The sequence below is a fragment of the Crassostrea angulata genome, chromosome 3 (genome assembly GCF_025612915.1).
Source record: "Crassostrea angulata isolate pt1a10 chromosome 3, ASM2561291v2, whole genome shotgun sequence".
NCBI classification, from domain to species: Eukaryota; Metazoa; Mollusca; class Bivalvia; order Ostreida; family Ostreidae; genus Magallana; species Magallana angulata.
Window position 1 is genome coordinate 2,031,371 of NC_069113.1, and position 60,948 is coordinate 2,092,318.

At 31.9% G+C, this 60,948-nt stretch overlaps 1 protein-coding gene across 1 annotated transcript; it reads left to right on the plus strand.

Moving 5' to 3' along the window:
* The first annotated feature begins 8,453 nt into the window (after window positions 1-8,453).
* Window positions 8,454-60,374, plus strand: LOC128175251 (uncharacterized). Its single transcript, XM_052840743.1, is given in 61 exon segments — window positions 8,454-8,680; window positions 11,095-11,417; window positions 20,020-20,163; window positions 20,801-20,960; window positions 21,109-21,264; window positions 22,565-22,701; window positions 22,807-22,977; window positions 24,129-24,172; window positions 24,303-24,334; window positions 25,283-25,383; window positions 27,361-27,522; window positions 27,622-27,668; window positions 28,138-28,251; window positions 30,333-30,455; window positions 30,733-30,813; window positions 31,016-31,027; window positions 33,418-33,519; window positions 33,693-33,721; window positions 39,216-39,313; window positions 39,526-39,717; window positions 41,834-41,892; window positions 41,982-41,992; window positions 43,538-43,662; window positions 44,109-44,240; window positions 44,384-44,436; window positions 44,531-44,638; window positions 44,851-44,961; window positions 45,246-45,283; window positions 45,377-45,474; window positions 45,550-45,711; window positions 45,801-45,850; window positions 45,947-45,969; window positions 47,545-47,660; window positions 47,732-47,902; window positions 48,066-48,124; window positions 48,224-48,337; window positions 48,744-48,775; window positions 48,908-49,008; window positions 50,110-50,268; window positions 50,574-50,620; window positions 50,866-50,979; window positions 51,103-51,231; window positions 51,353-51,472; window positions 52,581-52,618; window positions 52,866-52,963; window positions 53,071-53,239; window positions 53,241-53,295; window positions 53,381-53,403; window positions 53,517-53,632; window positions 53,719-53,862; window positions 55,272-55,330; window positions 55,422-55,535; window positions 55,671-55,714; window positions 57,111-57,202; window positions 57,396-57,551; window positions 57,928-57,974; window positions 58,091-58,119; window positions 58,412-58,515; window positions 59,162-59,320; window positions 59,769-59,812; window positions 59,979-60,374. Coding segments are annotated over 61 exon segments (5,979 nt in total). The 5' UTR covers window positions 8,454-8,563; the 3' UTR covers window positions 59,990-60,374.
* The last annotated feature ends 574 nt before the right edge of the window (window positions 60,375-60,948 follow it).

Below are 60,948 nucleotides of genomic sequence, written 5' to 3' on the forward strand. Positions count from 1 at the left end.
CCAAAAACTTCAACCTGCTCAAATAAACTTTAAACTCTTCCAGCATCTAAAAATTCATAGGTCCAGATGCATCATCCATGCAAGTTTGGCAAAGAAAGAACAATAATAATAAGTAATAAATAAGATACAGGACCTGCAACAAAAACTTTAACCAGGTCCGGACGCTGATGCCTGGAGTTTAGCATAAGTTCCTTCCGACTTCGTCTAGGCGAGCTAAAAATCCTATGTAATGTAAAGGCAAATGCATATACAAGTATTACCCTTAAAATAAAACACGATATTGATTGATTGAAAAAAGTAAGTTATCGGGAAATTATGTGAGGCATAACATTGTAAAGTATTGCAATATTAACCAGGGTGTATCTGTTTTTTTAAATGCAAATAATTTTAAGATATTTAAAGGTATCGTTGGAATCACCAGCGACATGAGCGAAGAAAATATCACCATATACTACAGCCCAGACTCGAAAAATGGCACAATATACACCAAGATAACAAAAGTAGAGTTCATAGCCTTGACACCTGGTCCCCGACAAATATGTTTGAATGCCACTGATCGGTAAATGTTCTATCTATAATTCTTTTGCCGACCTAAAAAAGTTTTAAGTTGAAATCTTTTTTATAACTTAAATGAAAATATTAACTGTTTTTTTTATATACATGTTTTAGATTTGAATGGATAGTGGGGTGTCTTATTGTCGCAGTTGACAAACAGGGTAAAATTTAATTAAAGAATTATTATACAATGGTTCAAAGAAAGATATTCATCATGAATAATAATTTTGTCAATGAATTAAAGGATTATTTGAAAATTCAGTGTTAATATCAAAAACAAAATTCAACATGACTATACTTGACACGTTAAGCTCGACAACGCTCAAGATTTAATATTGGATCTATATATATTATTTGACGCTTAGATGGCCGTCTAAAGCATAATGACATTTTGACGCTGTCCTTAGATAAACACCCAACGCATAATGACATTTTTACTTTGTCCTCTAGATCTGTTGAATTACTTGTATTAAGAGCTTTAAACATTTGTCATTTGATACAGTAGAAAGAATCAATTTTCCAAGCAAATTTGGAATTTCAGCGAACGAAGTGTATTCTTGTGAAACAAATGTACCCAGAAATGTAATTTGTCTACTCGTTGATTTTAAACAACCTGTAACACACACTCTATTTAATTCTATAGATCCATGTGAATCCAAACCTTGTCATAATAATGACAGATGCACAGCTTATAAAGACAAATCAGGTTTCACATATACTTGCCCCGAACGATTCAATGGTACATTATATGAAACAAGTAAGTAAAAACATTCTTCATCATATATAGTCATTATATTCTGAATGTCTATAGTTTAATGATATATACATTTTTGGTCACCTGAGTCACTCATTGTCATTGGTCTTCGTTCGCTGTGCGTCGTCGGTTTACAGTTTTACATTTTTACTTCTTGTTGAATTCAACAATTCTGATTGTTAGCATTTTTGGTTTTAAGCATCAACATTCTGAAATTCATAAACTCTGGGCCCGAGGTTTAGGCCCCTAAGGGCTGCACAAATGTGATAACATAGATTAAAACAAGGAAAAGAAAATATCGACCTTTTGTTCTTACTCAATGTAATTTGATTTTGTCTTTAAATATTACAATTTGAATTGTTCATGTCGTGCAATATATATTCAGTATACTGGCTTAGTATCTTTACATTTATATAGATCCTTCACTTTTAAATTGCTTTTCGGGCGAATCTCCATTTTAGTCCTGCATTCCACCATATTTCAAGATAGTCAACTCCTTGTATTTCCTACAATTATTATTCAACCATTGCTTTCAAACTCTTAAATTACAAACAAACTCTACAAGACCTTAACATCGAACATCTGAAAGATGATCCTCCAACTTGCTTATGTTCTTCTTCGCCCTACAACTATAGTCCTGCCGGACACGTCGTTACTGGTGATGTTAATTTAGTTAACAACGAAGACCTAAAATCACTTATTATGAGGACCAAAATTTAGGGAGTCTAGATCCTTCACATGGCGTTGTAATTTTATACATATCATGAATTCTGTTGAAGATTACGTCAAGTGATGGGCAGAATCTGAAAAAGAAGAACTGGATACTTTGTCAAAGTGGGTTAAAAGCATCAGATGTATATTAAAATCTCGTATTAAACGACTGAGAGGTCACTTGAAAACTATCAATCCTTCTGTTTTCAATAAAGCAGAAGGCGAGAAAAGAACTAGACAGATTGCGCGATCAGTATGTACTGGTCCCTGCTGATAAGGCAAGTAACCACTTATCTTTGTTTGTAAGGCACATTATATTGATTGCATTTTCAAAGAACTAGGTTTTGATTCTACACATGGTAATCCTACTTACGCCCATAGCAGCCTTTCCAAGCAGGAAATACTTCAAAATCATAAATCTTTAATGGATATCTTTAATATCCCCAATACAGAAAATGAATTTGATTTATCTTATTTGTACTGGATTCCAAAGTTTCACAAAAGTCCTTACAAACAGAGATATATAACAGGTTCCAGTAAATGTCCTACCAAACCGCTCTCTTCACTCCTTACTAAAATTCTTACAGTAAAGAAGGAGAAACTTCAAGAGTACTGAACAACAATATACTCCAGAAGTGGTGTGAATCAGATGTCGATATTAAAAACTCTAAAGAATTATTAGAAACGTTAAGGTCACAAAATCTTACCAAAATCAATGTCATCAAAACCATACGATTTTTCAACGCTTTATACAACCATTCCCCATGACAAATTAAAATCTTGGCTTTTTGATATTATCGACAGTTGTTTCTTCAATAATCACGAAAGTCGTAAAAATGCTTACCTTGTCATTGGAAATCTAAAAAATTATTTCTTTAAAAAACATTCTGACTGCACACACAAGTACTCTGAAGTTGACTTTAAAAAGATGCTTGAGTTTCTGGTAGACAACATCTATGTAGTTTTTGGAAATCAAGTCTTCCAACAATCTAATGGAATTCCCATGGGTACCAATTGTGTCCCATTGTTAGCAGATCTATTTTTGTATTCTCATGAAGCAGAATTTATTCAGACACTTGTATGTGAAAAACATAAATCACTCGCCGTGGCCTTCAACTCAACATTCAGGTATATTGACGGTGTATTATCAATTAACAATTTTATTTCCATACTTACGTCGACTCGATATATCCCAGTGAACTTGAAACAAAGGTACCACAGAGTCTGCGTCATCTGTTTCATATTTGGATATTTTACTGGACATAGACATTGATGGTAACCTAACAACAAAACTGTATGATAAACGTGATGACATCAATTTTTCTAGTCAACTTTCGTTACTTATGTAGCAATATACCTTCATATGGTGTTTTTGTCTCTCAGTTGATTCGATACGCAAAGGCATGCTCTTCGTATGAACAGTTTCTAAGACATAGAACAACTTGATAAAACAGGACTATCAACAGTCTCGTTTGAAGTCATCTTTTCGTAAGTTCTATGGTCGATACAACGACCTTGTCAGCATATATAATCTTCCACAGGGTCGCATGCTGACTGACGTTTTTCATACTAATTGTTTGACCATAATTAAGCACCTAATTGTCAACGGACTTTTCCGATTTTTTTTCCGATTACGACAAAGAGCACACGGAGGGTGTGACCGGTCAGCAGACGATGCTCACTCCCCGTAGGCACCTGATCCTACCTCTATCCGGTCAGCAGAGGATGCTCACTCCTCCTAGGCACCTGATCCTACCTCTATCCGGTCAGCAGAGGATGCTCACTCCTCCTAGGCACCTGATCCTACCTCTATCCGGTCAGCAGAGGATGCTCACTCCTCCTAGGCACCTGATCCTACCTCTATCCGGTCAGCAGAGGATGCTCACTCCTCCTAGGCACCTGATCCTACCTCTATCCGGTCAGCAGAGGATGCTCACTCCTCCTAGGCACCTGATCCTACCTCTATCCGGTCAGCAGAGGATGCTCACTCCTCCTAGGCACCTGATCCTACCTCTATCCGGTCAGCAGAGGATGCTCACTCCTCCTAGGCACCTGATCCTACCTCTATCCGGTCAGCAGAGGATACTCACTCCTCCTAGGCACCTGATCCTACTTCTATCTATTTGGAGGTCCGTCTTGCTCTACTTTGAATTTGTATTTCGTTTTATGAATTTTTGAGATGGTTCACGGTTTGTTATTGTCATTGGGAGTTGATTTTAATCAACTCTTCTATGCAGTTACTCAGGCAAACCGAAAGTGAAACACTGTTTGGACCTCAGCACAAATCGTTGCTGCTGACAAGACTTAGTTCTTGAAAACAATTGATAAATTCTATGTAATGAATGCTAAATCATTGTTTTTCAAGGAAACCTAATTATAAATACCTTGAAAATAGTCAGATTTTTATTGGTACGAACAATTTAAATATTTTTTGTAGTCGTATGTATTCCTACGCCACAGTTTAATATAGTCTCGACGCTCGGCTGTCTCTGTGAATCCTTGTCGGAGATTTACGATGTCAGCCGAGCGTTTTGTTGAACAAGATCAGAGTTCAATATTGCTTGGATCCATACAATATTCGAGAAATATTTCTATCACTGATACAAGGTTTGATTGAATTAATTTTATCTTTAGATATTATTTAACATGATTCATATAGGGATTTCTCGACATACTTGTCGAAAAAGTCCAAAAATTCATATTATAAAAATGTGCGTAATTCAAACTAGAATCTACATGTACATGTCATGCAAAAGAACATATCATTGATGTAAAAAAAAATAAACATCGACAAAATCTACTCCCGTCAGTTCTTCAGTACTTTGTTTTTTTCATTGTTACTCCCTAAATCAATCCACTTCCTGCTTCGTTGATCTCTAACTATATTAGCTTTTTTAAAAACATTCTGGACATATATAGGGGTATTCTGATGAATTAGTAAATCTTTAACTTCGTCTTTCCTGAATTCAAGTACACTTTAAAGAGATCTCAACTTGATTTGAGCTTAAAATGTATTTCTTACTTTTCTGATTAAAATACGTTTGCTCACCTAAAAGATTGAAGGTTAAAAGTCATTTGACAAAATGAATACAAAGGTAAGAATTCATTATTATATATTTACGTCCACAAAGTATGAAAACCGTTATATCTGATGGAAAAAAATAACAATTCATAGCTCTGCAGAAACTGACAGGTCTGAAATCTAAACGAAACATTTAGCGACCTACATGTAAGTAATATCACAGACTGCACGAAATGATCTTAAAGATGTCCGACTCAAATGCCCATTGAAGACGATTTGGTTTTTATTTAACGTACTAAAGTATATTTACAATAATTTAGTTCATTTTTTTTGAAGATGGTAATCCAATTGGCTCGTAGCGAAGATCGTAAACCAATTGGCTAGTAGCGAAGATTGTAATCCAATTGGTTAGTAGCAAAGATAGTAAATCATTTGGCTAGTAACGAAGATAGAAAAACAATTGGCTAGTAGCGAAGATCGTAAACCAATTGGCTAGTAACAAAGATCGTAAACCAATTGGCTAGTAGCAAAGATAGAAAACCAAATGGCAAGTAGCGAAGATTGTAAACTAATTGGCTAGTAGCGAAGATCGTAAACCAATTGGTTAGTAGCGAAGATGTACGGTAGCGAGCAATGTACAACAATACATAGCGAACTGACGCCTTGTGTAACCGGGGTTTTCATAGGAAAAAAATCGGTTATTAATGGCGGGCGGCTGCCAAAAGGGTACCCGTTTGACCTTTTGTACAGAACTCCTTCTCTAGTTTTCAAGATTGTAAGTTTTTTGTATTACAGATCAATTTATATACATATATAACATTTTCGGCGAAAAATACCAGATGTTGAACTTGATCATATTTTGCATATTGCGCACCCCTATTGTACGGATATATTGACAGCTTTTCTGTTGTATAATGCTTTATCTCATTTAATGTCACCTACTGACAGAACATTTTGACTTTATCATACTTCAACATTTCAAGGATACGAGTGTATCTTCGTTCTATGAACCCTGGGAAAAGTACGCAACCAATCTCATTAAAAGATTTTGTGTTTTATGGTCGATCTGTGATCAAGCTAACGGAGAGGGCACAGTAAACACTTAACACAACCCAATTTCAATGATATCGACATTGTGGTCTGGGCCAACAGAGTGCTCGTACACCAGAAACCTGCTAAAAAGATCTAAATTGTAATGATTTAAGAATTCTGATCACATGCTATTTCAAGACGTTAATTTTTGTATATTACTTTTCATTTTGGTTCTTAGACCGTATATAAGGTGACAGCATATTTGGTTACCACGAAAGCAAATGCACATTATAAATAGATAAACAGAATGTTCTTTTATGAGAAGTAGATGACCCATACATGATTTTGATTTTCTTTCTTTTAGAAAAATTAGAACCACAAAAATTGGTGTTTCTCTCAGAAAAGAGGCATAAACTTGATTTTTTTTAAACTGTAAATTGTTTCAATAAAAAATCCATCCAAGCCTTTGTTTTCTGCCAAAGTATTAGATTTGTATACAATTTAGATAGTTGTAGCTTTTCTCTAGCACAAGTTTAACGGAATGATGACTTAAAATTATATAATATATTGCAATCATTATCAGTTATTATACTTTAATTTGATATTTTATGAAGAAACTTTTATGTATGGCCACCTGCACAGAAAAAATTATATTTTATCACAATATATCAAGTTCTTGCATCGTGTGCTTTTTTCTATTGTTATCTTTAATTTTTCCGTTAAAAAGCTTTTTTGTTTTCCAAAATCAATCGTCTAACACATACAATAGTTAGGATAAAACTAAGACACTTATTCAAAAGCCACAACATTCATACAATTAGTTCAGTTCAGTTCTTTATTGACTAAGATGTGCAGCTTATCACTACAATAAATGTAAACAATAAACACATTAAGGTAGGTTAACAGGAGAATGTTTCAGAAGTGTAAATATGATGTCATCTAATTTGTATGAATTAAATCTTGTCTTATTTTCAAACTAAAGTGAATAAATGTGCCCAAATTACATAGTTCTTTTACATTTTCAGCATTAAAAAAGCTGCAAAAGTTTACACATTGAAGGGTTTTTTCCCAATAATAAGGCCTAATGTATTTTCTGCGATAGCCTTCGTATATGTGACATATTAGGTAAAATAAAATTCGTCTTCAGTAGAATTTGAACAAAGAAAACAATTTCTGTTGCATCTTTCAATATTATAAAAATCGACCTGTTTCTGTTACTAATTGATGCAAAGACAACCTGAATTTTGAAATACACTTTTGATATTTGTTTGGAAGTAAACACTGGGGTGGATAGTTAACGCTTTATAAACTTCGGGCAATTATAGTAATGTTTGGTTTGTGAAGGTTTGACGCAGATTTTTTTCAATCAAAGCTTTATAATATCCGCTCATTAAATTAAATTCCTCAGTTTAAGTAGTGGGCGAAATCATAGTGCGATATTAATAAAGCAAACTGCATCATTTCTTGTAACTAGCAAACAAATATCTAGACTTATATTATGTTGGTGAAGGCCAGATACCAAGGTACAATGAATTACAATAAAGAATTTTTCTTTCATTTATTTTGTTGAAGTGGTAAAAAACTGGGTGAACATTTTTGTGTTGTTGAATAAAAAATGTCTGTAGTGTACATTTAAATATTTAAAACACGAACTATTATTTATCTTCCAATTGAAAGGACATTGAACTTGCCTAAAAGAGATTGATCTTAAGTTCTGACAACACAAATATCCTTTCTGAGTATCTGTGTTAGATGACAATTTAATTTCAACCTTATTACTTTTTTATTTTTTTTATATAAAATCCATGTTACTTAGAATTTCAGGCATACATGTATCTGCTGTCCAAACAGCGAACAGCAAGTCAGCTTTGTAAATCTGGGAGCCAGAAGGTAAGACTTGCATTATAGTATCAATTTAGAAATACGTAGAAATCTCGTCCGTATTTTTTTTTTTTGCAGTTTAATGCAACATGTAGGACTCTCTATAAATATTATGTAAATGAAATTATGAAGTTTGACATGTGCAAAAAATAATTTAAAAATATTTTATTTCAAAGTGGGTTGGTATTGTCGATCACTTTAAAAATGTGCAGAGTTTAGTAAATTAAAAAAGGATACTTTTAAATACCATAAATAATTATTGCAAATGTCCTTCCTTCCTTTAATTTTTTAACAATAAGAATATGCAGCAAATTTACTCCTGTAAAAGGGATTTCGTATTTGGTACAACAATGGAACAATAAATCTCAGTGCGTAATTTTTTCAAAGTGCGCTGCAGCAAAGCTGACATCATGCACATCAAAAGTTATCACCATCTTGACTTCATTTTCAATTATTATCATTGAAGCAAATTTTTTAATATAGAGAGGAATGCTGGACCTTAACGATAAAAAAAAAGCATTTACCACACTAACCTTTTCACTAGAAATCTGCAAAGTTTACGCTCTCTGTCAAAAGAAGATTGGGTGGAAGGGTAAAAGAAGTTCGAAATGAAATCACTGTTGTTTTCACTCGTTCTTTGGCTGACACTGAACAAAGCTCACGGATTCTACGGAGGTTGTATGAGCTACAGCAGCAGTCCAAGCAACGTACCTGGACATATTGAGGTAAATTTTACTGTTGATTCTTTGTAAGATCTATTATTCACAATTCTAATGGAACATTAAAGAACTTATGGATGGCGAAAGGGGTAAAAAAAACCGTGCTAAAATACGAAACAGACCAACTTTAAACAAAAGCAACAGCCTCTTTTGCAAACTCATCATACACTGATGCAAAAGAAACGATCACCGATGAAAAACCAACAGTCACGCGCTGAATTAAACGTACCCTAGAGAAAACGTAACACGGAGAAAACGTACCCTTACGCGCGGAAAATTGGAAAATTAGAAAAAATAATATTATAAATTGTTGGGCTCAAAAAGCGTCCAATTTGAAGTCACTTTAAGAAATTGATTCTGAAATAAATATTTACGACGGAGTTATTTTCCTATAAGCTGTCATATACAAAGGTTTTTTAAATACCTATGGTAAATTCTCGAAACATTAGAATACTGGTGCCAAAAAGAAACCAACCGAACAAAAACAAAAACGCGCCACCCTCTTCTTATTGTCACGGGACTGTTTAGGGGTTAGTCTCTTTGAGAAATAAATTAAAAACCTACTTTTAATTTTGATAAACCAGCCCGAAATTGCAAAAATAAAAGTAAGGTGGTAGGTACGCTTTGGCGGATCCAGATCAGTGGGAGTTTGCATAAAATTTATGCTTGAAATGAAATATTATTGAATGATTACGAAAAGAGTGAATACAGTTATATATTTACTGGGAACTTATTTAAGTATACATAGAAAATAAGGTTTCACAAATGTTGAATAAATAGAATGAGTCAATTCGTTTCTTGAATGCGAGATTTTAGTCTTGATGGATAGACGCTTGCAAAGCACGACCTCTGGTGAGAAAATGGGATAGAACGGATTAACCGAGTTTGTCAGGCATTGCAGGCACATACCTTAGATCGGCAATCTATATTTAATTACTAAATAATTATATCCTCATACTTAACAACCATATACCATCATATATAGGAACTACGATCTTATCAAACAAATGTAACCGATCGTCCAAAGAAAGATGCAATTGATTACCCTTTTTCAGAATCCCATACATAGCTTTAGTAGCTCTTTCAATTGCATATTTTTTTGGTCTGAATAAAGGAACCCGATGATGAAAAGATATTTAAAATTTTTAACAATCAAAATTTCTTTACCGTTGAAATAAAAAAAAAAATTTCATCCGTTCTTAGTAAAAATAACTCGTATTTGAGAAAACGCACCCTAACTATGGAGATGTTTCCTTGAAGTTACTTTTTCTCCAGGCCACGATTTCTTCAAATTCCTCTTTTTACGCCATCTCGCGTTAATTCAGTGCAACGCTGTTGGTTTTTGGGAGTTGATTTTAGCAACTCTCCTATGCACTTATTCGGGCAAAATGAAAGTGAAACAGTGTTTGGACCTCAGCACAAATCAATACCGCTGACAACATTGCATTGTTTTTCAGGAAAAGTTATTTATAAATACCATGAAAATAATAAGATTTTAAATTGTACAAACAGTTTAGATATTTGTTAAAGTCGTACGTATTCCTACGCTAGAGTTCAATGTAGTCTCGTTCAACCAGACGCTTGGCTGTCTCCGTTAATATCCGACAAAACAGAGTCTCTCTTGCTTGTCGGAGATAAAAGAAGACAGCCGAGCGTTTGGTTGAACAAGACAAGAGTTCAATTTTGCTTGGATCCATACAATTTCTCAGAAATATTTCGATTACTGATACTACTTGCCATGCAAAATCACAAATCGTTGATTTTAATTAAATGATTATCGATAAAATTAACTCCCGTCAGTACTTCAGTACTTTGATTTGGTTTTGCATCGGTGTTAGTTTGTTTTGCATCGGTGTCTGTTGAGTTTGCAAAAAAAAAAAAAAGCTGTTGATTTTGTTTAAAGCTGGTCTCTTTCGTATTCTAGAACGTTTTTTTTAAAAGATTAAGTTGTTCGTTTTGCATTAACGTCTTTTTACCCTCTCCACCGCCCATAAGAGACTATACTAATTTTACAATATTCAAAATGAAGATGCCTTTTAACGGTGGAACTGTTCATGAAAACCCTGTATGTATGAGATATATCAATCAAATAAGGCTACAATCTTGTACTGTGAATTTCCTCGTAGAAGATGTTAAAGTTATAAAAAAAACCCGATATTTGTTGATAACATAATCGATGTTTATTTAATATTGAATCTTAAAAAATTTCAATATTTTTATTTCTAAATAACAAACTATTACAAAATACACAGACTACAAAATTTAATGGGGAAAAGTTATAATTGTTATTTTAAGGCCTATCTTGTAATTCTGTTACATGTCCTAATGATATATCTGGTTAATACATTTATTTTTTCTGAAATATTACATATAATATATATAAAACGTAATATACAATTTAAAATATATATATTTTAAAGGTTAAAATAAACTTTTTAAATGGATGGGAACTTCACCGAGGCCCATATTACAAATGCACAGAAAATGATGAAGGATCGGATGTGACAGAACGACGAAAGCAGTTCATAAAAGATAGAAATGATCCCGAGGCTTTTGGAAGTTGGTCGTTGGAAGAAGACAAAAATTTCATGGCAGACATTAAAAACCTTACACTTCTTGTTAATGATAACATTAGAGACGTTGTTCTAATGGTCAACAAACACGAAGGCTGGGAATTGGAAAGCTCAGAGATAAATCTACTTTTGCCTATAAACTCCAGTAAACTAGGACGATATGATGTAATGTAAGTAACCAAAAAAAAAAAAAAAAAAAAATTACGTCTCTGTTGGAATATATATATATATAATTTCAAGTTTCACCCAATTGGGGGAGCTGCCTGTGTAATAGATTCAAGGTCGTGTTTCCGCTTGTCGGAAAGTTCCGAGAAGTTGAGATTGGCTTTGTATTTATACTTATACAGTGTCTTTATCTGCGATGACACTACATATGTTTGTAACAGTAGTCCAATACATTTCATAAATGACGTACTGTGGGGCGCAAGCGGGCTTTGCATCATCATACGAAATGAAAATAACGTAAAATTTCAATAATCTAATATTAAATTAAACAATTGGTAAAATTCATTAAAATATATTTACACTCACTTATTTTTCCCCTTATGTTTGTATTTGGAACCTGTAACTTTCTTTTTTCTATAACACGTCAAATCTTATAACGGCGTACGAGCAGAGATAAAAGTCATCACGGGATTTTAAAAGATTTATTATTGTACAATAAAATGAAACTTGCATAACCATTTTGAGATGTACTTTTTGAAAAATTATCGTTAAATGAATATTTTCGATCGCAAAAAAGAGTTTCCCCGTGTTTAGTCAGTAATACAAAATATCCCAAAGATTCTGTATCTTCAATTTTTCCAACAAAACACGTCTGGAAACAGACAGCAGTCCTTTTGTGGGACATTCTGTGAAAGCTGGAAAATTATACCAACAATAAATGAACTGTTCATATATCAAAATTATACATAGTTATCATATGATATCATACATATCAAAATTTTACATAAAGAAATTAAGCTTTTATAGTTCTACATATAAGGCCTAGAAAAATCTGCACTGAAAATACATGTATTATGATACTAAAAATAGCGATATCGTTAATTACAGATATAAACCAAATTTCTGTCTTATTACCGACACATTATGAAAATCAACACCAGCATATACTACTTATAATGTTTTGAACTTACATGGTTGCCTATTAAAATAACTCAAGATGAAAATTGTTGAAGGGACTTGTGTCCGAAACTAGTGCTTAAAACACCGGAAGTATATAATAGAAAAACAAAATCAGCATGGGGAGAAAATATAATTCCGGAAAAAATACAATGACACAACAGCCCGGAAACATACTGAATAACATGTTTTATGGCTGTTCGACCAATAATTCCTTCCACTGAAAAAGACATATATGTCATGGTTTTAAAGCGATGATACAACAATATTCAATGCAAATAAACATCAAACTACATATAAATATAATTATTAAATGCTTATGTTTGGTTATCATCGGTACTATAATACACCAGGCCGTGTAGACACATTATTATACCGCGCCAATGCGCGATTTTCAATTTGTCTGCACGGCCTAGTGTGTTACAGGACCAACGGTATAGAAAAATAAGCATTCAATACTTATTGCTCATTTACATGAATATTCAAATATTTTATCGTACAATTGCTGAAAATATATAAATATAAGTAATTAGGAATCATTCTTTGAATGTTATGAGGTGATAATTTCGGCCGAGGTGTGATAAAATTTATCTTGAAACCCTTAGAGCTTTATTGGATTTGATCACGCCTCGACCAAAATTATCCCCTCATAACACTCAAGGACTAATTTTTATTCCTTGAATAATTAAAGAACATTCTTTGAACATTATGAGGTTGAACGTGATCAAATCTATCATAAAGCCATTCGGGCTTAATAATTACTTTATTTTAAATTTTGAAACTACTTTAAGGTAAAACAAACCACACAATCAAAATTTTCCCATTGTTCAATTTTTTGAAAAGAAGGTTTTGAAGTTCCTATGCTATTTTCCTTAAGTTGTTGCAATTTTTTAACATTCCAAGTTGTACATAAAGCAGTGTTGAATTTAATCGAGAAAGTTTGTATTATTTTTCATAAGACTATGAAATGAATTTTAAAATTATTACACATGTAGACAAATAAGGCAGATTTCATGCTTTTTAACAAAGAAATCCCCATTGTTGTGAAAAACTGCATCATTGAAACAAAATTAATTAATGTTAACATTAAACGTAAGAAAACTCCTTGAAAACTGCCTTTTTCGATTTTTGTTTCAAAGAGGCATTTCTTAAAAAATCATACTTTTGAAAACAACAGGAATAACTTCGAAATCCTAGTATGTTGTGTTAATTTTCTAAATTGGTCGAGTGGTTACGCGGTTAGGATAATTATTGACCAAGAATTACTTTTTTGACTAGGTTCGACTCCCGGAACGGTTATTCTAGATTTTTGTACTTTAATCGCATGAAAATGTATCATATCGATAATATTGAAAACATTCAATGTCAGAATAAAGCTATCTAAACGCTTGTCAATGTACTATTTTACATGTGTGCTTCATTTTCAGCACACCTGAACTGAAAGCTCAATTGAGCTATTCTGATCTCTTTCTGTCCGTAGTCCGACTGTCTGTCTGTAAACTGTCTACATTTTGAACTTTCTCTCTAAAACTGCTTGGCCAATTTCAACTAAATTTGGCAAAAGGTATTCTTCTGGAAAGGAAAATATAAATTGCAAAAATGAAAAAGCGATCCTTATTCAAAGCGGAGCAAACCTCGAAACTGAAAAAAAAGTTGGGTGTACTTTCAAAAATCTTCTTAAGAACTACTGAGTCAAATTCAACGCAATTCAGGATAAATGATCCTGATGGAAATGAAAAAAAATGAAAAAAATTATGATCTATTTCTTTTTCAGATCTGATTTATTACGAAAATGATAATAAAAGAAAGGCGTGTTTCAATCAGTTTATAACGTTGTGTTTGGTATTCCATAGTTCTAAAACGAGGTTCTTTGTTTAAAGCAGCCATGTTGGACGTATGATAAACGGGTCGATCTGACAAAGATATTCATGAATATCTTTGTTGTGTAACAATTCGCGTGCGAATGGAATCTTTGAAAAATACAAGATACTCTGGTGCCATTTTTGTGAAGTAAATTGAAATCAAATTTACCAATGCGTCGACAGTTTTCACATTTGACGTTGGTGTTATGTTAGCTTGTTTTGATTTTTCGTTTCAATTTCATCATAATGTATGCTTTATAACCTGGGGAACTATCGCTTGTATTTTGTAATTTTTATGTATCGATTCAAACATAGACTTCAGTAAAACAGGCAGTTGACTGTTTACCTGCACAAAATAAGCAAAATCTGATGTATTAACAAAGTACTAAAATAGAAATCTCGGTATGATCTTTTGCGTAATGTTTGATTAATGGAATGTGTTTCGTTGAGATGCTTAGAGTTTAATATCGCTGACGGAAATATGTAAGTATATACATGATTCATTTCGAAAAATAAATTGTGCTCATTATTTGTTTTAGTGCATGTTTCTTCTGTTTAATTGTTTACAATTTCTATTTACTAACCATACTTGAATGCTAAGCTTCGAATTATAAGCAAGATATAGTGCTTTGCTCACAATTCTATGTTTATACACGGATCTGAAGCCATGTTTTGTTACATTTTAAATGCTAAATAGGAAATACCAAGTTAAAAATCTAACCCTAACCCTAACTTACCCTAATGCTGAATGAAATAAACTCATGTGAGCAAAATATGACTCACACCTAGCAGAACTGTGAGCTCTGTATCTTGCCATAATTCTTCAACTGACGCTGACATTTTGGTTGATCATTAGAAATGTCTCGCTAAACGTTAAATACTTATACAAAAAAATTAAAGGATGATATGCTGTAACTACTTTCTAGTGCCCCCCCCCCTTTATTCGATGAATCATATGAATTCTACATCAATTTTGATAGTTTTTCAGGCACGAGTAAATAAAAACGACACCGTGAAAACAGTTTCATTGTTCTGACACGTATTTTTACGGGAATAAAGGCACTATCACTATTCACAAGAAAATATTACAACGGATAATCACCCTGGTTTGTATCCATCTGTTGTTTTTGAACAAAGATTGAACTAATGCGTGGGCCTTATTAAAATAAAGTGATATATCTGTCAATACATTGATTATAACATTTTTTATAGCTCTTTAACATGTCATGTGACAACACTTTTCATTCAAGTGTATTCGTCACTCGAGTGAGTAAGGTCATAAAAGTCACACGAGTTTACGCAAGGTAAACAATAGTCGTTTATAATGGGGAAGACCAATAAAATTTTTGAATGTTTTTTTAATTTAAGGAATTGAGCACATTAAGGTAAAATTTTATTCTTCACATTTATAGGAATTTTTAAAAATAAAATACAATAACTACGTGTATTATGATTTAAAAATAAAATAACTAGTAAATAGTTGAAGAAGAAAATGTACCTAATGCTGGAAGTTAACAGTGTAACCCTACCAAAACTTTAGTTTTATATCTTGCATAGAATATTATTATTTTCAGTAAAAATGGTATTCCATAAAGGTACAATGTCAAAAATTACGTGTATGCAAAAATAAGGGTAAAATTCGAATATATTACAATATTTATTTTTTTTTGTTATTCTACCGAGGGGCCGTATGATACAATATCCTTTGAGCGCCCATATCAAGTAATTGTTGCTCGGGTGAGTGATGTCGCCTCATGGGCCTATTGTTTCACCGTTCTTATTGTCATGAGTTACTTGAATTATTAACATATTCTTTTGAACAAGGTATTTCAAAATAACGTACGCATCAATGGAGAAAGTGGTTTTTTCTCCCTTTTCAAGGAAATTACCAGGTATGTCATTTTCAAAGATACATGTAAAGATCGTTTAAATCAAAAATCCATACTAAAAGTATGTATTGGCGAGGAAGCAATAGGCGAGAAAAAAAAAACCGTAAGGATAACGTTGTTCCACATGTTTATCTAGACTACTATTGAAATATGCGATGATTAATATGTAATCGGTGTGACCGTCGGGCCGAGTGCAGATTTTTATGATTTGAAACGCAGACAGTAGGATCTGCCCGATTCAAATCTTAAGACAGAGTTAAACTATGCATCGCGTGCTCAGTCTACATTATGACATCATGTTTCATACGTAAAACCTGAAAGTTGTGTCTTCGGCATATATCAGAAGAAAAGTACGCGATTCCTAGAATTTTTTATTTCTACTTTCAATGCTTATCCATTTTATAAAATTGATACATTTTTCTCTTAATTCTTGATTCAGTATCTTAAGGATCGGTTCCTTGGTGTTAATGTTTTTATTTTCCATCTAATAATTTGATAAGACATACAATGTACGTGAAACTAGTCTTATCTGCGGATTAAAGCACAGATGAAACTTAACTAGTTTGCATATTCAAATATTTTCATTTAAATTACTTTTGATTGACACATTGGAAAGTTTTGATTGAGTTGATGGACAATAAACATCGAAAAGCGCCGGTCATTTAATAAATGGCAGCCAATATGACAGCCTTCATGAGCTGCAAGAAAATTGTTCAGCCCTTAATACCACTAATTCAACTTTTATTTTTCACTGATTTTCGTATATATACGCGTTACCATAAGTTTCGCTTCGCGAGTCGGGCTACGTCCGCCTTTTGCTGCGCTCGGTATAATTACAACTCTGACGGTTTTTTAATTACCTTGAACACGCTCGACAGTAGAAATCAAAATGTTTTGTGTTTCCATCAAAATACAGAAACTATGGCCATCTTCTTACTTATGTCTATAAAGATCAAATACTGGTTGCAGTGTTGATAAAATGCGTCTAAAAGGTTTGTATTTTGCCTTTTTATACAGAACATACCTGCTATCTAAATGTAGTCGTCTACATAATGTGTCTACATTTAGATACGACTCTTCAAGCGTTACGGGTACTTAAAGGGGCATAAACACGATTTGGTCAAAATATATTTTTCTGTTTTTTGATATTAACAATGCTTCAGTAAGGCATTTCTAATAGTCATCTAAATTTTAAGTGTCACTCGTCGAGTTATAAGCGGAATACAGAGCTAACAATTAACAATTAACTTACCATACAAAGCTCACATTATGTTTTTGTTTACATTCTGAATTTTCGGGGGTTTTACCTAAAAAGAAGGTTAGATTTTCTGTTAAATTCCCGTTTTTAACTGACTTCAAGAAGCTGCTTGATTCCCAAGAGAATTTTCTTTAGAAACAAGTTATGATGGCTGGCGTTCATGAAGTCCTCAGCAGTGTTTCTAGTTGTTTGACCATGAGGAGTTTTTTTTTTAGCTAGTAAGAGTATTAGGCCATTGTTTGATATCGGTTTGTGTATTTCACTATTTAGGTATTCCATACGTACTATATCTGCTCTACTGCAGTCAGTTGTTATTCTGAGCCATTCAGTTGAAAGATCTCCTTAGTCTTTGGTTTTGGTCTTTCTATCTACTTTATTTCTACTTAAAGCTAATGGTATATTTTCCTCTTTATATTACCTATTGGATGTCACGCTCGTGTTCTGTTCAGCCATAGGGGTTTCAGTTGAGCAGCTTTTCTTGTTGCTTCTATTTGATTCTCCCTTCTCCCTTTCCTTTACATGGTCGTGTTCGGTTGAGTGTGTAACTTCCATAGTTAGAACTTGGAAACTGATGTAATAATCCTTTTCTTAGCTTTTTCTTGCGCAAATTGTTTAGTGATTTCGTCCTCTAGGTTGTCATCGGAGTCCATAACGTTTGGCAAAGTAGATCTGTAGACTTCTGCACTTTCCATATTAAGTATCATTTCGTCAAGGGTCCAAAAGTTGTCCAGACATTGGTAATTGTTGCAAATGAACTCCGTGCTTGTATTCTCATCATATTTGCTTCTCTTATCAGTTTTCACATGTATAATGTAGCCACTTTGACATCTGCTTAATTCGACTGTTCCGCCTTCTGCTTTTTCGCTGTATATTGGGTAGGTCAAATCTTTTTCTTTCTGTTCTGAGGACACATATTCGTGTGAATTTTGCTGCGAATCTTCATTTCAGTGTGTTTCCATTCAGCTAGTGTTGTCACTTTATGATGCCTCCATATGTATTAGACTGAGGTAGGAGTTTTGAACTTAGTTAACGATGTGTTTGGCGTCTTAAGTTTTAGTGCTGTCTTCTGTTAACTTTACGTGTGTTGGTATTAGCTATTTCATCATCCCTGTCTTGGGTTTCCTCAAGTGTCCCGTCAGGACATTGATCTTCAGTTTTTTGTTGGCAATTGGTCTTGTGTTTGCTGTTGTATATGTTTACTAGTAGCACTAAGTATGTCTTGTTGGTCTGTTGTCTGACTATTTGGCACGGATATCTGGTTGACGTCCTCTTCTAGTTAATGTCGGTATTTTCTTGTAGCTAGGTGTACTCCCGGAGTTGTCTAAAAGGCTGTAGTATTTGGTTTTTTGCCTAGCTGTATAAATGAATTTACCATTTAACATCATCTTGCATGTAGTGTTGTACAATATGATGGAGAATCTATGGTCTCCCCTTCTACTTCTACCTCCATCTTGGAATGAAATTGACACTTGTGTTCTGCTAGGTCGCCATTGTGTTCCGACCTGACTGGGTCATTGGCAGGGTAGTTGTAATTTGTGCCGTGTTCTCTCTGTGAGTAAAAGTCAATTATTGTTTGTGAATACATCCTATATGTGTTTGCTCTAATAGAAAAAAGCGATAGACAAAATTTGTCTATGTTTGCAATGCTCTCTGACCAATAACTTGATCGTGCCATTTTTTCTTGTTTAAGATGGATTCAGTTGATATGGTTTTGTCTCATGTGTGCATGTATATTGTTCTGCTCTACTGACATCAGTGAGGTTTCTACTTCTAGTTTCAATGTCAAAGGTATTCATAGCATTACAGTAAGCACTGATGGATGTAATCGATTTTGGATGCACACCGATGACATTAGATATTGATCATTGTCAGTAATATAGATATTGCACCAAGCACACAAATTGATATCAGGTGGGTACACACACATGACTATAGGAATTGAAGTACACAAATGAATATATTACAGCAAGCGGTGCCGATAGAAGGCTACGAGCAAGGCAGGAATGTGGTTGATATTAACCGTAGTTTGTGTCACAGGTGGTTTCACAGGTCACAGGATTGAAGGCAGGGATAACGCACAAAAGCAGGAGCAATATACATTGTAATGTAAACATACTGTAGGTATATTAGTTAGGGGTTGCAAAAAGTCCTTAAGATTGGGAGAAGAAAAATATACACATATCAAAACAAAAATTACAAGCCTTATGATTAAATGAAATCACAAATTAATTTTGTGCATGATATTTCCTGTTTAATCTTTTTATATAGATAACACATGAATTGTCCTTGATGAGTTTTCGGTAAATACATATCCTGATGTTTCAAACATTGCATGGCAATACTTTCAACTTCCGAATAATACTTAACGGTGATTCGAAATGCCCTAAAAGTCAAATAAGAAGTCGGTTCACATAAAATAGGGATCTAATCATCCAATTATCCGCAATAAATAAATGTTTTATCGAAAAATTCAAATATGTCCTTCGATAGACCACCTGTAGAAGTACTCCCGACTTTTTGTGACCGAGGCTTGCATAAACTTTTATACATTTTCGTTTCACTCGTGTATTTATTACAACAAATCAAGTTAAAACCTCAATATTTTTTTGGCATTTTGTTTCTTCTATTCTTGCTTTTCAAGGTTCCAAAATTTTATGGATGGATATTTGACTAATATGGGCCGAAGCGTTAACGTTTTTCAACAAGTAAAAGTGGACCCATACAACAGATCTGATACACAAAAACCAAACAGAAGTCCTGTAATCTTGGTGAAACCGTATTACAGGTATGTGAACTATGATAGCTAAAAGCAATATAAGAACACCAAAAATTATCTTTGACATATTGCATTAAAAGTATTATTGATATATTATTAATCACCATTTTAACCTAGCCCCCCCCCCCCTTACTATACCGTGTCTAAGTTTCTGCTTCCACCACTTTTTGCTTTATATTTCGAAAAACATAAAATACCTTTGTGCCCAAGGTACATTAGTTAAATTTACGTTTTCATTACTTTTCAGTCTTGAATGCAGAAAGACGCATACAATACACATACCAGTTGTTGTTAATGATTATTATTTTACAGAGTGAGCATTTTCTATGTTTATCGAAGCTGGACCTTTTCGAGATCTTAAAAAAAAAATCTGACAAGCACACATATTACTTTATTGGGCGTAAATATATTGTTTTCTTTTGCAATAAATAAGGCACCTTGAAGATTAAGATGGACCAATCTCTTCCATTTTGATATAAACCTTTTTTTGTTTTCTATGAAGGAATGTATGCTTACTATCAACCTCTATCATACAGGATTTAGTGTGGACGACTATTAGGTCTTTCAATCACAGTAAAAGGAAATACACTGGTACAGAGACGCATGATTTTTAAGGCCTTTCTTTTGTATTTGCATTATATTTCAGTCTGGAACATGGTAAGACACACACACTTCATATACCAGTCGTTGATAACGACGATGATAAAACAAAGTGTGAGTTTTCTTCATACGTCGAAGCCGGGGCTTTCCAGGTCCTTGTAAACAATCTTACAGCTGCAAAAATCGTAGAGATGAATGAAAAGGAAGTATGAAATAATTTGCTTATTTAAAACATGCATGATTATTAACATTTTAAAAGTAAATACCATATATAGATACTTGTAATTCGTGTTGTTTTTTTTTCTTATTTCATATCATGCACAATAGACATAATATACTATCTTTTTTAATTAGGACTGTGTTTTAACTATCAACCTCAATAATACAAGATTCAGCGTGGGCGATGCGTTTGCTCTTCCAATCACAGTAAAGGACTACAATAGGATATTCATGGTATCAGTGGCGGTTTATCATCCATATAACTATCCAATCGGAAGAACAACTGCTTTGGTACGTTCTGTTATTTTTCAAAATCATTTGTGACAATGAAATATAATTTTAGAAACAAACGATTTGTTTATTATCATGCTAATCTCGAGTCGTAAATAATTTTAATGGCTAGTGTAAAAAGACTAGCAATTGTAAATTACTGTATATTCCTAATTTTACGCGAGTACTTAATTCTGCGATTCCGATGTTGTTTTCTTAATCAAATTGCAAGAATAAAAGAGAGCACCAATTTTCAGTTAAATTACATATATAGTTCAGAGCTGTCTAAAAATAAAAGCAAGGTGTTAAAATCAACGAGGGTTGTTTCTTACTGAAGCTTATTGAGGCCAGTTCAGTAAATAAATTAATTTATATTGCATTACATCGCAATAGTTATTGCGTTTTAATGGAATCTTTTGCGTTTATTCGCATTGTATTTTGCTTTAAAACGCAAAAGTATTGCGATTAAACGCAAAGTGGATTGCGTTTAAATGCAATGTATTGTTTATTCGCAAAAAATTATAGCGTTTAAACGCAATATTACCTTTGCGTTTAAACGCAATAATTATTTGCGTTAAAACGCAATACTTTTGCGTTTAAACGCAAAACTTTGCGTTAAAACGCAATGTTCTTTGCGTTTAAACGCAATAGCTATTGCGTTTTATCGCAATCTTCTGCGTTTAACCACAAAACATATTGCGATTTAACGCAAAAGATTGCGATTAAACGCAATTATAGTTATTGCGTTTAAACGCAAAAAAATTAATCTTTCTGCCAAGGTGGCCTCAATGAACTTTCGTAGTTTCTTGCATTTTTTAAATATTAATTCTTCGCTTTAAACAAGTAATCTATAATATGTCAACACTTCACAAGAATGTGCCTTTGCCTTAATGCGTGCAGATACTTAGCTAAGTATGGAATAGGGGTTGGGGCTGCCCTTGCATTTGTCATGGCAACACGGGTTTGTATATGGCAAATATATGTAAAAATTGCAAATTAACTTAAAATGTACAATAAAATCAAAATTTGCTTTAAAACTCTTTAAGGAAGCATCAAAGAATCTAAAGAAATATTTGACTACTTCTTGTCTTGATTGTAGAAAAACTTGTTTTTATTATTTTATTATCTCCAAAAGAAAAAAAAATTAAATACCTCAATAATTGCGTTTGTTTATGTAACGATAAATGACATCAGTTATTAAACAAAATGGTATGTTATACGAACCTACATTTTTGGATCCAGTATCATTTGAAGGAGTTCCTGTAAAAAAGTTTCATTTGAAAACGACGCTAATTCATTGTAAATTTTATTTGTCATTCAGATGTATTTTAAAGTAACAGGAAGGACGGATCCTCCAGATTTCATAACACCAACACCACCAAACAACCAAGCGTATACTGTTTATGTAGGCGGACATTTCTATATCAATGTGTATGCAAAACCCACTGACACATCAAGGCAAGATATTTACCAAGCCCTTTTCTTCAATCTTGAAATTTGTTAATTTAGTTATAGAATATAGGTGTCGGATATTTTTACTCAGCAAATGTATATTTTAAATAGACGAATTATAAAATTCAACTTCCTGAGAAGAGACGGGACACGCGTGCAAAAGACAGCGATAGAGTCCGTTCCAGGAGACCCAACTGCAGTGTACATATCAATGGAATGGTCTCCTGTAGACAGTGATATCGGGAAACACATCGTGTGTGCAAATGCAGAAGATAGCAATGGGTATCGTTAGATCACCTGGAAATATTTTTCTATCATTTGCCTCTTAGTTGTTGATATAAAGTTTCATATGAATATCATTAAATGATTTTTTAACTTGCAATGGATAAAAGAAACCAAAACACTTTTTAAGTCCAAAGTTCATATAAATAATTTTGCAAGTCATTGCTCGTCCAAAAATGTGGGCCCTTTTATATTTTAAAATCTTACAATGATAAAAATAAGATTTTTTTCCTAATATTTCAACAAACTTGACTTTATTTAATTATACTTGATATTTTATAGAAAACCAGACAAGACTCCGTATTTTACATAATTTTTTTTAAAATGATTAAAATAAATACATCAGTTATTTTTTGACTACAAACCGCTCTGTTATAAAATCAAAGTGAAAGATCATTTGTATGAAATAGCGTTGGTTTAGTATGACCTATTTTAAAAACAATATTTAAAATCAATCAGACAATTTTTAGACCATTTTTGCGAATTTTCTATATATGCGTCTTTCTTTTGACTAAAATACTTTTAAGATGAGTCCCTAATCATCAAATGTTTGGTTAAAAGATTGTGTTCTTCTCCAATAATGATAAGTATGTAGGACATATCATAAACAATTTCAATTTTTTTTGGTACGTAATACAGCATTCAAACAAACAAGTTCTTATCAACTATTTATAAATAAAAATAAGTAAAATGCAATTTTGAATTTTATAAACCGATAAAACATTTTTACATAAAGAATGCGAAATACCAAAAATGAATACTTGTGAAATGTGACTTATCTTGACACATTTTTGTAATTTTATGATCAACTATTTTCTCTTTTGAGTTTTCGAATTATATCTGTTATATCTTAGAATACTAAAAATATAGGGGTTAATTAATTTTCTTTCTACAACTTTTAGATTTTGCTCCCTTTATTTGATATTGGAAAAAATGCCATAAATTATTTTTCTTCTGAAAATGCGTTAGTGTATTGGATTGTATGTTTTGTAGAGAGCAGTATATATATATATATATATATATATATATATATATATATATATATATATATATATATATATGTGTGTGTGTGTGTGTGTGTGTGTGTGTGTGTGTGTGTGTGTGTGTGTGTGTGTGTAAAGGACACATTGTTAATGCAAACTTTATTTCAGAATAAGTACGGTTAACTTGCGCTGCTTTAAAATTGTCGTAAAAGGTAAGACGGTTTTATAAAAACAAGTAGAAAGTAGAAATGTTCAATATAATCAGAATTATATAAAAGCATTAGGTAGAAAAAAAACTCCTTTGTTTAATGTAGACTGATACCTTATGGATATGTTTTACAGCCAGCATTTTTCGACCACATTCGCCTAAATCGGTAAGCGTTACTTTAATTTTTTTTTGCCGGGAATAGGATGTGTTATTTAAAATTTCGCCATATTTAGCTCACCTGAGCTTTTCTAAGTAAGATTTGTACGTTGTCTGTCGTCTTTGTCTTTGGCGTCGTTATTTTGTCGTAAAATGTTCACATTTTTATCTTCTTCTCGAGAATCACTAGGCATAGTTCAAATGAACTGAATACAAAGCATCCTTGGGAAAAGGGCTTTTAGACTGTCTACTTTAAGGAGGAGATTCGATAGCATTATTAATAATGTGTTGGTATTTCAAAAAAATATCTTTCTCTCAAAAGCCTAAAAATATCAAACTTGTGTGGAAACATTTTTATGAAGTGTTGATCTTGCACAAATCATGATCCCCGGGATAAAGTTGGGGCCACAAAATGTGTCAAAATATAAAGAAATTTATAGAAAAAAATCTTTTAAAATATTCTCCTCAAAAACCACTTGAGAAGACGAAGAATCAAGTTTGTTCAAATTATGATTGGGACACATTGAGTGAGGGTTGTGTCGATTTTTTAAGTTTGGGTATATAAAGAAAATTTTTGAAAAAAATCTTCTTTTGGAAATCCAATCATCCAGAAAGCTGAAACTTGCGTGAAAGTACGTTTTGTGCACATTGAAATTTGTCAAATCATGATTCCCGGGAGAGGGATGGGCACAATGGTGGGAGAGGGTGTTTTGAATAGAAATAGACAAACATTTTCTTACAAATAATGGAACAAAAAGGGGGCTTAATATATTACATAAAGATATGGCGATTTAATTTATAAGATTATTTTTTTTTACTTTTGAAGCAAAATCAACTGGGCTAAATTGTCAAAATATTTTCAATTTGATATTGTAATTTTGTTTAATCATTATTGTTGCTTTGGTAAGCAATGTGGCTTGTGGGCCATTTGTTTACCTAGTCGTTATATATGTTATAGGGAAAGCCTTATTTTGCGTCAATTCCATATCCACAAGACATAATTTGCCCGATTTCTTCATATTGCTTGTTTCCTGTCTTTGCTGCGACAGACAACACAGGGTAAGTCTTATTGCTTGTTTTATACGATGGAAACATAGGTAATCACAGATCACAAATTCACCGAAACGAAGCATCACCTTTATGAGGCATCACTTTATCATATTATATGAAAATCATAGTTAATAATCTTGGAAATCCATATGTACTGTAGTGTTGTTTGACGCAATATTGTATATCATATGTTAAGAATTGTTTGATAATCATTTGCTAATTTCACACGGAATTGTAAGATACAATGTTAATCAATGCAAAAATAAAAAAATATTATATCGCATTCTATGATATATCATATTTGATATATATTTTATACAATAGGTATCATATGATAAATTATTATCTATTACAATATCAAATGTTACAAAGTCATTTGATACAATAAAATATCACATAGTGCAATATCACATTTTACAATACATATCATAATATATAATATCATATATAATAATATATAGAAGATAATATCGTTTAATAACATTCAACAAATTGATACAATATCATATCATATCATATGATTTTTTGCAATTTAATGATATAATATTGATATAATATTGCATCATATAATTTACTATCATAAAATACTACATCATAGGAATCAAATTATACAAATTAACAACAAACACATCTATCACGAAAGTTTGAGTAAGGCAGGAGTTTTTGGCATCCTTTATAATGGAGATAAGGCTCTGTTTCTAAAGCTACCTCTGCGATTTATTTATATTATAGTTAAGTCAACCATGCAAGATGGTAATTGTACTTTATTAAACTTGTGACTAGTTCCAAAAATCTCAATGCCTCTAGCATTTGATTACCTTTACTCTAATTCAGCATCCATACATGCGATAATGAGAATAACAAGATTTATTATCTATACAAATGTGATAAAGATTGCACAGATAATGACTAAGATTTGTCTATCAAAAAGCACCTGCTTTAAAAACTTTAACCAGCTCGAAAACCATAACCTCATCCAGCACCTGAAACCTATGGCTCAGAGTCAGCATCCAGGCCTGTTAAATGCACAAGTATCATAAGACGCACCATCCTTGCAAGTTTGTTAAAGTTAGGACCAGATATAACGAAGAAGTGCACCTGCTCAAAAAACTTTAACCAGTTCAAAAAACCTTAATCTCATTCAATATCCAAAACATATAGCTAAGATTCAGCATTCAATACTGTCGAGTGCATAAGTATCATAAGACGCACCATCCATATAAATTTAGTGACGTTAGGACCAGGAATAACTAACTTAAAGATATACCAATCAGAGGGCACCTTTTAACCAGCTCAAAAAACTTAAACCTCATACAGAATCCGAAACCTATGGCTCAGATCCGGAATTCAAGCTTTTCAGGTACATCAGTATCATATGACGACTCGTCCATGCAAGTTTTGTGAAGTTAGAAGCAGTAGTAATTTAGAAATGGCTATCAAATGGCACTTGCTCCAAAAACTAAAACCGGCTAGAAAAAAATCGAAACCTTTCCCAGCATCTGAAATTCATACGTTCAGATGCATGATCCATGCAAGTTTGGTGAAGATAGCAAAAGTAATAACTTAGATACAGGACCTGCAACAAAAACTTTAACCAGGTCCGGATGCCGACGCCTGGAGTATAGCATAAGCCCCCCCCCCCCCCCTTCGAATTTGTCTCGGTGAGCTTAAAATCACATGTAATGTAAAGGTAAATTCATATATCATCCTTTTAAGTTTAATAAAACACCATATTTATTTATTAAAAAGGTTACTTACAGGGAATCATGTGAGGCATCACCCGCCGAAACTATGATTATAACTCTAAAGTTCTATAGAGTTAATAAAAAGACCTCACTATTCTTACTCACTTTATAGAACTTGTCAATGCTGCGTTATAATTATTTTTTATAAGATGGTAAAATAAAACTATAGCATTGTAGAATAATGCAATATAAACCAAAATGTATCTGTCTCTGTGAATGCAAATCATTTTAAAACTTTTAGAGGTATCGTTGAAATCACCAGCACGGACATGAGCGAAGAAAATATCACCATTTACTACAGCCCGGATGTGATAAATGGTACAATACACACCAAGATAGCAAAAGTAGAGTTCTTAGCCTTGACACCAGGTCCCCGACAAATATGTTTGAATGCCACTGATCGGTAAATGTTTTATTTATAATTCTTTGCCGAATTAAAAAAGTTTAATCTTTTTTATAACTAAAAAAAAAATTTAACCTGTTTTTTAAATACATGTTTTAGATTTGACTGGACAGTGGGGTGTCTTATTGTGGCAGTTGAAAGAAAGGGTAAAATTTAATTAAAGAATTATTATACAATGGTTCAAAGAAAGATATCATCATGAATATTACTTTCTTCAATGAATTAAAAGATTATTAGAAAATTCAGTGTTTATTAAAAACAAAAATCAACGTGACTGTACTTGACACATGAAGTTCGACGACGCTTAAGATTTATCATTTGGAGCTATATAAATTATTTGACGCTTAGAAGACCGCCTAACGCATAATGGCAATTTGACGCTGTCCTTAGATGAACACCTAACGCTTAATGACATTTTTGTCCTTTGTTGAATCACTGAATTTAACGGCTTTAAACATTTTACGCAAATTTGGAATTTCAGCAAGCGAAGTGAATTCTTGTAAAACAACCAAGAAATGTAATTTGTCTTGTTATTTTTTAACAACTTATATCACATAAGTAGTGAAATTTGATATAAATACATATTCTATTTAATAATTGAATTTAATGTTATAGATCCATGTGAATCCAAACCTTGTCATAATAATGGCAGATGCACAGCTTATAAAGATAAATCAGGTTTTACTTGTACTTGCCCCGAACGATTCAATGGTACATTATGTGAAACACGTAAGTCAAAAACATTCTTTATCATATATATATAAAGACATTACAAAGGTCAATCAAAAAATACAAAGACAATGTGGCTGTCTATTATATATTTTTCATGAAAGTCATATTTAACAGATTAATCTGTGCACCAACACTTATGTTATTGATATGCGAAGTTTTAGTCCATTTGATGAAACGGTATTTTTGTTACCCCTTTTTAAAAACAACATGTTTTGTCACCACGGCGCACGGTAACGTTCAAAACATGACGTCAATATTAAACACGCACAGTTTATAGATAAACCCCATCTTTATATCACGCTTTGTCTCTTGTGCCTCTCTCCTTACAATTTAAAATTGCACTGAACCACTTAACATCTTATTTGCACACATTTGTTCGGGAATCATAAGTAAGTTCTTCAAAGTTTTCATTTTCTAATCGTCTATCTCTTGGTGTACTGTAACGATAACCCTGAACGTCTGTTGACGTTACTTATTTTTTGACCAAATATTTACAGATATTCTACTCTCTTTCGGACTGTTTTATATTCAAAATACAATTACCACCACTCCCACAAATTTTTTTAAAGTTTAACACAAATTGCAAATAAATGTTGACTTATATTTTGCACCATTGAGCATTTTCACAGCTTGTGTCGGCTTTTTCCTGCGTTAAATTCATTTTGTTTGTACCTCTCGTTGCACCGTGACGTCTGGCGACGTCGATTTTTTTAGTCAATTCTAAAGAGGACTATCTGTCTTTAGTTACTAATATCTCTTCGACAAAACAATATATCCCGTCTTTATTTGGATCAAAGAATACCAAGACAAAACTTAATTTGAGGTTTCAATATTATTTGGTTTTAAGCCCAATTTACAGAGATATTACTTTACTATGGTTTATTGTTGACATAAAACAAATTTTGACCGTGCGCCGTGACTTCATTTTTGCAGGATAAGATTCTAAATAATTCTTAGAAATAAAGTATTTATTAACTTTTTTTCTTGCAAATTGTTTGAAACTGTTGTTAAACTATGTCTACCAAATTTAGTAATGACATGACGTTAAGTAACATAGCTATGACAAAAGTCTTCGTATTTTTTGATTGACCCTCGTATATTCTGAAAGTCTTAAGTTTAATTATGTATACATACAGTGGGTCTGGGTTAACAGTTTTACATTTTTACTTTTTTATTGAATTCAACAAGACCGATTGTTAGCATTTTGGTTCAAAGCATTTGTAGGATTACAAGAATCTAATCTGTAAACCACTATAACATTGCCATCTTTAGAGCCTTATAGGAGAGGTCAAATATGTAAAAAATGCCCAATTTTTAAAAAATCTTCTTCTCTACTTCAGCACAGGTGGGGACAAACACTCTTGATGTATGTTTATATTAGCTATGTAGCCTTCTACCAAAATTATGAATCAGGGTTCAGTCCTTAAGACAGGACCAATATGACCATAGAGTGAATATGTATTACATCCTAGAATTTTTTTTCTACACCAAGATATACCGTATATCCGGTTTTTTTTGCGTGTCGCAAAATTTTCGAAAATGGGGAACATGTGTAGCATTTTTAATTTGCGTCAGTCATTTTTTGCGATTTAAAAATGATACAGAATTTAATTTCTGCGTATTCAGTAATTTGCGATTTAAAAGACATCGCGACAAAAGCGAAAATTAGATCATCACGAAAATTAACAGATATATGGTATTTTAGAAAAAAGAAATGCATAATTAAGATGTCCACGAAACCCTCTACCTAAATTGTGAAATTCTTGGCCTATATGTTCGTATTCTTAAGCGGGGCCTTTCGTATCTAGTATATTTGAGATAACATAGATTTAAAACAAGGAAACAAAATACCGACCTTTTGTTTTTATTCTATGTAATTTAATTTTGTGTCCTCAAAAAGGGACTGGCAGTCCTAAAAAAAATGGCAATTTCAATTGTTTGTGTCGTGCTTTATATATTTAGTTTACTGGTTCAGTAGCTATATATTAGATCCGACACTTTTACGTTGCTCGTCGGGGCGGAGGCGAACCTCCATTGCAGTGAAATGATCTTTGCTTTGTATGATATATATGTTATAGGTATAAACCTCTGCCAACAGAGACCTTGTGGTGTTCCCAATGCCTGCATTGATGTGAATACGCCACCGTTCTTTTTTTGTTTCCAATGTCCAACGGGAAAGACGGGCACAAGATGTGATGTTGGTGAATAGAGACATTTTACATTTATTATCTCGTATTTTTATACAATAATTTTACTGACATATAGTGAAATATTACATACAAAAAATTAACAGTCCCTTTCAATGATATACTTTTATCTCATATATTGATAATTCACAAGTTACAAAAATTTCTTTGCTTCATTTGTTTTATTGAAATATTTCTGTTTAATTGCTTTGAAAACTACCAAACCACTTTAAATATTCAAACGAAAATTATTACATGAATGTAGTCATTTAATGATTGTTTTTTCTTCTAGATATTGATGTTTGCCATCCAACCACATGCAGTGAAAATAATATTTGTCAGCAAAATAATGGTTCTTATCAATGTCTATCTGGTATGAAGGGTTTTGATTTTTCAAATTTTATGCACAGGTTTCCACTTAAGATTTCCAGTTTGGATGTTTTTGTGCTTGAAATGTCGTTAAATAATATAAACCAACTATTGCCAAGCTCTTGTTAAATCAATAGTGTATCTTTGATTTACTTTATGATTGAGCAATTAAATGAGCAATATTTTCAAATTTTCCTTTTTTCCAGTCGATTTACAAGGTAAGTGTTTGTTTTATTCCTTGGTTAACTTTTTTAATAGTTATTTTGCTATAATCAAGACGATAGATTGAACCTTTTGAGACATCCGTTGTTCGTGGTACAAACACTTTCTATCAACATTTTAATTATGATGACAATTGCTTGTACATATTCTTTTGTGTAATAAATAAAAAGTGTCTTTAGCTTTAAGAAAGCTGTTCCATGAAAACTCGTTGTTGTAAATATGTCATTACACAAAACATGTTTTGTCTTAACCCCTGTATACATCCAAAACTTACATTCTATGTATATTTTTCCTTATGTTTGCATTGAGAATTTGCGACGGCCAATTTCCTACTACACTTCGGTTTTTTAATGCCGTCACAAACGTCATAAATAAGTTAGTTATTTAAGTACATCTAAAATGCTAAATACGTGTTTTCGAAATTCAAAATGATTATTAAACTAGGTAAATTAAATCTTAAACTATGTTTTATATAATTGATAAAGTATCTATAGGTTCTATTAAACTAAGTGAGGTAATGTTTCATATCAATAAATGTAAAATACATGTGACATACTTAAAATTATATATGTAAGATAAGTGTATTTTTGCGTAGAAGAGGGTGTGGTCGTCACCATTCGCGTATTTATAAACAGCATCTTCCACTTTATGAAAACAGATACTATTTATACATAAATGCTTATTACTCCAAAAGAGTCACCTGACCAGAATACTGTCCGAACATGTTAAGATCCAACAATAGAATTGCAACACAAACCAAACACAACCCAAATACATGTATAAACTCAGGACAAGTATCAAAAATTAAAAATACTATATTGTACTAAAATATTATTATATCAATATATACTGAACATACGTTTTATATAGTGTAAATGATAAACAACAAATACATGTACTTACACTGTAGGGCTATAAGTTTCTTTAAAGAATGCGTACACTTTTGCAAAATGAGTTGATGTTTACTCTGTTACCCGATAAAAAAAACACAAAAAAAAAAACAAAAAACGACGATGACAAGAGAGTAGAAGAGGGGGAGTAAATCTTGAAAAATTTGATAATACGTACATATATTATTCAGGAAAACACCACAAAATTCTAATTAATTACAGACGATAGTTTTATAACAGTCGACACCATATCACTATTTATCGTTATTCGTCGTATTTTAGGGAGTTGATTTTAATCAACTCTCCTATGCAGTTACTCAGACAAACCGAAAGTGAAACAGTGTTTGGACCTCAGCACAAATCATTGCTCCTGACAAGACTAAGTTCTTGAAAACAATTGATAAATTCGATGGAATGTATGCTAAAGAATTGTTTTTCAACGAAACTTATTTATAAATACCTTAAAAATAGTCAGATTTAAAATGATACGAATAATTTAAATATTTTTTGTAGTCGTATGTATTCCTACGCCAGAGTTCAATATAGTCTTGTTCAACTCGACGCTCGGCTGTCTCCGTAAATCCTTGTCGGAGCGTTTGGTTGAACGAGACTAGAGTTCAATATTGCTTGGATCCATACAATTTTCGAGAAATTTTTCTATTACTGATACATAGTTTGAATGAATGAATTTTATCTTTAGATATTTTTTAACATGATTCATATGGAGGTTTCTCGACATTCTTCTTGAAAAAGCCCAAAAATTCATATAAAAATGTGCATAATTCAAATTAGAAACTACATGTACTTGTCATGCAAAATAACATATCATTGATTTTAAAATAAATAAAAATCGACAAAATCAACTCCCGTCAGTTCTTCAGTACTTTGTTTATATATGAACCTTTCAACATCGTTTGTTCGGGTTATTTTAAAAAGTATGCGTTTTTTAATAAGTCAAATCGAATACTACTGAATCAAATTCTAATAAAGTTTTGAAGAACATATCTTTTTTAAGCTAAACTTTTTGCTTTATAAATTAAAAGAATAATGCCAAAAAACTTATGAAAATAAAGTTAATTAAATATTGTTAATTCTTTTAATCATGAAATGGTTATTATTTAAGATTAAGATTTTGTTTTTATATCACAAACTCATTTCTCTATGTCAATCAATTCGTTTTATATGAGCTTTAATCTTACGTTTTACAATGATTTATATAGATTAAGTAAAGGATAAAAACCAAAGCTATATATTATTTTGCGCTAACGGTGTTCGAACTCAACAAATGTACAGAACAGATTGAGACAGAAAATATGCAGTTAAAAAGATGGTAGATAATTAAATGAATAGATACTTGTATATAATTAATTTAAAGATTTGTAGATGAATAAATTATATATTTATAAATATGCTGATATATTTGTTGAGACATAAATAGTAAGATAGATGATATTACATAAGTATATGCATTTAGAGGTGTCTATTGTGTTTTATAGAGCAATGCCCCCAAACTTGTTTGAAGAGCGAAGCAACAGTTTGTTTGAGAAATAACTGTGTTTGTGCTTTGTGGTCTCTATATAATGAGACATGCATGTCAAGTAAGTTTTATTAATTTTTGTTAACGTTTCAATTGAGAACATTTAACTTACAGTGATTATACAAATGTAGTTTAACATAGCTTAAGAATTGGGTAATGGGATTTGTATTACAATTATTATACATTTCTTACAATATTATAAAAGTTGATTGATGTTAAAACATATTTTCGTAGATAATACAGTCAAATCTAATAGCAGCATTGTGAGTATATGTTTTATTTGAAATACCCTTTTTAAAGAAATGCAAAGTAGTTTTAGCTGCAAGCTCAAATAAGCTTTTCTTATCGTATTTTGTCCGTCGTCCGTTTGTTCGTCCGCTATCCGTCTGTCTATAACTGTTCCCATTTCGAACTTCTTTTTCTTAAACCACTTGGCCAATTTCACCCAAATTTGGCACAAAATATAAATTGCAGAAATAATAGGCCAGTTTGTATTTAGAGTAAAAAAAAAGAACTCGAAACTGTAAAAAAGAGGTATAGATGAGATAAAGTGCTAATTCATTGTCAAATTTGAGCTAAATAGAAAAATAATAATAAAGGGGGGGGGGAGGGATTAAATCAGTTTATAACTTCGGGATCGTTATTCCATATCGCGAAAACGAGGCTCTTTTTTGAAGCAGCCATTTTGGATGCATGTTAAAGGGTCAATCTGACTAAGATCAATATGTTTGTTGTGCAACAGCTCACTTGCGAATATAATTTTGAAAAGTAACATGCAAGATATACTTGTGCCAATTTTGTGAAACAAATTCAAGTTAAATATTTCAATGCGTTGCGTTTTCAATCGTTACGGTGGTATAGTTTGATTATATTTCCGTATCATTTTCATTAATTATGCTTGTTAACGATTGCCTGCCTATTAGAATTTACGTATCGAATCAAACATAATATTTGGTTAATTGGGCAACTGAATGCTTTTACATCATATTAAGAGACAATTTAATCAATTCGTTATTCGGTATGATATCTATGCATTGGTTGAATAATGCAATATGTTTTATTAAGATGTTTAACATTACATGTATGAATAATTGCGTGGACCCTGAGGTCCACGCAGAAAATATATAAGCGAGGTTAAACCGGATGCTATGGGGAAAATGCAACCTGCGCATGAGCTAGCCTGGTTCCTGTGCGTAATGGGTAGCTCAGGGAACCAGGCTAGCACACGTTTATCTAAATCGAGATCGGGATTCCGTGCCATAAGTTCAAAGGCGCTGTAATTGTAAAGTTGTCGGTTAACAGTACAGAAACAAAGTATTCCTTTTAAAGAAATGATCAGCATGTGATATGAACTGTCAGTATCATTAAATAAGTTAATGTTATGCCGAAACTACAACATGCATCAAATAGCATAATTTGCAATGTATTGTTTTTGTTTTCCGAATACACATGTAACTTAACTTTACCTTTATAGTAGGCGAGGCTAGAGTACTTACCGATTAAAATTTTTTAAGCATTTAAGTATGATTGAATAATTATGTCACTGTATAAAAGTTTAAATCTCAAGAAAAATGCATAAAAATATGAAATTTTTAATTTACACAAAACTGTTCCTGCATAGTTAACGAAGTAGTGCGAATCGTAATGTGTGAGCAAATAGTAGAATTCACTGAATGCTTGATACTATACATGCACACTTCATTAATAGATAGATCATGATTATTTAGGTAGTATGAAGCCTTTTAATTCTGAGATAAAAGGTCTGGGCTATATACGTAAACAACGTACACATTTAGTGGTTAAAAGCAGGAGGCTAGAGTGGGTGGAATCTCTGATAATCTTATCACGTTTTCGTTGGAAACACGTGCAAATATTCCACGTATTGTAGTCCTTTTTTAAAGGACAGCAACTTGTTTTTAGAATAAGTTGTGCTGTTTATTTGTTCTTGTGCGTTTTTTTCCTTTTTTTCACAATTTTCTATTTACTTACCAGACTTGAGTGTCAAGCTTCAAATTATAAGCAAGATACAGAGCTTTGTGTTTACAATTTGTTCACAATTCTATGTTTGAACGCAGAGCTAAGACCAGGTTTTTGTTCGTGAATCTATACTACTATATTAAAATAATAGACTCGAATTTTTTAGCTTTAATACCGATAAATCGGAAGAGTTCAGTCTTTTGTTATATATATTTTAAACTTTATTGGTACTTGAAGATTACCAATTTGTTTTTATTTTTTCTCTATCAAGCTTCGCTAATTAATAATTAACGAAAATTCCTCAAAAATTTCCGGAAATCATCTGAATTTTTTGGATATTACAATCTTGCAAATGCCCAGTACATTCATGTGAAATCACGGGAGGCTCTTTATTTGATGTTTCCACAATACCACATTTGCATATTGCATGGATAACTCAGAAACGATAAAAGAAATGCGTGTAAATTTTCATTGGAATTTTTTTTCTGTTCAAAGAAAAGACGGGAGACAACTCTAACACAGTGCATTTACTATATAAATCCCGAGAGTTTCAAATGTCAACATGGTGTGTAAAAACGTTGTTGAAAAAATGTTGAATTCGCAATTAAAGAATTAAACTTTTCGAAGAAAAGTATTTACAGCTTCAAAATGGTTTGTTATGAACAATTTGAATGTGATTTTCAATGCAACATTATTAATTTTCTCCAAAATCGTTTTGGAGCAATTCTGCAATTTTCTGCTACATTACGGGTATATTGTAGGCATTTTAACTGTAGTGAAAGTCTTTCCCAAGACACAGTTAGATTATTCCAACTCAGCAGAGTGTAGTGAAAATAATTGCATTATTGTAGGCTTAAAGCTTGGTTATGTAAATATCAACAATGCACGGTGTGTCGATATATCTATTTCTTAAATGTCCGATATCATATGCAATGTCAACCCGTGCACGCACGGGTCAAAGTCTAGTATTTTAAATTTAAATAGGAAATATCAAGTTTAAAAATCTAAAGATTATTGTAATAAACTCATCTGAACAAAAGCATGACTCAAGCCTAGCAGAATAGGTAGCTCTGTATTTTGTTCATCACTCTATAACGAACGCTAATTTGGTTGATTATAAAAAACATCTTACTTAACATTAAATACTTGTACAGAAAAATTAAAAGAATGATGTGGTATACGTACTTTCTTGAACATATTCTAATTTGATGAATTATATGAAATATCCAATCCACAATTTGATGGTTTGCAAACGAGTATATAATAAAGACGTATGTTAAACAGTTTCCACAGTTCTGGTAAATATAATTATGAAAATATATCTACATTATCCTTGTTTTTAAGAAAATAATGAAGACAATTAACTTGGTTTGAAGTCATTTGTTGTTATTTAATGATGATGAAAATAATGGGTGGTCCGTAGTACAAAAGAGTGGTATCCCTGTCAATACATCGAATAGCTCTTTGACAACAATCTTTTATAAATTGGTAAGACTATTTAAGTTTATGAATGTGGCCTTAGCGACTTTTGCCACAGAGTTCAAACACTTCGTACTGGCTTCTAGACTATCTGGCGACCCTCTGTCCTCTTTTAAATGTGTGATAACAGCTTATTACATGAATTCATCTCATTGGCATGGCATATTCATAGATCCCAAAAATATTTTTTTAGATATATATATTTTTCACTTAATCTTATAAATGCCGAAAAATGAAAATAACAGGTTTCATAAAATAACAGGTTTCATAAATATCAATACTCCAATAAAAAATTTTGCAGGTAAATGGTAACCACTCACGTAAACACTCAAGTAATGAACCATCGTTGCTCTGATGAGCGATGTGGCCAAGAGGACTCTTGTTTAGTTTTTGGGAGTTGATTTTAATCAACTCTCCTATGCAGTTACTCAGACACACCGATAATGAAACAATGTTTGGACCTCAGCACAAATCATTGCTGCTGACAAGACTTAGTTCTTGAAAACAATTGATAAATTTGATGTAATGTATGCTAAAGAATTGTTTTTCAACGAAACTTATTTATAAATACCTTAAAAATAGTCAGATTTAAAATGATACGAATAATTTAAATATTTTTTGTAGTCGTATGTATTCCTACGCCAGAGTTCAATATAGTCTTGTTCAACTCGACGCTCGGCTGTCTCCGTAAATCCTTGTCGGAGATTTATGGTGTTCGCCGAGCGTTTGGTTGAACGAGACTGATATTGCTTGGATCCATACAATTTTCGAGAAATATTTTTATTACTGATACATAGTTTGATTGAATTAATTTTATCTTTAAATATTATTTAACATGATTCATATGGGGGTTTCTCGACATTCTTGTCGAAAAAGTCCAAAAATTCATATTATAAAAATGTGCGTAATTCAAATTGGAAACTACATGTCCTATCATGCAAAATAACATATCATTGATTTTAAGATAAATAAACATTGACAAAATCAAATCCCGTCAGTTCTTTAGTACTTTGATTTTAATTATTATCATGTTATGTTCTTTAGACAAATTCAATTTCGTTGATAAGGTTAAGACGGGGATTATTTGAGGTTTGTCAAAAAGAGGGTTTTTTTTTATAAAGAGTTGGTATCTTTATTTATGAATTTAATATTGATTATGTGACTAAAAAAAGATGAATGGAACGGGTCCCTTTTATAAAAGTAGTAATAAGGCAAATGATAAACATAAAAATTTTAATGAATGCCTAGAAAACCATTTGAAAAAAAACTTTCAAGTTTAAAACCAGGGGAATATCCCAAAAACAAAATTAATATATATGTTAGATAATCACCTCTTTTATCAGAGGATCTATAATAAAACAATGATATTGTACAACAGAACATAATTCTTTAACAATCTGTTTATAAAAAAAGGTAAATATTTAGGTCTCTTTATCTGTAGTCGTCAAGGAGAATCAAATCTGGAACTTAAGTTAAACCTAATTACACGCTTAAACTATATGTCATTCAATTCTAGAGGAAAAACCGTATTATAATTATGTAGGGAACAAATAACGGACCGTTCAAGATGAAACCCCCCTTTTTTTTACATTGCACTTTGAATGAAAGTCTTACTCAGAAATTTTTCTTTATGTTTAATATTCAGCACTTTGATAATTACCAACATTTACTTTATTATTGAAAAAACGATTAATGATTTTCTTTTTACAACCGGTTGTATTAAAAATAAAACTCTACCTACCAAAGTTTCTAAAATTACATTTGTTTTTGAAGTTGCCACCTATCGTTGTCCATTATTAAACGTATGAAGTATTCAAACATTTTCAAATATGTGACTCAAAGGGTCGGTTGCAGATTGCTTATTTCATATACACGTATATGGTATGTTTAGTGTTGTGTATGCACAATGTCAATATAAGAATGACTTATTATCAACAAGTTTGTGCAACAGTCTTGCCAAATATAATAACAAATTGTTTTGAACCTGGATTGTTTTACTATGCTGTAAGTTTTAAAACGGCATTTCAGTTAGATTGTACTATGTGAATACAGTATATTTAGAAATGTAAAGTTTTAACATGAAGCGATATATTTTACAGCGACAAAACCCACACTAAGCTTGAACTGCAGCAAATTAAATGTATTCTGAAATGTTTATTGTATTTTAAAAGTACATGTATTTTAACCAAGAAGGTTAAAAAGTAATATCTTAATAGGATTGATTTTGAAAAAAATAAAAAATAAAAACAACAAATGCACATTTATGGTAAATGACAATTAATTATTTTATTCCTTTTGTAGATTCCCTATTTTGCAGCACCGACATTATCCGTAGGGTCTGTAATAACATGTGATTTCTATGACAGAACTTGTGAATTCCCGGTTTATGTTTTTTCAGAGTAAGGTTTCATATTTTAAAGGGAATATCATTAAAAGCAATGTTATCTGTTTATCCTTAATTGATTAGAATTAATTACTTTCTAAAGTAAAGATAAGTAAAAATAATTGTTTCTATCGAATTTTACATCTTCACAACATAGTTTTTTTTCTGCACGAGAATAAAAACTGTAGGTTTTTTTTTTATATATTACTATGTTTTTGACAATTTCAGATCTACTCCAAAGGTGTCTTATTTTAGCGAAATGAACATTTACAAATCACTTTATCGTGGCATTACTGTTTTGACATCAGAAAACAATACTAATGGTATTTACCAATCAACAATTGTGATTTCAAACAACGAAGTCGACAATCCAAAATATCAAGAATATGATCTTTGTCTAAACGTTGCCACAAATACCACGTAAGTATTCATTTTATCGTTCACATGTACTTGTGTAAGTTCTACAACAGTTTTGAGAACAAACCATGTTTTAGTTTGTGGGTCACTCGGATGACCTACTGTTATCAATCTTCGTCCATCGTCCTTCGTCGTCGGTTAACAATTTTACGTTTAAATTCTTCTAAAAACAGTTTTCGAGGTAGGAAAATGTTCTTTTGCAGATCAGTTGTACATATATCAGAGGTGTGCATATTGCTAGGATTTTGATTTCGGATTATTTATCAAAAAATTACCAGCTTTTGAACTGAGTCATTTTTTTGCAAAATATTGCATATAAGGTACCCAATTTTCCAAGATACGGGTTGACATGGGATTATGGATATAGTTCACATAAAAGAAAACCCGGTTTGCTGTCACATTGACAGATTTTCATTTTGACCTGTTTGACCTGGCTGTTGCCAAAAAAATGACGTTGGCAACGCGCGTGAAGTAAAATTTTCTAATCAAACTTGCAAGAATATAAAAATATTTACTTCATGAAGCTAACTTAAAAGCAAGACGGCTAGTGATACACCCAATTTTCTGCAGACCACAGAATAAGAGAAGTTTGCAATTTTACAAATCCGTCACTTTAGATCTTTATTCTGCACAAGCGAAACCAATTCTGTGTATATTTAAATGATGGAAGGCACCAAGTGTGGAGAAAGAGGAATGTGAGCTTTTTAGTGACCCCTATGTGATTATCGTTGAAGTGAAAATTCGTTTATGGTGTAAAGTGGCAGTTCAATTTTTAGGGTCGACAGATTTGTACGTCATCAGAATTTGATCACTGACAAGTATCAAATGTTAAGAAGAGATTCTCCACGCAATCGTAAGACCATTTGTCAACATCATTGGTTCAAATTTGTTCTAATGACTGATTACGTTAGGCCACATAGAGCAAACATCATGAGTCAGAACCGTGATGCGGAGACTATCAAGAAAACTGGACGGTCTTCGAAGTCCCTAGACCTTAATACTATAAAGCATGTCTGGGATGTTCTACAGAGAAAAGTTCAGCAATGTGTTCCACCCAAAACAAACAATTTTGAAGTTTCTTTGTTATATAAATGAGATCGTATTCTCAGAATGACCTTTATTTACTCATTCGAAATTTCCCCAACGCAACAAAGGGCTCTTATTTGAGAGATGGGGCCACCCAACTTTTTTATATTTGTTAAACAAATTGTCGTGTTTTAAGTAAACAAATTATGCAATTACTGGATATAGAGAATTGGAAATTCACTCTAATAGGGATTGTGCCCATAATTGTTAATCTTTTTTTTCTGTACAAATGAACAATTACCTTAAATTTTTTTCGAATGTGTATTACTTTACAGACTCAACTCTGAGATTTATTTGATTATATATATTCTTCGAAATAGAAAATATAAATGAGGATTTTCATAACTTTTTCTTTTTTTGTTTAAGTAAATATAAAATTCTAATTTTTAGAATATATATTCTTAGATACTTTTACAGTCGTTAGTGATAAAATGCATTTGTTATCAAGTTTGTAATTCCCCCTTGTTTAATTATAAAATTCACTGACCATGGGGCGGGATTTCAGGGGTTTTTTTAAGGTCACAAATATGGCCAAAAAGTATACACGTACTTTTTATTAGGTCACTTGAGTTATTGGGGTATTCCTACGACTCTTACTCCTCAATTTCATGAATCAATGTTTTTCAAACATCAAATGATAAAGCAGGGATAAGAGTCACAGGGGTCTCAGATTACGGTTTAGACTCCAAAATGAAGCTTAAAATGCAAACAAGACACTCTTTACAGATCCATCTGAGAGATATGGTACTCAAATGACTGTCAGTGTCTATGGGCATTTGTAGTTTATGTATTATTTATGAAGTTATGAATTTTAATTATTGCAAAGGTACACGGTAAGTATTAAGGGGCAGTAAAGGTCGTGGTAATCTTTATTATCGACAATAAATGTAGTAAATTGTATTATACGCACAATACATTCACAATATAAATGATTTTGAAAACGTACGCCAGATGATTAATGATTTTTACTTATCTGGGATGATATTTAGTATGGTAATTTTTTGTTTAACAGCCGTCAAAATTTTTATTATAGACCTCAAGACATAATCGATAGACAGTGTTTTCACGTCGTAGATAGAGGAGTTCCATCAAGTAAGAAAAGCAAATACTTTTCGAAATTGTATTTATCCTGTCAGGATAAGTTTAAGCATTATTACTTTTTCTGCTGATTTGCTTTTTAGGGACACATCATGTAAGTACTGCATGTTTTATATCTCAAAATTATATTTTTGGATTTATAAGCCCTGATCGCTGTACCGCTAATTCATAATTTAGCAAACCTGTTGCCCATTCTAGAAGGATTTTTTTTTATAAGACAATGAAACTTCATACAAGATTGTTAACTAACAAGGTATTGTAATTTTTAACGGAATTTAAAGATTCAAATGTAATTTTATTAAAATCTTAAAGACAAATGCAAGAAACACTACCTTGACTTTTTTACTATTACCCAGAAACCTATTCATAAACTTTTCAATTTAACTCAGCAGTGTTTTCTTTTATTTTTGCCATAAATTAATTCAATAATACGCATTATTTCTCCTTTCATCCGACTATAGTAATAATAGTTTTTGAATTTTATCGTTTCGCTTACCTCTTATATAACGACAAGGGTACATTTCATGCCTCAGTGCATTCAGATATTAGAAGTTTCATACAAACGCGTTTTGAGAAAAATATTACAACCACTGCACGGTAAGGGATATAAAAAAAATGAAGAAAGCAGACTGATATCTAGACATACACTACCGATCAGACCCGACCTAACAGAGAGTAAACCCCAACTAAACCCTGGGTTTACTTTCTGTGTTTACTCTGGGTTTACTTCGGGTTTACTAGAGTGGACCCAGAGTAAATCCAAAGTAAACCCAAAGTAAACCCAGAGTGGACACAGAGAGTGGACCCCAATCAGAAGTATACCCCTGAAAGCAGATGCTACATGTGTTTTTGGAATGTACACGGGGCAGGAATTACAGGAAGTAAGATTGCAAGATAAAATACAGGTTTGCTTCACACTTCAGTGTGTACAGTTGAACACGAAAGCAGTTCTCGAGTAAACCCAAAGTAAACACCGGGTAAACCCAAAGTAAACCCTAAGTGGACCCACATTTTCAAAAAGGAAACCCAGAGTAAACCCAAAGTAAACTGAGAAAGTAAGCGTGGGGTTTAGTTGGGGTTTACTCTGGTGTTAGGCTGGGTCTGATCGGCAATGTACATAACTCAAAAATCTTTGATCATTGCAAAGCGTGTCCTTGTGTGGTATTGCTTAATTATCAAACACCTGCAAACCATGCACTGGAGTAGATAGTGATAATCATTTTCATATCATGGTATATTTTTTAAGTTTTAATTTTTAGCAGCGTGTTATATTTTTCCAAAGTACTTAAATTAGAGACTATGTAGTCAACGTCCGCATGGAATAAGCTTACAATAGTTAGCAAGAAAGGACATAATTTATTGACAACTAGCTTTAAAAAATGTCTTATAACATGGCATGCGTTTCATAATTATTCTTAGGAAACGTTCTTTCAACATTTTCAACAAAAATAGTTATATATAATTTGAAATTGCAAATTATTAAATGTTGGTTTTAAGATACCTGTATTGAAGGATTGTCATAATTCTCGGATTTTTTTAGTTTGCATGTTATGAAATAAAAATCAGTACCTTAATCATTCCAGTTTTTGATATATCTTCATCCTTTTATTATTTAATATCATAATTTTTATTAATACAGATGTCACAACTATATTCTAACTGTTCTTTTACAATACCAACACTTCCGAGAGAGTCAGTTATTGGTTGCAAAAGATGGCATCCTTGCCATTTTTATATGTATGCTGCAACAACGAATGGAAACTGGTAATTTTAGAATGTTTACCGTGAAGGAAGCAAGGATACTATATTTTTTCATCTATATAGATGTCATAATTAGAATGATCGGTTGTCTTTTGAAGCTTCTTTTAACTGTTAAACTGTCTTTTAGGTGATTAAATGGCGTTCATGAGAGTCAAACAATACGCTGGTATATAAAATATTCGGTCGCACGATTTACTGAAAATAATTTTCGTTATTGTCATCCGTTAAAAGTTGTTTTCCAACTGAAAACTTTGAAACCTAATATTATTAAAAGAGGCATTTTATTCGATAGTTAATTATATAAATCGAATGAATGAATTTTACAATTACATATATTATCACATTTTTAATGAAATTTTTTTTATAAATTCGCCCCAAAATCATCAGAAGATTTGAAATTACGGATTCGTTTAAAAAAATAATTTTTTTTATTATGTTTTCATTTTTAGTTCAGATTTGATCACAAGTGACCCATGGACTGCTGTTTTCAACCCAATAATCGTTTCTGGACTATGTAGATATGAAGTTGTTCATACAAACACGTCTTCAGTTGGAACGAATACAATATGCTTCATGATTTGGTAATCATACTTGATCGGATCAATTAAAAACAATTGTTTATGAAAAGTTAGTGGCAATAAATGCATTGATGGATTGATTTAACAATTGTTCATGAAAATTTAGTGGCAATAAATGCATTGATGAACTGGTTTTATCTTAACAGTTCACACGGAGAATCTAGATGTTACCAAATATACACCAACGATATTCTTGATCGTAAGTGGATAAGATGCATCGATCCACAACCGCATTGTCAATTTCTGATAATTTACTTTAATTAAAGGTTTTTTTTTTCTTGCTTTAAATTAAGAATGTGAGAAAGACCATTGCTTGAATAAAGGATACTGTCAGACCGATGCAACCGGAAATGTTCGGTGCCATTGTCGGGAAGGATTCTGGGGAGCACGGTGTGAAAAGGGTATCCATGTTTTATTTGTCTTCGTGTAACATTTTTTCTGCTGCTGCAAACAAAAAAAAAAACAAACAAACAAAAAAAAAACAACAAAAAAAACCAACAAAACAGCAACAAAAAAACAACCCCCTATTTTAAAGTAAATTTTTATTTATCTAAATTTGTAAATATAGTCAAGTTTTATTGGTTTCATCGACGTAAGATATTTATCTTAATAGGGATTTGTGAGAGTAAAGTTTTTTGTCATAACAACGCCCTGTGTGTCTCAAATTATGGCAAGCCTAGTTGTTTATGTCGTGGGGGATTTGAGGGCCCAACATGTGCCTTTGGTAAGTTTTTGTTGTAAGGATCTTCTTATATAAGAAAACAGAAAAATTTAAGTTTGGAAGATTCTTGCTTCAATGACTAAAAAATGACTCTTGTATCCACAAAAACCTTTAAAAAAATATTGTGAGAATGTAAAATTGCTTGAAGTTCGGTTTTAATTTTGATACCGAAGAGGTCATTTGATCTTTTCTAAGATCTTGCAGTCCGTAGTCTCTATTGGTCAATGACTTTATATATAGATTACAAAATAATTTCAAAAATTACATGAAGATAATTACATTTACAGAAATCAATCGAAATCTAACAGACATGGTCGAAAACGGGGTAAGATATTTCAATAAAAAGTAAATGTAGTTTATGTCTCAAAACGTCATATTCTGTGTGCTTTTCAAATGCATATATATTGCCTTATTACAGGGACAATTCACACATTTGGGTCTCTTCGAGAGCATTCCATGTTACATCAATACACCCTGTGTAATGCCTATCAGCATCACACGAAATGTACATTCAGCGTACGTACAAGTTTTTGAATTATAAAAAAGGTTTGATCATCTTTCAGAAACTATTATAATTAGCAAATCTTTTAGGCCTACAATTGTGTTGGGATTCTCGAACGAAACGTTAGATGTTCAGTCACTCCAACTCAAACCATCAGTAAACACCAATGGGATTGTCCGTGGAACTGTGACAGTGGTTGGTCACCAAATGGGGCTTCAAAGAATATGTCTGGATTCTATTGCTAATCCGAAGTAATTTACGTTATTTCACGAATTAATTTTTCATGTTATAGGTCAGTATGTGAAATATGATTGATATACATTTTTTTTGCTATTATCAGAACTGCTAAAATCGAGGATGAGATTTGCTTCCAGATAAATGTCGTACCAGGTACACATCATACTCCTGTTTATTTTGGACTGTGAAATTTGATCAACATCTCCATCTGCGGGTTCTCGTCTAATTTGTTTGTTATTTTCGTTACAGGGAATGTTTTGGAAACAGTACAAGTAAAGTATATCATTTAAAACGATTGTAGGCTGCTCTATATAAAAAGTATGACTAAAAATGTTGTAACCCCACCCCGTCCCCCCCTCCCAAAAAAAAAAGACACAAAGTAATAGCTTCCATCAGGAGACGTTAAAATGTGATATCATATTCCAGTTTATACATTTATAAATTATTTTGATATTTTTTTTAGTTTATTTTAAGGATTAGGTTAACTCAGAATAGAAAACAGTTCACTAATGATAATGAAAAACCATCTATTTTGTGCTATAGACCTTTCATTGAAGTGTTATATTTTCACTTTTAAAAAAAGGTCATTGACCTACTTTTTTAAGTTAATGGCCATTGATTAGTTTTAAAAAGATTAAGAAAAATCCCTAAAAAATCTTACACTTTGATTGATATTCCTTAATTGTGAAAATAATACAAACTGCTAAACTCTTTTAACAATTAAATATGGTTTCTTAATGGCAGTGTCACGATAAATACAAGGCATTGGGTTTTCACCGATAATTTTTATAAATATTTCAGTCCAAATTTCCTAAATCAGTTTTCAAACCCCTACACATTTTTTATTCAATTTATCAAAAAATTTAGATAATGATAATACTAAAAAATTTATGTATTTAACTAATTATAGTGATCTTATTTTGGTGGCATTACCTTTATACGAGGCCAATGGTCAAACTTTTGAGATATGGTGTCATATTTTTTTTAAGAATTTTTCAAAATTTTTGCAGTGTGTTCCATACGATAATCTAAATGAAAAAGGTAGGAAAAAACTAACAGTAAATGTGCAAAATTATGTTGACTAAGAAAAATATTTTAACTTTTAATATTCTACTACTGCCAATTATATTTTGGATAAAAACAAAATCGAAAAATTTAGTCCGAATTTCTTCTGTCTTAATACAGTCTGTTTGAGCCATAATCTTGTAAAACTTTCAAATGTTTTGTCAATAATAATTCATTTCATTAAAACTAAAAACTGTGTTTAGAACAAATTTAACTCATGACAGTTAACTTTATATCAATCCGAATTTGAGAGCTCAAATCCTGAGTAAAACCCGTTCTTAAAGACTCATAGATTGATAGGAAAATGTAATAATTTGAGGTTTAAAAAAAGTTAAGGTAGACGTTGTTTCTAAAGTTTATGAAGACCCAATTTGCAATTTCAGAGGAATATTGTCAACTTATGAGAAAAAATTAACAAAAGCCCAAAAGGTTTTAAGTCAATGTCAAAATAATAAGATAACTAAAAACGACCTTGCCAATGTTTTAACACTTCAAATCAATACAAATGATTAGAGAGAGAGAGAGAGAGAGAGAGAGAGAGAGAGAGAGAGAGAGAGAGAGAGAGAGAGAGAGAGAGAGAGAGAGAGAGAGAGAGAGGATAAAGTTAAAATATAAATCTGCCAAATAATTCTACTAGAAATTAATTTTCAAATGATGCAATCCCTCAAGCTACTGAAATAGGAAAATATTATACAATTTCTTGAAATGAATTTCAGATAATCATATTCCATGTCAACAAAACTTGACGAAGTATAAATTAATTCACTTTCACATATTTATAGTCAGATCCATATTTTGTCGACCCTACGCCACCAAATGCAACAGTGTTACAGTGTGTTGTAAATGAGCCTTGTTACGTCAATTTATGGGCACGAAATCAAGCCGGAGTAAAACAATGGTGAGTTTAATTATTGTGTTTGATCTACCAATTTTTTTATTGATTCAATATTTGATTTGCGATATTTACAGTCCACTATTGGAGGTAAACAAAATCTTTGACGATGGAGTTTATGTCTTTCCGCTTCGGAATACGACCAATCAACCCTGCGTATATGAGAGCCTCATGTTGATACATAACGTCTCAGATCTTAATGTTTGCTTCTCTTTGTCCTCTGACACATCTAATATACCATATCGCTAGTAAGTTTTTTTTTGTTAAATGTTATTATGTCAAATTTTGGTGATTTATGAGCAATCTTACTAAAGTCTACACAACAGGTAGTTTCTTGTCTTTTTTATATACATGTATACACATAGCCATACAAAGACTTTTTAAACCTTTCGTATGTCTAATTTCTTTAAGCTCTCAAATCCTAAAAGACACAAGGTGTTATGCAGTTCGTGTCCTTCCAAAATTAACAGGTTACTTTATTATTATTCTCTTTACTGAAAAGAAGTCTTCTTGAAAGCTCTAACATTAACATCAGTTATATAAAGTGCTATTGTATCTCATATGACCAGTAAAAGGACCCTGCTCTGGACAGTTCTGCTACAATGGCGGAATCTGCGACAGAAGTTCCTCTATACCTCGATGTATGTGTCGATCTGGATTTTTTGGAAATGATTGTTCACAAAGTTAGTTTTTTCTATCCTTTTTAAATTGGAAACTGAAACAAATTTAACGTTTATTGTCTCTGTGATAGACACTTTGTATTTATCTATTATTGAAATAGGAACCCCATGAATTGAAGTTTAATTCATGTTCTTTGTAACCATGACCTTGAAGAGATTGACTTCATCTTGATGCTCCATTTCAACACTCCCCTTCCCTTGTATTCAGATTATCAATATCATTATCCTTGGCGATCAGTGTTGCAATAACAGCTTGATAAAAAAAAGTTTAAAGAGACGCTAGAAAAATCTTATCAAATATTGGTAATTAATCTGTAAATGAAAAGTTAAAAAAGACGTAAAATTAAACATCACAGGGACAAACCATATTCTTCTGTGTTTTAACCTACGTACATTTATTGTTTTTCAGGAACGACTGAATTATCCGTTGATTATAAACTGGTATGATTTTTTCTTTTTTTAACTTTGTTGTTTCGCTTGTGTTGTCAAACAGTTTTATAGATCCCACGTTTTATTATAAAAGCATGAATCAATACATAATTATATTAACATGTATGTATTTCTTTGTTTTAGGTTCGTCCATACTTTCTGATTTTCCCCCAGAGCGAATACTTAACATGTGTTGAAAATCAGCCGTGTAATTTCAGTGTATCTGCAAGTACTACAAATTGCAGGTAATGAAATATCCCGATCATATTGTGGTTAGCCTCGCTGTTTATTTCACCGTTTTAAACTCAGCTGAACTAATATCTTAAATGAGCTCGATTATACAAAGAAAATTTTAATTTCGTCAATGAAAGCAATTCATTTTAATTAGCCAGGCTGTAGGCAGGCAAATCGCCGATGTTACTATTAGCACAACTTCAAAAGTAAACAAAAAACCAAACAACGTCAAAGTAAAAGCTTCCGCTATACCAAATAGTTACACGAAGAGCCACGCTTTGTAAAAAGTGTTGGTATTTTGTTTCTTTTTTTTAATTTTGAGAGAATTGTCTATATTTTTTAGGTTTTTTTTTTAGTTTTTTTTTAATTATTAACGTATTTTAAAAACAAGACTATGCATTTTTGGACACATGCAATGCGCATGAACTTCCATTAACTACTTTGCTGCGCGTTGAAGAAATGGGGATTGAATACATATCTAACGCTTGTTGCAAACTGTTGAATTTTTTTCTACTAGACAGACATATTTTTGTTTAAAGTCGCTTACAAAATTCGGTCGCTCTCTGACGCTTTGCCGACATTAAAAGCATGAGAGAGAGAGAGAGAGAGAGAGAGAGAGAGAGAGAGATTCAGTCTTTACTACAGAATATGCAAAAAGACACACCAAAAGAGTCATTCAGTACTTCAGGACTTGATTATCGTTAAAACCACAGCAAATTTTAACAAAATTTACTTATTTTAAGTTGAAATTTGCTAATATATTTTTAAAAATACATTTGTGGCCAAACTTAATGCATTCAACATTTCAAGGATTTTTTTGACAATCAATTATCTTGATGTTATTTTGTAATATTGACGGAAAAGAGGAATAAGAAAGTAGACACAGTAGGGTTTGATTTTAAATCAAAATTCAAACTTAAAAGTTCACCTATTTCACCTCATAATAAAATGATTTATCGTTGCAATTGATAAGTTGGTGTATCTGACTAATGAGAAAAAATTAATATTGATTCCTCGAGTCTCGACATATATGCTCAACTGATGATTATAACTTACGCCACTAGTATTAATATCATTTTAATGTTTCATTATTTTATCTTCATTACAATTAGGAGTATTACCAAAATTGAAAACGCACCTAATAGCGAAGAGAATGTCACAATTCGCTACAGCAACAAAACAGTCGGGATGACTGAGGCAATATCAGGTGATGTTACAGTCCTACCAAGGCGGTTAGGAAGGAGATATATATGTCTAAGGGCAATCGACTGGTGAGTTTAAATCAAAATCAATTCCAATATTGGCTTCTTCTTTTTTTTACCCGTATCATTTTTTTTCCGCTTAAATACTCGAATAATGATAATAATTATCAACGTTATTAATAATCTAAACTGAGTAACGGCCCCTTTTTCAAAAGGATTGCTTAATTGAAATTTTCACACATATTGTAAGACTTAATAAGAAGTACAAACACAAACATAATGACACTGATTAAAAAGCCTTATACCACAGAAGTTCATTTAACTCTTATAATGTGCTTCAGATGAATGTACCACATTTATCTTTTTATTGTTAGTAAAACGTTTACTCAGAAATGTCTCTTCATCACGGTAGTGAAAGCAAGTAAGTAGGAGTATGGTGATTTTTTAAAATCAATAATAATAGATACAAGTCTTTCCTACATAAACTTCTTTAAAATTTTGACTTTTCATTGGGTTTTTTGTCATTACAAAAGGTGAACTGGTTTTTGCCTGAACTCATCTTTGTCACTTTGTATCGACAGTAAGCATGTATAAATCAAAGCTTAGATTATGATTGACAAATGTACGATTTTAAAAAATCCATTGATTCTTCTTATGGTTTTAAAGATCCGTGCGAGTCTTCTCCTTGCTTACACAGTGGACACTGCTTGGTTTTTAATGCAAAGTCAGGATTTACCTGTTCTTGTTCTCATGGTTACACTGGAAAGTTATGTGAAATAAGTAAGACAAATAAATTTACATGGGAAAATGAAACAATACAGCTGTTTAGTTTCAAAAGTAACCTATTCAGCATTATTCATGACAAATATTTGCCTCTAACCCTTGTTTACTCGTAATTCATAGAGATCAGGCCCTGTACGTCGAGTGCCACGTGCCACGAAGGTTCAACTTGTGATCCTGTTGGGTCAGAATCGTTCTTTAGATGCGTGTGTCCTCCTGGAAAAACAGGAGTGAGATGTGATGTCGATGCTGGTAACTATTGAAATTATATTATAAGTAATGATCATATCCTGAATATGGTTAAAAAAATCGTTTTGTACTAAGAGCTCACATTAGCTATTTTTTTTATATCATTTTAAAATTCTGGTTTCAGGATATCAAGAGAAGTGCAGCAATTCATCACTTTGCAGAAACAACGCTGCTTGTCACTCGAAGAGCCAAACCTTGTCATGTGTATGTCGACTAGGATTCAAAGGAACCAACTGCTCAGAGAGTATTTATCTATATATTTGTTTTCTTAGCTTAACCCACGAGCGGTACCTTATAAACTCTCACGTATGATTAAAAAAGACCCAAAGTTACAAAGTTGGTGATACGCTGAACGTCTCTCTGAAGTAGCAGCGTCTTTAACGCACATATAACACGTATATTGAACAGTAGATTTATACAACTACTGTGGAATCATTAGAATTCGAGGTGGCTCAATTTTCGTAGTATTGGTGGGTAGCCCTCACCCACGAATTTACATCCTCCACGAAAACTAATTATTAAAGATTTAGTTTACCTACTTAAACCGAAAACCGACGCATCCACGAAATTACATCCCCATGAATAAGCAAAAATCCCGCAATCCACGAAAATTGGCCCCCACGAAATTAAATGATTCCACAGTATTACATCTTTGGTAGTAAAATGAATAAAGACTGTGGTTCATAAGTCGCTGGGAAAGTTCATTTTTGGATTTAGAATGCCCACAAACATATATTAGAACAAAAAGCCCAGTACGCTACCGAGTACGCCACAGTAGCCAATAAAATAGTGTTGTAGTTTGTACATACATCAAACGTTGTCACATACTCTTTACATCAAAAATTAAAAAAAAATCTTCTTTTCAAAATGCTTCATTGTTGACGGGATTAAATACAAAAAACATTATTATAAACATATTATATTTCTTTTTTTAAATCAATTATAACATTGGAATAATGAAAATGCATTTTTATATGACGCTATATTAAGAAATCACCCGGGGGAAAAAATCATAGAAATTCCGTCTGCTAAACAATTTCCTCGGAAAGGAAAGCGTGCCTCAGTTATTGAGAAAAAAAACCCCAAAGACGTTTGTCGATTGTGATATTGCCGCATTTTAATAAAAAAAATTAAAACATTAATTAAAAGAGCAAATACTTGCTGAGATGATTATTTTAGGGACATGGTAACAGTCAAACGCCACAGCTACTTAAGAAGACACATCAGTATGCAACAGTCAGCATTCAGCTCGTGCATTTTGCATCAAACTATTTTTTAAAGGCATAGTACATGCACAACATAACATTTCTATATATGTATTTATTTTAGTTATTTTTTTTTTCTTGTTCCAGAAGCCAACGACAATCTGCGAAACGCAATGAAAACCGGGGTAACTTGCTTTAATTTAACGTAACAAAACTTTTGAGTCACAGTATATTCATTTAATATCATTGAAACCTTACATTATAAGCTCAAGTAACAACTTTCGATTGTGGTTTTTAAAACATTAGAGGAACAAAATTTGCATATAAACATTTCCATGCTTCATCAACTATTTCAATTTACAAAACATCACAATTACACGAAGATTATTGAATCCTTGTAGCTTAATCCCATGGTTGTTATTTAAACTTTAGGCAAGGTTTGCAGATGTTGCTATCCCGAAGTCAGTCATATGCTATGTTGATTTTCCATGCCTTATTCCTTTTACTCTTACCAAAAGTATCTTTAACAAGTGAGTAGATAAATGTTTAAAAAAAAGATCATACTATGTAAGATTCAGGCTGAAGTTACGCGTTCTTAGTGATTTGATTTATGTAATTTCATTTCCTTGTATCATAGGCCTCGAGTTGCTTTAGGCTATTATGATCCATCTCTACAAATCACAAAATTGAAACTGGAAAACACAATATCTGCTGAAGGTATATGTTTTACACGTGGGGTAACAGAGGTCGTCAAGAAATCCCTAGGATCCGCCCGTATCTGTCTAGATACTCTTGATAAATCCTGGTAACTGTCTTCCATTGATTTACTCCGTTAAATGTTTTGAAGTGAATTTTATAAATGGTGAGGCATTTTTCATTTTTCCAGATGTTCAAATTGAATTTCCACACGCATATGTCTTATCAATGAATATAGGATTTTTTTACAGGAAGCTATTACAAACATTTAACAGTAAGTAATTAAGTGATTTGTCATAAACAAACTATAGAACAAACAAACCATCCCCAATGACAGCTTGTATTGATACGCTTCGATAGAAATAACAATTTTATATTTTATTTTAGGATGTACCTCGTTTTGTACAACCAACATTTGAGACTGATAGCCTATTTCAATGTTTGGTTGGAAGTTATTGTCACCTTAATCTATGGGCCGAAAACGACTACAGAAAACAAAGCTGGTAACCTCTTTCTTTCTCCATTGGTTGTTGCTACATGTACATTTAAATTACTATAAGAATGTATTTTAACTTCTTTTTTATTGCAGCCCAGTTTTGAAATCTGAGAGCGAAAAGAATTTGGAGATTTTTGTAATGCCACCTCTACACCAAACCATGTCACCATGCATATATGATATTTCATTGAAAGCGGACACGCATACCAATGCTACAATGTGTTTTTACCTAGAGGGGTATATTACTTTTATGTTTTTGTATATAAAACCTGTCTTTTTGGTAAAAATATCGAATTCGTAAATAAGTCTTTGACTTTTTAAAATACACACATTCATACTTTTTCAAAAAATTATTTTTTACTAGATCATCTGAGTCAATAGGGTGACCTATTGTAATTTTTTTAATCGTCTGTAGCCGTGCCTCGCACATCATACATTAATAATGTGCGTTTTAGTAGAGGACTCTATTGTCCGGTCACTTGGGATGGGTGAAGGAGTTAGGTGAGACCTGTTTACTAGGCATCTTAAGTTCTTCTGTTAGCGAAGTGCATTTTTAGTATTATGAATAACATAAAATTCTTTTCAAGATATTTCATTGTTGAAAACATATAAAAGCAGACAGTAAACAAATTATAGGGAAAATATATCCCCTCTGTATTCTTACACTATTTCAATATCCAGTCATAAACTTTATTTAAGTTTTTCACTAAAACTATAGATTTGTTGGGGTAAGATTTCAGGGGGAAGGAGGGCTATAACCATACTGTACTTATTTTGGCTTCTTAAATCAAGGTTTAGACTCCAGTATGAAGCTTGATTTAACACGAGATTTCCTGTGTATGGATTATGGTATTCAGGTGACCTTTAAGATCTTTAAGCTTCTTGTTATCACTTCACTTTTTATGACAATTTGTTTGTTTTAAAGACTTTACAAAACTGGGTTACTTTTTAAATAGTTTACTTAATTACTTCGGGAAAAGTATGTTAAATTTTGTAAAAGTACATGTTTGGAATGGCAGTATACTGTGTTATTGGCGCCCCGCGTAATTTTCGCCCTTCTACACTTGCAAACAGTTTCGTGCCCTCACGAATTCGCACAAACACGTTTCTGATTAAAGAAAGATATTTTGAGACATTTCAAAATGCTCAGTCTTAAATTCGCCAACTGACAACAAGGGCGAATATTTCCTAGTGAAAAGTACTCATAATCCTTGAGGCAATTTTGAGCATGCAATGTATGAATCGTTTGAAAGATAAGCTGTACCACGAAAACATTGTATACCAAGTTCAATAATCCGGACCGCTATAACAAATTGTACCCCATCATGTGCTTCTTACAAAGAAATGACTAATGTTCATACAGGTTTTGATGATCATTGTTTCTAAAAAATGAGTTTTAAAATAAAATTGCACATATTTTTCTATAGATTTTTTATAATGTGAATGAGTAATGCAAAGATTTTGTTTTTATCAACTTCTTTCAAAAATACCCTGTTTAACATCTAAGTATAGGTTTGTAATCGTAGATATGCTGAAAATGTAATGCGAAATACACATTTTACTTCATCAAATGGATTCAACAAAATATTTTTTTTCCTATTTTCGAACATAAAACACTGCAATTAATTCTTGCCAATTTATTTTAGAGATAAAGGTGTACAACTGGATAAAAGATGTTATACAGTCGAGATTTTGAATTCAATCAGTAAGCTTTGGAAATTTTCAGATTAAGCAATTGATATAACTTTTTTTGCGCTATTCACAGAGTATAGATTTAAGATAAAATTATTTTTCAGAAAAAGGCTCATGTGCATGTGGAATGTGTTTAAATGGTGGATTTTGTGATGGTCATACATCAATCAAAACCTGTTTGTGTCCTCTTGGCTTTTCTGGTGAAAACTGCAGAACTGGTGATTATATCAATGTTTCGTTTACATTTACTAAAGAAATATCATGCGCAATCTCCATTTCAATGATCATATTTTGAACAGCCCTCTATATTAGGTTTCATGTGCATAAGATTATACATTCCTCTGCATTTCTAGAACATGGCATTCGACACGCAGTCAGTCAACGTGCTATTCATAACGCAAGTTTTTGTTTTTTATTTTATGTTGTAATTGTTCTTAAAATGATTTGTAAATGATAAATGTTTTAACCGTTATCTTTTATTTTGACTTAAAACTGTCGTGTTCAATAATTTCTCTCTGAAATAGATTTTAATAATAGTCAAATAACATAAAGATAATTTTTCTTTTTTCGTCTAAGTTGTGACATTTTGACTGGTTTTAGGGCACTCAGATGACTTATTGCAATTTGTCTTTGTCCGTCGTCGTGTAGCGTGCGTCGTCCGTCGTGTGTAAACAATTTCACATTTCAAACTTTCTCTTGAAAACTACATGGCCAGTTATTACCATTTTTGGTTCAAAGTACCTTGGAATCTTGGATAAGAGAAATCTAAATTTTGAAATTTATGACAATATCACTCCTTGGACCTCATGGCGGGGTCAAATAATGACATTTGGGATCAGGCCCAAGGGCGGGGCCACTATGGCTATATGGTGAAAATGTATTTAATCTTTTTCTCTCTATCCACAACAGTGAAAGATAAACTAAACGCATGATTATGATAGTTATGAAGCTTTTCACCATAATTATGAAATTAATTGCCCCTGTGTCGCGGACTCAGGCCCTAGGACAGGCCTTATATGACCATAATTATAGTAAAATGTATTTTATCTTAGAAAACTGTGTTCTCTACATCCACAGCAGAAAGAGATAAAATGAATGAATGGTAATTATATTCATTACACCCTCTACCTAAATTGTAAAATTCATGACCCCTGGGTAAGGGGTTCAAGACCCTTAGATAGGGCCAATATGACAGCATAGTCAACATGTAATGATTTTATAATATCTTCCTCTGTACCTTCACTGTCGTGGAAGATAGACTGAATGCATCGCTACTATGTACATAATGTACTGTTGTACTGTTCTGAAATTGTGAAATTAATAGCCCATGGGGCAAGGCTTGAGGCTTTAAATTTATTGGGGGAGGGTTAACAAATGTGGCCGTTTAATGAACGAATAAATTTTTAGGTCACTTGAGTCACTCGGGTAACCTTTTATCTCCATATTTTAGGAAATCTAATTTAATTTCTTGTCATTGTATGCTTGTAGATATAACATGTATGTATGTTGTGTACATTATGAATAAAACTGAAAATCATGAAAGACTGACCACTGAAGGCCCGGAAGTCTCTTTTTACCAAATCATTCTTCAAAATGAAGCTAAAAATGACCCTCTGACAGGTCAATCTAAGCGCTATGGTACTCGGGTGACAGTCAAGGCCCGAAGGCCACTTGTTTATCAGAAAGTTGGGAATAATGCTGGTAAAATCAAAATGTTTTAACAAACATATAATATTTCAAAAAATCGTTCAGGAAATTGCATAAAATAAAATGTTTATTTTTGTGCAATGCAGCCTTTGTTGGGAAATATGCTATTGCCAAGACAAGTCATCTGTCCGCTGAACGAAAAGTGCAATGTACAATTGGTATTGTTAACAAGAAAAGGGTGAGTTTTTAAATGTTTAATATTGTAATTTTATTTATGGTAACTTATACTAATTCACTATGGTGAAATAAAGATTAAGATATGTTTAGTAATTAGAGTCCCCATGAAGAGTTGCATATATTATGATTTAAAATACATTGATGGAGAAATATTTGTTAACTGGTATATATTCCATGATTTTCATATTTCACAGGTTCAAGATTGATATTATAGTTGATCCTTCTAGTATTGAGATAAAGGAAAAGGAGGAAGTAAGAGTATCAGAGGACTTCTTTATCACTCTAACTTTAATTCACAAACACACTGGATCCCATCAGCTGTGTATAAATTTATCCTCAGAAATCCCAAGGTAACTTTTAAATGTTTATGAATTCGAAACACTTTGCCCTCTCCAATTCCCAATCATTAATTAAACACAGATCGTTTTCAATTTTAAACATACTCCCAGCTTATAAATGATATTCCAATCCACCGTAACATCCTTACAGAGAAAAAATTCGGGAGTTCTTTGAGTGTAATGATGCTCAGAAAAACCAATAGACTCTAAGTACTCTTCTATCATTGAGAAAAACGAGTTCAACAGAATAACAAGAAACCAACTTACATACCTTTTTAAAAACATGCAGAAGAAACATTTGATAATTCAAAAGGAAGACAACACAATTGGTGAATGGATAAATCAAATATCTTTGACACCTCTAATGTTAAATTTTCGTTTATTTTAGCTTCGTAACGGATAGGTTTTGCTGTAAAATTTTCACCAAGGAAACAGGTTAAATTTCCTTTACATTGTTCAATTTTATCATAGAAACTATTAATATAAATTTATAGATACCAATTATTTATTTATTTTTCATAAAAAATCACAAATATCATTGTCTGTTACAGATAATCAAACCAAGGAAGAGACAGAACAGGTAGTCAATGTGTTAAAGATGATATTCTTTCTGACAATAGAACTTTATATTTTCTGAAGACTGAAAACATCATCATGTCATACACTAAACATAGCATATCGTCAACCTACATTTTATCATATTGAAACCAAAACAATAGTTTATAAAGCAGGTTGAAAAAAACCATCGAACTTTTATTATCGTGGTATTTAACTGTAAGAGAACTTAATGTTATTATCTGTTTACAATGTTATATAATAAGAAATTAAGCTATATTGAAAATTACCGAGCAATTATCTTTCATTTCCTCTAGCTTTTTATTCCTCCATCACCAACAAACGCATCAGCATTTTCCTGTTCTCCGGGCTTGGAATGTCACATGATGCTCTATTTAAAACGAGGCTACTATAATCAATGGTAACAAAAACGTTAACTTGTTGAAAATCTGTTAAATCAATTTCAAAATCATGTGTATTCGAGTTTTGTCAATTTCAAATCCATCGTGATTAATAAACTTTTAAAACTTAAGTATTATTTGATATGTTAAGACTAATACTTAACAAATCACTTTAAATTCTAAAATTATCGTGACTTACTTTTTAACTTAATCATATCTTAGTTGTGTTTTCTTAATTTTTTTTCTCTTTGTGAGACAAAGCATGCCATCATGATTTCCCAACCAAATTACTAAATATTTTTGTAAACAGAATATATATATATATATTTATATATATATATATATATATATATATATATATATATATATATATATATATATATATATATATATATATATATATATATATATATATATATATATATATATCACAACGTCATAATATCAAATACTGAACAACGGAAAAATCGTTAAAAATTGAAATTTCCCTTTAAGAATCTAAATACTTATACAGTGTATCTACATTTTGTTATTGTGTTTAATGTTATTGAAACAATTTCATTAAAGGCATAAACTGAATGCACAAAAACATGAAAACTAAACTCGGTCACCTTATATACGTTTTAATGTTCAATACTCACTTATCCTCTTTCTTCAATACTCCAGTCCCGAGGTTTCCGTTATTCCCTCCGTCGGCGCCTCTGTACACGTCTTCAATAATTCCGACTGCGATGTATGTTCCGTGGATGTTCTGATTGAATTATCCCTGTCCCATCCTGGCCAGAGGCTGCAACAGTGTCTACAGGCGGCGGACTACGACTTTGGGTAAACATTTAAGAAATAAAAAATCATGTTTTGAGTATTACGAGGTACTCAAATACGGTCAAGGATGAACAAGTCCCGGAATGCTCTTTGATAGATTTGATAATGCCCGGCCGTATTTGATCACCTCATTATATTCAAATAATAATTCCTTATTACGTTCATAAATTATAGCAATTGTACGAATTAATATTAAACTTGTCATTGGTGGAGTGGATTAGAATATACGTTAACGTTACGTTACAAAATTGATTCGTAGTGTTATTACAGACAAAAAAACTGAAAATCATAACATATCTAGACAGAACTTTTAGATCACACATTCATGTAAATAATCGACATGATCAATCATTTAAGCTAAAATCTTGTTTTTAAAAATCACAATTGGATATTCATTACCGGGCTACATGACTGTGTATGTATATGTTTTTAATCAACTTCAAATAAACAGGTCCACGGAGAGACGATGTTACTTTTTGGAAAACGTTCAGCACAGTGAGTTATGAACAAAATTGGTTTATATAAGTAACGTTATTGTCGTAAACGGATAGAGCTATTTCGGATTTAAAATTAACAAATTAAATAAATCAAAATTTTAAAAAAACTCAAGTAAATTATAGTGTAATTTAAAATTGTCACAAAATGTAATTTCTTTGAACAGCTTCCCCCTAAATATCCATAACAATGCGGCATTAGTTCATGGAAGACTTAACCACAACGAACGCATCCTTTGAAAGTGTAAACTTGTGTTTCCATGTAATCGGACAACTGAATATCTTCTTTTGAATGTGTAAAATGTAGTTTTACATAGATATACATATTTTTTGTCTTCATTACGTATTAATAGCTAATTACTAATGATACATTATGAATATAGTTAATTTTTAGAAGCACTAATTCTGATGAATACTGTATATATTTTATTTTTCAAAACAAGATACATGTGAAATAACACATTGACTTCAATCTATCAATACGTTTTTATAATTGTTACTTTTTGATAACCTTTTGTTTGCTTATTTATGTCAATATAGCTTAAAATATATTAAATTTTATGTGTACCTAATCTATATTAAAAGTAATGCATCTTCTATCTTCCTTGGGAATTGTTGAAAAATGTATCATTTACACTTTAAATAACTGTTTTAAATGTTTAAAAATGATATTTATCTTACATTGACTTCAATCTATCAACACGTTTTTCTAATTGTTACTTTTTGATAACCTTTTGTTTGCTTATATATGTTAATATAGCCTAAAATATATTAAATGTTATGTGTACCTAATCTATATTTAAAAGTAATACATTTTCTATCTTTGTTGGAAATTTTTATCTTTTAGTAGGATGCCAGTGAATTTCTTAAAAGGAATCCAATGTAAAAGAATGTGCTTGAAATGAAGTTACTGCTAGTTGCAATAGAGTAAAAAACATTGATTTAATTGAGTTATATAATAATCAATAACACCTTAGACAACTGAAACAATGAATATAAACAAATATGGAAACAAATCAACAGATATCAAAATTTGGGGGGAAATGAAGATGGCAACATTGCAGAAAAATACAAAACCCGCGTTAGCGGGTGATATTTTTCTGCAATGATCGCTAAAGGTTTCGACCAATCAATAAA